Raw genomic sequence first — 72,089 nt, 5'->3', positions numbered from 1 at the left:
GTACAAGTCCCATATACTTGAGCAATATTCTACGATGGGTCGCACAAGTGGTTTTCAGCAATCTCTTTTGTAGACTGATTGCAGTTCCACAGTATTCTACCTATAAACCAAAGTTTACTACCTGCTTTACCAACGACTGAACCCATGTGGTCATTCCATTTCATATCCAAAAATGGTTCAAATGGCTCTGAGCACTATGGGACTTAACTTGTGAGGTCATCAGCTCCCTAGAACTTAGAACTACTTAAACCTAACTAACCTAAAGACATCACACACATCCACGCCCGAGGCAGGATTCGAACCTGCGACCGAAGCGGTCGCGCTGTTCCAGACTGTAGCGCCTAGAACCGCTCGGCCACAATGGCTGGCATTTCATATCCCTTCAAGGTGTTACACCCAGGTATTTGCACGAGTTGGTCGATTCCAAGAGTGACTCATTGATATTATGCTCATACGATACTCCATTTTTTTTTCGTTTTGTGAAGTACAAAATTTTACATTTCTGAACATTCAGAGCAAGTTAATTATAGATAACTGCATCATCTGCGAAAAGCCTGATTTTACTATTCATATTGTCTGCGAGGTCATTAATATACAATATGAACAGCAAGTCTCCCAACACACTTACCTGGGCCACACCCGAAGTTACTTCCACATCTGACGATGATTCTCCATCGAAGATGACATTCTGTATGCTCCCTACCAAAAAGTCCTCGATCCAGTTACAAATTTCAGTTGTTACACCATATGATTGTACTTTTGACAATAAGCGTAAGCATGGCACTAAGTTAAATGATTTCCGGAAATCAAGAAACACTACATCTACCTGGTTGCCTTGATCCTTGATTCGAGAAAAATCGGATGAGTTTTCTAGTAACGGAAGAAAAAACTTGTTACACGTTGAGAGAAATGTATCTTAACGGTGGCTGTTTCGAAAAATAAGTGTATGATTTTGAAGCTTAAGATTTGCACTTTAATGTACTTTTTGCCCGATCTTCCTAATTGCTTTTGTTCGTGTTCTACAAGCATGTGTGCATTAGTTTTTCAGTCTACCATCGCACATTGCTGTTTCTCCGATTAACGACAATATCTTACCATTCTGTATATACTCAAGATGCCAAATAATCCCCTGGAAAATTAAATTTAGGTAAAAAACAATGAACATACATTGAATGTCTGACAGTTTTTCAGAGACGACAGCGAATAGGTGTTACATAGGAAATTGGTGAATTACCCAGGGATTGTTATGACGTACTCTGAACGTCCTTCTTTTACTTCTTTCGTGAGGAAATTAACGCAGTTTCCTTTTTCCTCGTATTTCTTTGTGACATAGTGGTGACATAATACTGCATCGAGATCAGGCTCCAAGGCTTCATGGATACAAGAGACATGGTATTTGCCACCTGCGTAGGCTATAAAAGCGTATCCGTGCACTCAACTGTTAGCTTATGTTCTTTGTAGGTCTTTTCACTAAATTTTATCTCAGTCCATATTTCTTTGTGACGTGGATGATCTGTCATCTTTTTATGACCTTTATGTGATAGAAGGAATGTAGTCAGGCACGGTGTTGGTTCTTCTGCAAGCAGATATAACAGACCGGAGAACAATAGTACTACGACAAATGTGTGTGGGGGGATTTCAAGCAGATAACAAGGTCGAAATGGCACTGAACCGAGAGTAGGTTATGTTTATGAAATGAAATGTCGTTTATATACGCCCTCCCGTCAGGTAGAGCAGTCACCTGGTGCAAGTCTTTTTAAATGACGCCACTTCAGCGACTTGCGTGTTGATGAGGACAATACAACACCCAGTCCCCGAGCGGAGAAAATCTCCGACCTAGCCGGGAATCGAGCCCTGGCCCCTCGCATGGCATTCTGCCGTGCAGATCATTCAACTGTCGAGGCGGACTGATTATGTTTACAAAAATATGTAATCAATGACAAAATCTTATACGCTGAAATGTTAATGCTTACGAAATAAAACCTTTTTATCGAGTCAGAAGCCAACAATTCACAGGTTTTTCATCCCATCGGAAAAACAGGCACTGTCAGACTCTGCAGAATACACGACGACTGTAAGTATCAGTTCTTCATGTGATAAAAATTTCTTCCTAGCAAGCCAAAGTTTCAGATTAGCGACAAGGAATAAGTCACTTGGGGCTATGTTTGGAGAATGGGGTGGCTGAGGTACAAATTCAAAATCCAATTCATGCACTTTCGCCATTGTTATCGCTGATGCACGGGATGGTGCATTATCCTAGTGAAAGAGCACTTTTTTGCGTGGCAACCTTGGTCTTTTTACAGCCATCGCAAGCTCCATACGATCCAAAAATGCAGCACAAAAAAAACCACTAATACCTCAGTAGGTGGTTCCTCATACGTATCAAGGAGAGTCCTGCAATTCCCCAACCGATAGTGTATGTCTAGAAATCTGTAGCCAAGGCCGTCACAGAATCGACAAAGCCTCTGGTTGAGATCCTCAACTCGGCTCCAAATCAAAGGACCCCGATCAACACTTGGAACAATGCTGCAAATTGCAAACTCTGCTCGTACCCCGCGCATGAGGCCAGCAGCCTATACCACATCCACTAGTCGCCTGTACGAACTGAGGATCGCCTCAGAACCCTTGCGACAGACGTCGTTGGCGCCGATGTGAGCTACAACTTACATACGGTTTCACCCTACATACTTGATATCCGCAGGCAAGACCCCCTTCACATCTCAGATAAGGCCCCTGGCGAATATACCGAGTGCACGCTGGCTTTCTTTCCATCCCTGAAAGCTGTCTTGCTAAGGGGCACCGTAACACGCCAAACACTGGAGCTCCTGATAACTATCAAGTGCTTGCCCATGAATGCCTGTTTGGACCCTGCTGAAGGAACGGCTACATGTTCATTTACAGGGCGAATAGCCGGCCGGAGTGGCCGAGCGGTTCTGGGCGCTCCAGTCTGGAACCGCGCGACCGCTACGGTCGCAGGTTCGAATCCTGCCTCGGGCATGGATGTGTGTGATGTCTTTAGGTTAGTTAGGTTTAAGTAGTTCTAAGTTCTAGGGGACTTATGACCACAGCAGTTGAGTCCCATAGTGCTCAGAGCCATTTGAACAGGGCGAATAGGCGAGGCCAGACACCCAGCCTCCACATCAGCCTTCCGACACGAACGTCGCGTACGCATTACCATCCTCCACTCAATCGGCTATGAGGGCAGAACCACCGCATTGGGTACACTAGGAGGTGCCTCGGTAGCAGAGCCCGCGGGCGAAACAAGCGACAGCTGAGGTGTCCCATGCGCCACTGATACACCTGAGGCAGCAGCCTCAAGACAGCTTACCGTAGCGAAAACAACATGCAACTGTTCGCAAAATGCGACCAGCTCCTCCTGCGACCAAACACACATTCTATCCATCCTAGCAAGAGTAACTGAAGAAGTAAACTATAAAAGCTGACATATACCTTGATATACAACTTGTTACCCTCCTGACATGTCACTAAAGCACGCTACACCTTGATGAACTGTGGGCTGACTGTTCAGAAGAAATGCAAACTGAGCTACCGACTGCCTGAATTTACACCTACAAAACGCGAGATGAAATTTAAGCAATATACACCACTAAGAAAGCAGAGGAAAATCTAATTATGTACTTTGTACTGCTGCTGCTGCTACTTCCGACGGCTCCTCGCTGCTCTACGACTGGAGCACAACTGACTATTTATTATTTGCAGCGGTCACAAAATTCATAGTGGATCAGACGACTGTGAAGTTTATGACAGTGTGAAACTATCCGTTAAATTAAGTTCACGTGACACAAACATTCGCAAAAACTCAAATTGCTGGAAAATTTCCAGTAAACCCTGATTCCTTAAAGAATCGAACTCCCATTATAAAACAGCAAGACATCTGATTACAAATGAGGTAATGTATTAAATATTTGTTAGAGAGAGAACATTTTAAAACATTCGAAATTAAGTTTGTTGCAAGTCACTAAGTGCTCTCATTATGAAACACTGGATAGATATAAACTGAGTGATTGCGTTGCATTTTAAGTAAATGCTAGTTTATCACGCATCTCAATCTTTACGACGTAATATATCCTGAATTGCGTGTCATACAATGATAAATTTTGCAGCTGCGTTCCATGAATGTATAATAAAGGGAGAAGGCGCTACAGACTTGCTCTGTGCATTGCTTTCAAGCCGGCGCCGTCATATTAGATGTCCTAAAACATTGTTCTTAATGTCCGGGTGTGTGCACCACATTTGTTTGAAAAGAAAATTTTACAGTGCAAAACACCGTCAGGAAGGCATTTTCATAAGCTTTTCTGATCTTAAATGAGTATTTGATCCAGTGATAAGACGCTTTTGCATTGTTAGTGTAACTTTCTTTTTGTTATATGTTTCGAATAACCAAGAAGGAAAATATGTGATAATAGAAGGCTGCCTTTGTAATCCAGCATTTTCCTTAATACGGACTAACGAAGTAGGTTCCTCTGACTTCGTCCCGAAAATGCTGAGAACATATTTTCCTACGTTTGGTCGTTTGCCAGAGAGCGTTTCGAGTTGAACTGATGGAAAATGTGAAGTCTAATGACAGAAATAAAACACTACAATAACATGAAACAATGAAACCTAAATTTATATGAGTGTATGCTGAAAAGTAATGCCTCCAAATTTTTATGTGAGACGTGTTAAAGCTTTTTAAATAAAGCAAGCGGTATTAACATTCTACATCTTCATATCTACATACTTGCAGCCTTCTGCCACTAGAGGGTTCCGAGTTGTGGTGTGTAACATGGCGGTGTCTATTGTAACTATGTCGGTATGTGAGAAACAGTGTGCAGTAATTGGGTTTCGAATTCAAAGAGTTCATCCACATATGAAGCACCTCTCTTTCAGCATGACACTGCCAGACCACGCACGAGAGCTGCAGCATCTGCTACAAGACAATGGCTTGAGTTCACTGCCATCGGTCATCCCCCTTACAGTCCCGACTTGGCACCAACTGATTTTCATATGTTTCCAAAACTTAAAGGATATTTTCGAGGACTTTACTTTGATAGTGATGAAACAGTGCGAGATTATGGCTCTGTCAAAAAATTCAAACATTCTGCAGTGATGATATCAACAAACTGGTCTCTCGTTGGGACAAATGTGTTCATCGCCAGGCTAACTATGTTGAGAAATAAATACGTAAACATGAATAATAAAGATATTTGTTTTATTTGGAAAGCTTTAAGAGTTTTCACTTAAAGATTCAGGAGGCATTACTTCTCAGCACTTATAAAAGAAAATATCGCTTGAACAAGTCCACTTACGAATTAAATGTGATTCCTTTATGCTTTAGACTATAATCAGAATGATTAATACACCCATAAATTACGCAGGCTAGCATTTCTTTTTACCAAAACACCTCCACAAGAAGTTAACTTCTGGGGCACCTAACATGGGGGACATCCACTTCGAGTTTTTTGACTTCATGACAGGTCTGCTTATTATAGCTGAATGGTACATTCAGCGGTACATGTGAATAATGTCTACAAACTTTGTTGCAAACAGAGTTGGTGATAATGAAGTAATCAATTAAAACATCATGCCTGATAATGCCTTTTTACTGCACGAAGGGCGGAAACATAGTAAGCAAACAACTTCTTCCCTTCCATCATTTTGTAGGGAGTTTTTTAATTGATTATGAAATTTTGGAAGCCACTACACACACCCATTCTCAAATATTGAGTGAACAAATTCTGGGGATTTGGGTGCCAACTGTTACGTTGCCTCAAGGCAATTCCTAACTTTAATACAAGGTTATCATAAATGATTGAAGTGATTCCATAAATTCACTGTAGCTACATTAATTGACTTATTATCACAAAGATCAACACTCACATAGAAAACTGAAATATGTTTGTATTGTTGCAGCTGTTCTTCAGATTTCTGCCATGAGAATGCAGCAGTGAGCAGTTAGGCAAGATAGCTACAAGTGTGGAGAAAGCATGTGTTGAGCTCAAAAAGCCTTCACATCAGTCTGCCGTAACAGTGCAATGGCACTACAGAACGAAGTTAGACAAAGATCCACCAACTGCTCACATTATTCCGTGATGTTTTGTGCAGTTTAAAGCTTGTGGATCCATCTGCAAGGGGAAATCAACAGGTTGGCCTGCAGTGAGTGAAGAAACGTTTGACTGAGTGCAGGCAACTTTCGCAGATAGCCCACAGAACTCGACAAACAGACCAAGCAGAGAGCTGAAGATACCACAACCGACTGTTTGGAAGATCTTACAGAAACGACTGAAACTGAAGCCTTACTGGTTGCAGTTACTACAAGCACTGACTCCCTATGACAAAAACAGACACTTTGAATTTTCAGCACAGTTATGGATGAGAATAGTTTTTGTGAAAAACTGATCTTCAGTGATGAAGCAACTTTTTGTGAATGGCACAATGAACAGGCACAAAGTGCGAATCTGGGGGACAGAGAATCACAACACTACCATGCAGCACACTCGGGATTCATCAAAAGTTAATGTGTTCTTTGCAGTCTCACAGCTTAATGTTTATGGTCCTTTCCTCACCTGCAAAAATACCATTAAAGGTCATGTGTCTCTGGACATGCTGGAAAACTGGCTCATGCCACAACTGGAGACTGGAGTGGACCTCGTTTACCAACAGGATGGAGCTCGACTTCAGTTCCATGATGATGTTTGTAAATTCTTAAACAGGAAATTGAGAAATCGATGGACGGATCATGAAGGGATTGGTAAGCACCTGTGCTTTGAACAAAGTGACAGGGACATTCTGCACTGAACATGAGAAGAACTTAACTATCGATTTGATATCTACAGAATCAGTAGGGGGCACATAAGGAGCACTTATACTACCGTATCTCCAAAAAAAAATTTCGTTTGGTTTTCTATGTGTGAGCAAAGCTCTGTCATAACAGGTCAATTAATCGAGCCACAACAAATCTTCGAAATCGCTTCAATCATTTATAACAAACTTGTACTTGTCTAATTGTGTTAAACTTTTAATATAAAAGTGCACCTCTTAATGAGTAGATTACCTATGACAGCATGCTGAATTTTTAAATTCAGTCAATAATTACGCGAAATACTGAAAATCTAATTTTTGTTGCCCATGGAAGCCATTAGATGGACACTGCAAACGAGTTTAGATACAATGTCCCAAGTTCCGGGATAGCCGTTAAAACTTGAGGATAGTGTTAGGATTTCACATGTTCACCATTCAATGATCACGTTTCAAAAGGATGGGTGACTTGGCGAAGACAAGAAGTGTGTATTTTATTTTAGCTATGCAGGAAATTTTTCATCCAACAGAAAAGGAAGAAATCACTGGGTGTCATGTTAGGACAATACGATTGGGGGGGGGGGGGAGAATGGAGGGAATGGAACAAAATTTAATAGCATAAAGAAGCAGAGTATGTGACCGTATCCCCTGCAGAATAAGCTGGGGTGTTGTCATGGAGTAAACCCACACCCCTGGGCAGCTCTCATGATGCGTTAACTTGACAGCCTCCCAGAAATTCGTTAGGAGATTCAGGTAGCATATTCCTGTGGCAGTTTGCCTATTACAAGTGTACTTATTTACTTTCAGAAACGGAATCACAGTCTTTCAGCTCAGTATTGGACCATGTCCATGGCTTCTCCTGCCACAGACCTTCGAGGATGCATCTTTAGGGACAGTTTGGGCAGGCCATGAGGTGTTCCATGTCTTGCACGACACAACAATTGCACTTGCCGTCATCCATGTTACTATGACTCCACCTGATCACGTTTGTTTTCACTGGGGCGACCCTTGTTCTTAAGCAGTTCAGGGTCTGTGGAGCTGCCAGACACTGCCTGTGCGAGTGGATATGCAGGTGGCGGTTCTTCGGTGTATGTGTTGAAGTACCTTTTACAGGATCTCAGTCGTCCAGGCTTGTCCTCAATGCCAAAGAGAGTATGTCTGTCACCAGTGGTTTGTCTGACCCTCTCTGTGAATTCGTGAGATTTTCTTCAGGAATGCGATTCACATGACCAGCAGCTATGCGAAGTTTTGGTGGGGGACTGGGTTTTGAACAGCCCATTGTTATTTTGAGATGTCTCATTAAGTCTTATGTCGACTTTCTTGGGTTGATCTGGTCCATACTGGGCAGGTGTACTTAGCCGTAAAGAAACATAGTGCTTGTGCAGTAGTTCTCAGGACAGTAAGTTTTGCTCCCTCTTTGCTGTTTACAAATTTTCACAAAATAATTTTTCTGGAGGTCACCTTCTGATGGATCTTTTGACAGTGGTGTCCATATGTAATAAACTTATCCAACGTCACACACAGATAGGGTAGTCTGTTTGTGTCTTCCAATGTTCTGTTATTACAGGAACCTTTGATCTTTCCTTTTTCTTGCCCAGATCGAAGGTAGAAAGCGCTTACTTGAGTCTTTAAAGGGTTTGGTTTAAAGGGGTTATTTTAATAGTATTCTGATAACTCTCTGAATGCTTTCTCCACTTCTGCTCTACGTCCTCGAAAGTCTTTCACTGGGCTGTGATTGCCCCCATTTATGTGTTCAGCGGAGTGTCTGTAAGATGTCTTGATTGTTCCTTGTAATTCCCTTGACGTTCAGGCTTACGGTGGTCATATTTGGCTTTCAGAAGTGCCTATTTCGGTTCTGATTTGTCTTGAAGATATATGAAATGCTTTTTATGATTAAGTGTCGGCTGGTCGTTAGTATACAGGTTAAAAAGGGAAGGGGTAAGGACGCTTCCCTGGGACAGTCCATTTCTTTGGTTTCTCCATCTGCTCTTTTTTTCCATCGAGAGCGACGTAAAATTGTTTATTTTGTAAGAGACACTCAATGATCTTGACAATATGTGCAGGTGACAAAGATGTGATATAGGTCGATAGTTCTTTGGAGAGTATGATTCCTTCCCAGGCTTCAGCAGCGCCACTTTCCTTGCCTTCTCTACATTTTGGGGAGCTTGCAAGTTTTGCGGCAATAGTTGAAGAATCACATGATCCACATTTTGGCACTTGGGCCAAAATATTGAACTGTTCTGAGCACATATCATCCAGCCCAGCCACTTTACTGTTTTTCATAGTAGGTTGGGCGTTACCTTAGAAGGCTGTCTGGAGCATTTTCAGTTATTGTTGAGCTTTTGCATAAGATTCCTGGATATTTTGCTACTGTGTGTCACGCCTGTCCTCTGAGAGGTCCCAATCCCTCTATTTTGCCTTGCTTCACTTACTATTTCCATCAGTGCCATTCCACATATTATAGTTTCTTCATTAAAAGGATCTTTCTGATTTAGTTTCTCACATTTAGCGAAGGGTGTCTTACATCTATGGAGAAATCTGGGATGAAATGCTGTCTGCAGCCTTGCAGTATGTGTTGTCTCGGGATTCTTTGCAGTATTCTTACAGTTGCTTGGTAATTTTCAGATTCAGGGCGAGGTCCGCAATGGCTTGGAAAAGTTCCTCCTGGGAAGACGTCTATTTGGCTTCCCTGAAGCTAAATCTTCCACAGAACGGCACCATATCAGTATTAACTGCAGCATAAATCTGTATCCCAGTTGGGTTTGAGGAATGAACTGATACATCATTTCAACACAACAGTCTTGTAAGTTAGAGCTGTTGATGCAGTTATTAGGATTGTAGCCACATTTCCATATTTTACTCGTGAAGGAGCAGAGCAATTTTGAGTCATGAAGGATAGAGAGACAATTTCTGTTTCCCTCACTCCTCCTCACTTCATTGTAGCCTAGCTTATGCTGTGTCAATTGAAATCACCTGCTATGAATTTCGTATTTTGGTTGTAAAATTTTTTTGACGGTTGGAAAGCGAGTTTTTCTCGTGGAGAAATGTGACTGTGAGGTTTCCACTTTCGACTGTTAGTATTTCAATGCATTATTGTTGGTTTTATCGATAGATGTCACGATCATGTCTGGTCTAGCGAATATAGCACTGCCATGTTTGGGATGTGGTGCTTCCACAGCAAGTCATATTCCTTGTGTTTCGGGAGTTTTTCGTTTTTCTGGCTCTGAGTTTCTTGAATGCATAATATGTCTCATTTATTTGTTCAGCGGAGTGTCTATAAGATGTCTTGATTGTTCCTTGTAATTCCCTTGACGTTCAAGCTTACAGTCGTCATAGTTGGCTTTCAGAAGTGCCTATTTCGATTCTGATTTGTCTTGAAGATAGTTCCTGTGGTGGAAGGACTGGCTGTTATCTTTGTGATAAGTTTTCCAGGTGAAGCTGGCGTTCTCTTATCTATTTTCTGCTTTCTCGCTTTGAGAGTACTCTCTTGGAGGCTCCCTATGAGCGTACCAGTAACCTCTTAGCACCGCACCACAACAGTCCCAAGAAATACTCAGTCACACTTCCCGATGATGGATGGGTCTTCACCTTTTCCATTCATGGTGAATCCACACCTTTCCAGTGCCTTTTTTGCTTCTTTGTCTCGTGACCATAGAGATACACTCAGCGATCGTTCATGGTTACTACATGACTAAAGAAGACAACTGCATTGGCCTGACACAGGCGCAACATTTCTGCTGCAACTCAGTTAGCGGGCTCGTTGAATGGGTGTGAGCAGTCACAGAACCCAGTGGGTGGCGACCTTTTTCATGTTCGAAATGTCGTGCAAGAGGTTGAAAAATGATCCATTACTAATTTCCGCTTCTTCTACTGTTGACGTGATTGTGATACCCCAGCCGATTTTTTAACGGCGATTGGTCTCCGCTATTCAAACTTGTTTGACCACACAGTGTCGTATAGTGGTGCATAGTTGCTCTATGCTTGTAACAACTCAGTATGGATTGTTAATGTTATACCCCTTCGAAAGTAGTAAATGGAATAGCATATGATTCTCCAGTTCATCAGTAGGATGTGCTATTTTGTTTTGAGTAATCTGGCAACATACTACTGTGGTGTGGAGACTCAGTGTGTACTAGGACTGTTTACAAGTACCTGCAAGCAAACAAAAAATTAAGTATGTAACTTTATTTTTTGGGATAATACTTGAAACCTTATGACTAATCATTGTAAATGTTGTATATGAACTAAGTATATTCTAAACAAAAGAAAAAGATGCACAATGAAGGAATTACCTGAATGAGATGGAAATTGGTAGATGTGATGAAGGTGTAAACACAAAGAAATGATTACAATTTCAAGAAAGCTGTACGATTTATTCAAGAGAACGCGCTTCACAAATTGAGAAAGTCAATAACGTGTTGGTCCATCTTCGGCCCTTATGGAAGCAATTACTCACAATGGCATTGATTGATAGAGTTCTTGGATGTTCAACTGGTGTATTAGATTGTCAAAAATCCCAAGCTGATTGGAGGGCCCTGGCTGTAATGCTCTAAACGTTTTCAATTGCAGAGAGATCCAGCGACTTTGCTACCAAAGGTAGGGTTTAGCAAGCATGAAGACAAGCAGTAGGCACACTTGCTGTGTTTGGCTGTGCATTGTCTTGCTGGAGTGCAGGTACAGGATAACCTACCATGAAGGGCAATAAAACAGAGCATAGAATATCATCGAAATACCACTGTGCTGTAAGGGTGCTGCAGATGACAGCCAATGGGTCCTGCCATGAAAAGAAAAGGCACCATAGACCATCACTCCTGGTTGTCAGGCTGTGTGGTGGGCAACAGTTAAGTTGGTACACATCACTGTCCACGATGTCTCCAGACATGTCTTCACTGGCCATCTGGTGACAAAAATATAAATTGTTTTATTATTTTTGTTTTGTTGCCTATTTTTTCAATAGGTTCTTTTAATTATTAGTCCAAATTTTGTCACTGAACACAATTCTACTCCAGTCATTGAGAGTCCAGGCCAAATGTGGCTGACACTATTGCAAATGGGCTGGTTGGTGTACGGAGGACAACGGCAGTCACTGCCAGGGGCGATGTGAGCTCAACCCCCTTTCTATGAGCTGCCTATTAATGGTCCCTGTAGTCACTGAAACACCACTAGCACGTTGGATTGATGATAATGATGAATCTGAGGCTCTGACTGCCTCTCTGACCTTTCAGTCTTCACGTTCTGTCATCTCTAAGTTGACCGATTCCTTCTTCACACTGTGTCTGACCATGGTTCACCCATTCCTATCAACATTGTCGAATAATGGCATTGCTCCTATTCAAATATCAATCAATTTCCCCATTATTCACCCACATTCTCTGAGCGCGACTACACATCCTCTCTCTAATACTGTCTATAAGGCATAGTTACCATCCAGTACACAGAACAAAATTTGCAAAGACTTTATGCTCTGGTACTGATATGTCCCCTGTTCACTAACCTGGCCAGCTGTGTGGTAAAATCGCTCTGCATCATCACACATTCATCCATTGGCTGCCAGACTTTACAGTTGTGCATTTTTCACTGATACCTGTATCAGTATCATTGTGTCACCCACTTGCATAACTCCTTCACAGTGCAACATTTTTTTTCCTTAGAGTGTATTACTGCTACTGTTGCTGCTACGATTTCTGGTGCTGGTGCTGGTGGTAGTGGTGGTGGTGGTGGTGGTGGTGGTGGTGGTGGTGGTGGTGGCGGTGGCTCCTGATGGTGGCTGCTATCTGCTCTACACCTGGAGCACAACAGTAATTGATTTTTTCAGCCACAGCTAATAGTCCATCACTTCCAGCCATCCTTCATCCCAGCATTACATGACATGTGATCAACAGGAAGAGCAGAGCATGTAAGGGAGGAACACTGAGCCACAGGACTTTGATTATTGGTGCATACTTCCTTGGCTGCCACATCCGCTAATTCATTTACCAGAATTCTCATATAGTGATGTACAGCACAGCACCACCTTCTTTTCCAGCCTTTGTCTATGGAGGAGTTATGGCTGTTCAGGTTTTACTTATGTGTTTGGTATGGGTGTTCCACGGGTTTAAGAGCACATTGGGAGTCAAAGCAGATAAGGAATTTCTCAGCATATGTCCCATCCGCTCCAGAGCAATCAAGATTGCGTCCAATACTACGTCAAATACAGTAAAGTTGTGATGTAAACGAATCCTGGAAACCACACAGTAGCCAAGATACTCATCCTATATAAACACACCTCTGCGTATTGCCATATAATTGTGGTGCCAATGTAAAATATCATTAATTATTGAGTTAAACATATACCCTGTCGTATTTCAATAACTTAAAATTACTCTGGGCCGCTTCAATAAATGGGGTGACAATCTACTATAGCCCTGAGAATTGTCAAATGCCATTCCACTAGGCCATGCTTTGTATGACTCCCAAATGGCCTCATTGCTGGGAATGATTTGAGGAAATTGCTTCCACAGCTTAGAGAGAAATAGTTTCATATACCAGCGATTCTGAAACAGTGGAGAACCTAGATGCCTCATGCACCACACTGTTCCCATAACAAAGCCTACTATGTAGTGCAAGCTAACATCCCAAAGATGTTTGGGCTCACATGCGGTTCCCCTTTATCGAAATGTTTTGGCTCAAACTTGTCTAGGGGTTGCACCACATTTGCCGCATTACACACCCTAAATTAGACACTGTGATCCTTTGGTTAAATTGTCTGGCTGATGGCAAGTTTGCGAAATACAAAGTTAACACAACATATAATAACAGTAATAATAACATCGGGAACTAAATTAATGACCCACAAATGATGTAGGCCACACAGTTGTGATTTGGTTAGAATAATGTTTATTCAGAAAGCAAACTAATAGCAAAAGTGGTCATATTTAGGGTTACTCTTACACTCGAGTGCACAACCATTTGACATAGTTTGATCATTCACAATCTCATCGCAAAATACAAGTTACGCAAAAGTTAAGAGTTCACACCAGGCCTGCTCACCGCTCAGAGACTAATCCCCGCAATACCACACAACGCGAAATTTCTAAGTCATTTAACTTCCTAGCTGCCTAGAGACTGACTGTCCGCTTTCAGGTCTCAGTCTGAACTGTACCCTTTGGTGTCTCCATCCGAACTGTCTGCTTTTGCATCTGCCCCAGCACTGTCCCTCTGCCCGTCCCCTGCCACATTTCCGGTGTGCCGAGCATCATCACTCAACTGAATAGCACAGTTACCTTTCCTTAAGCTGTCCATCTGATCGACTACAGCTTATTCTACATTATTTTACATTTTAACATATTTAAATAATCAAAGCTTGACCACTTTCATGTTGTAAATAAAGTAACAATAATATCCATTACATAATGAATGTTAAATTCTTTTACATAAACCCAACACAATTTTCTTCTTAGCTCTGAATGCCATGGCCAGTAGCCTTTCACCAATGTGTTTTCTGATAAATAAATAAAGTACAAAAGTAGCTATTATGCACTAAAGTTTACAACAAATATTCTATTACCTAATGATTCAATAAGGTGTCATGCCATCATCGTTCAATGTGTTTTGTGAGGAGGAAATGATGATCTGATGCTTAACCAAAATACTGATAATTTAAATTTACTATATCTTTTAAACAAATAAAGTTACAGAGTTTATATTTACAGCATTTATCATTTTAATGATGCGCTTCTATATGAAATGTTGATCACTAAGATCGACCAAAGTGTTCAGATTTTAGCATTTAGGTCTTTGTTACAAAACTTGTTAATTTCACTTTAACAGTAAATCCTAAACTATTATAGATATGATCGAACGGTCCTAGACGACGGAGTTCATTTCACAATTACTTTAGGCTGATTCTTTCGGCCATATATTTAAATGAGAGCACAATGCTTGTTAACTAACAGTAGCCACCTCCAGCAGAGTCAGGTTGCCAATTATGAATCAATACCTACTGAATCCATGCTGCTAACAGCTAATGATCTCCCTGGTCTCTAGGTTTGAGACCAAGCACCAGCTAACTGTATGCTCCATGGACTTTCCATAAATAATTGAGGTAACACTTTGATAACTACTGGGGCATATTTGGTCCCTTTCCAGTTTGAGGAGGAGGATCAAAACTGTCTCCATTGGAGATTTGTTCTATTGTCATACTCTATTAAAAGTTCCAAGAAGAATTTCGTTTTATTTCTCTCCAAGTTGCCACCGGTTGTTATTAATTTCATCATGAACATGTGCACTATCACTAGTCTCAGATAGAACTAAACATACCTCCCACATATAGAAGAGGCAGTTACTGCACTTGAAATTTAACCCATCCCTTTCCTTGATCCCGTACGGTGACAGGATACCAGAATCAGCTTGGCAGTAGCAGCAGTCTAGGCAAACAGTGATACCATTTTGTATGTGATGCCTGTGGTGTAATTTGGAGAAACCCCTCCTTCATTATATCTGCCAGAGATGACCTACCATACTTTCTAAAAATCCACATAATGGTTCACACAATTAAGACAATGTATTCTTGATATGATCTCTTTTAACTTTCCTTATAATACAGCATAATTTGATTGTTGCTACCTGAAAGACTATAAGGTTGTACATAGTAGATCAACAACTGCACAAAACGATTCACTTGATGCTGATCACTGATGGGCACTCCTCATTTCATCAAGGTACAAGCCACTTATTTAAATGGCTTGAAAACTTGCAATGAGTGCATTGACAGTTTCATAGATCAGTATCCTAAACTGGTCTACCTGTTCCTGGATGGTCTCAATGTTCAAAAAGAGCCACCTGGCTCTACTGTGTCCTGTTAGCGTTGCTGAGAATCCTCTTTGGTGTCTTACTTTCAGGAATTGCTTGGTCTGTCAGCTGTATCCAGGTGATGAAATGGTGTCTGAAGTGCTGAGTAGTGTACGTGAGGACAGGAGGGCATATTGAAAAGTTATTGGTTTAGAATGATCCTGCACTGAAATACATGCTCTGCTCTGTGTTAAGAAGCATAATACTTCTGAGGGTTTGAGGCTCTCAATAACTCAGCTTCTCAGGACAGGCAATGGTGGAACCCTATAGCATATTACAAGCATTAAAGATCCCACATAGGAGGAATGGACTGGAGAGCTGTGCAGTAAGGTCCCTGAGAGCCTGTTGAGTTAAATATTCATTGAGTTAAATATTCATTAGAAGGCAGGTATAGGAAGCTGAATGGCCTGCCATGGCCAGTCTATGGAGGTCTGAATTGGAATCTGCTTTATTACAGGGGGCACAGTATCACATCATAAGTATGGCACATGAAGTGTTGCAGCAACCGCTTGCTAGTTGATGTTGATGAGGAGAGGCAAGGAGTGGAATTTGTCACAGACCAATATGCCCATGCTATCTCACGACAGTGAGGTTGTTACTTTTGAGGAGGCTGTATTCCCTAGCAAAAGGTATACCAGTAACTTTAAATGTATCTCTTAGAGACATATGCATGAAAACATTCCCCGTACTAATAGTTTCCGTTCTTTTACCTCTGTCTTGCACCCATTCAGATTCCACTGAAGTGCAGGAGCTATTTTATCTGTAAGACTTCCCTATATCAGTCTTTTTTTCTTGCTGTCAATATTACAGATATATGTAAATCAGGGCATTTGATAAAGAATTGGTTGGTTCTTTCCAGTATCCTCCATTTTCCAATACTTCTGTGAGTGGGTCCTCCACAGATTTCTATGTAAAACAGTTATGTGATGGGGTGATAATTTTCAGCTTGCCCTCCACTGTTTTTGTTTATTCACATGTTTTTTTACCTTTTGATGACTGTACTGCTCTGGACGAGTGTTTTGGGATGCTGCTTACTGTACTCCATGCCACAGTTTTACGTTGTGCACCTTGTTTTGAAGTGTCCTTGGTACTTTTCATGACTGACTTGATTGTTATTGGAGCAAAATTATTAGTTGCTCTGCAACTACACTTGAAGGGACATGTGTTTCTGTGTCTGAGTAGACATATCAAGTTCTGCAATTGAAATCATAGCCACTGTGGTGAACAATCTCATAAATGGAGGTGGCTGAATTGATTTGCTTAATGTATTCATTTCAGTGTAAGGAATCCATCTGGTGACTAATCTCGTGCATCCTCTTTCCCTCTTATAATATTTTGAAATTTCATTTCCATGTAATGTGCTCTTCCAAGCAACTGATGCATGATTCTAGAACTGAGCACATTACTTACACTTCCTGAGCTGCCTTGCCACATCTACAACACATTTATTTTACAGAAAGTCCTTCTGCCTTGTACAACCCTTGCTGCTACATCTGTTTTGCATCTTCCTTATTTAACTATTCTACTTCCCAGATAGCAAAATTCATTTGCCTCTTCCAGAATCTCTTATTCATGTTTCAGATTTTGCCATCCAACATGTGCACCCGCTGCATGCATCATTGCTTTATGTAAGTGCATATATTTCTGTGGCCAGAGTTAACACAAAGATTCTCTGGCAGTAGACCTGTGTCACACTGTAAAATAACTGTCACTAGATGATGAAATGATACATAATCATAGTGCGAAACACAGTGCTCTAATGTTTAAAATCTGTAGAATTCAGAACAGTCTTAGACTGCAATGTGTTTTATTTATTTTATGACCAGTTTTGATCTATATGATCATCATCAGATATGTCTGTCTTTCTAAACTAGTAAATAAAACATAAAAAATTGTATCCAAAGGAGGCACAATCAATATATACATATATATATATATATATAAGAACATAATAAAACCAAGATAAACACAAATGACCTACAGTGTACGGTCACCATCAGTAAGTTACTAGTTTAGAAAACATACATATCTGATGATGATCACACAAATCAAAAACAGTCATAAAACAAAGGAGAAATATTTTGGGGTCAAAGACTGTACTGAAGTCTACAAATTTTATCACTTGATGGATGTTTATATTCTTTGCATTTGCTTTCTTTTTGTTTATCTACAATGAATGCTATCAATTTGGTTTTCTGTTCATAACAAACAACTTCCACTTCAAAAAATTCATATACTATCATTGTTGCAGTTTCACTACATTGTATTAGAATGACCAAGGTACCATTTCTTACCCATTTCACACATTTCAATGTTGCAACTACACTCTAAAGCAAAAAAAATAAAGGACAATGCACTTAAAAGGAATTATCCGAATGGGATGAGAATCAGTATGTGATGTATGTGTACAGAGAAACAAATGATTACAATTTCAGAAAGAAATTGGATGGTTTATTCAAAAGAAAGAGGTTCAAAACTTAGCAAGTTATTAATGTGTTAGTTTCACTCTGGTCCTTATGGAAGCAGTTATTTGGCTTGACATTGATTGATAGAGTTATTCAATGTCATCCTGAGGGATATCATGTCAAATTCTGTCCAGATGGTGTGTTAGATCACCAAACTCACAAGATTGTTGGAGGGTTCTGAATTGGGGAGAGACCCAGTGACCTTGCTGGCCAAGGTAAGGTTTGGCAAGCATGAAGACAAGCAGTAAGAACTCTCTCCCTGTGCAAGTAGGCATTATGTTACTGAAAAGGATGCCTATGATGACTTGCTATCAAGGGCAACAAAACAGGGCACAGAATATCACTGACATGCCACTGTGCCATAGAGGGACTATGGATGATGTCCAAAGGGGTGCTGCTATGAAAAGAAATGGCACTACAGACGATCACTCTGGGTTATCATGCCATAGGTTGGGATACAGTCAGGCTGGTATCCCACCACTGACCAGCGCATCTCTAGACACATCTTCGCTGATCATTAGGGCTCACTTGGATGCGGGACTCATAACTGAAGACAACTGTACTCAAGTCAGTGAGGTTCCAGGCTGAAGATGTGGTTGCTGATGCCCTGGAGAGTAGTGGGACACCAACCTGATTCCCGCCTGCCATATGGTCTACCAACCAATAGTGATGGTCTCGGGTGCCATTTCTCTCATAGCAGTCCCCCTTTGGTGGTAATCCATGGCACACTTATAGCACAGTGGTACATCAATGATATTGTATGCCTCGTTCTGTGCCCTTCATGACAAGCCATTCTGGGCTTATATTTTGGTAAGATAGTGCCCACCTACACATGGCAATAGTTTCTACTGCTTGTCTTTGTACTTGCCAAACCCTACTTTGACAAACAAGGTCACCAGATCTATCTCCAATTGAACACATGTGCAACATTATGGGTAGGGCCCTCCAAATAACTCAGGTTTATTACCATCTAATGTGCCAATTGGGCAGAATTTGCCACGATAACCCTCAGGAGCACATCCAACAACTCAATCAACCCATATCAAACCAAATAACTGCCAGCATATGAGCCAGAGTGGACCAATGCATTATTGACTTGCTCAATTTGTGAAGTTCTTTCTCTTGAATAAATCATTCAGTTTTTTTCTAAAATTTAAATCATTTCTTCGTCTGTACATATAAATCACATTTACCAGTTTCCATTTCCTTTGGATAATTCCTTCACAGTATGTCATATTCATTTTCTTAAAGTGTATCTGTACCAATGCTTTTTGAATATACAATAGACAGATAAATTCAAATGTGCTTTCCACTCAATCTTTTTCTTATAATAAACACGGGTTGTATAAAGGGACATATACTGAAAGCCAGTTTTTAATCTTAAAAAAAGTCATGGTATCATAAGAGGTCTCAAATGGTCTGGCTAGTGTACTCTGTAAATGTTTTGTAAAAACCCCATGATATGGATGTTTAAGTGAAGATCTACATTCTCTGTTATACTCTCAGTGTTCCACCGTTATTCCAGATTATGGTCACCATAGCAGGTGCACAATTAATGAGGACTGGTGATGCTGACCTGCCCCGAATTCAGAAAAACCCAGTTCACTAGACCTGAAGCGTGTGCCATAACGCATCTCTCAGGAGTCATGTGTAGCTTGCTCTGCTCTTCCTTCTAACCTTGATTCCACAGTCCTAATATCTTCATAGGACGAGTTATATTTTATGTTGGTTGGTTGGGCGATTGATTTGGGGGAGGGGACCACATGGCGAGGTCATCAGTCCCATCACATTAGAGAAGGAAGTCAGCCATGCCCTTTCACAGGAACCATCCCAGCAATTGCCTGAAGCAATTTAAGCGATTTAGAGAAATCATGGAAAACCTAAATCAGGATGACTGGATACTGGTTTGAACCATTGTTCTCCCAAATGTGAGTCCAGTGCGCTAACCGCTGCACCACCTTGCTCGGTGGGATTTTATGTGCTTGGTATATTAGAACCCATATTGTTTGTCACAGGGAAAGTAACTCCATGCTATAATTTGATCATGCAATCTCTACTTTTCTTGCCTCTTGTAATACTATTAAAAATATAACAACTTTGTATCTTAATGTGTTGTAAAAATAGTCTTACGTGCATCTTTAAATAGATACTGTGCACAAAACCACAGTTAATTTGCACTAAGCAGTCATCAGGTAATGTTCATGAAGTGAATCTGCGTCTTAAATTCATTATATAAAGTTCCATGTCAGTCAGTCTAAATGACGCATTCACTGAGTTAGATTCAGTCAAGAAAGTTTACATCCAGCTTTCATCATGTAAAATTTCATGTCAGTACTATCTCTAGTCCAAAGTAAAGGTTTCTTGTATTTATCATCACTTACCTAATTAATTTGTTGGATGATACAGATTGTATGTGAATGAAGTATTTATATTTATCCAGCACCTGTTGATCATCACGGAAAAGTTAGGAGGCAGTCAGGTATGGAGTCCCATGGTTTCAGGAGAGAGCTGGATCAGTCATGTTTTGGGCTAGTACCATGAATACATGCCAGACGTCTCTCGTTGCTATTGTATTTTCAAAGCTCTGCAGTATCTAGACGGATATATCTGGCCCCCACAGCTCGAATGTCAACTCTGTCCCAGTGCCAGTATATCAGAGCCCAGTTACAACAGTTGTACACCAGCTTGCCTGAGAAGAGGATACAGCGGCTTTATAGCACACTTCCAAACTGAGTCAGTGCATGCATTCAGGCCAGATGGAGTGCCACATCAGTGAGCTCATACTGCCAAGCTCTCTATAAATTTGACTCAATTTTGTAATCAATGAAATAACCTCAGTTACTCTCTCCACCTTTCCTCCTCCTCTCCTGGGTACTTTACTTTTTTTGTTTGGCAGTGTACATGTGATATTGTGGTGATGAGTGAAGGTGACAACTACTTTCTTCAAATGGACACACGGCCACATAATGCATGTAACAAAAATAACTATAACAAAAAATAAATCCTCCAACTGACAATAAATGTAACAGGTAAGAACCACAGTCTAAAAATAAAATAAAACAAACTCTTTAACTTAATATGGGAATAAAATGAATTCTTCTCCTTTTATGCCTTATTCTCTGTCTCTCTTGGGGTCCATCCTCCTAGTCTTGTTATTCCATCCTGGTCGTATTTTCAGTGTGCAGTTACAATGTTTTCAGGTCGTTCTTTAGGTTCCTAATCCATGTACTCAGTGGATGTCTGGGGACTCTTTCCCATTATTTTACGCCAAGCACTGTTCTTGTTATATGGTTAGGTTCACAGCGCATGATGTGTCTGCACCAGCATAGGCAGTAACCTAGTTCCTGTATTCAAGCATTGGTCTCCCACCATGATTTTTAACCACCACACTTCTTGATATTACCAATTTGGTGATTCCTTAATGCCTAAGGACGTGTCTTATCAATCCATCCCATGAAATTTCCTGGCAGATTAAAACCATTTGGTGGCCTGCAACTCACACATGAGATCTTTGCCTTTCATGAGCAAGTGTTTTATTTACTGAGCTATCCCAGCTCAACTTATGACCTGCTGTCACAGCTTTACTTCCACCGGCACCTCATTTCATATCTAAGTAATGTGTCTGCAATATCCTTTCTTCCAGGAGTTCCAGTCCTGTTAGGTATGCAGGAGAACTTCTGTGACAGTTTGGAAGGTAGCAGATGAAGTACTGGCCTCAGTAAAGCTGTGAGGGCAGGTTGTGAGTTGTCCTTGTATAGCTCAATCAATAGAGCACTTACCTGCAAAAATCAAAGGCCCCATATTTGTGTCCTGGCCAGTTTTAATCTTCTAGCAAGTTTCAAATCAGAGCACACTCCACTGCAAAGTAAAAATTCATCCTGGACACCTATCCCTTGTTTTAGTCAAGTTCTGACAAAATGTTTGATTCTTCCCAATTTGATTTAGTAATCTCCATTAAATATTACTGAATATAAAACTGTACACTATTTGAATGAATGATTTATTTCACTGCAACTATTTTTGCGTGTGTGCCCATTGTTAGATAGTAGTGTGGATTTCTTGGCTGAAGATGGCACTCAGCCCAAAATCAATGATAGTGAAATACATTATTCATTCAAAAAATGGGGCTGATAGCAGCTTTTTCTTCAGTGGAGTTTATGAAAACAGCTGTGATATTCCCAATCATCATGGACATTTTCATTAACTGATCTCCCCATATGGTTCTCAGCTTCTTCTATAAAATCTGACAGACAAATATAAACACAGTATAAGTGAGTATTTATAATATAACTACATTTTGAGAAGTTGAGTTCACGTAAAAAAATATGGACCACATTTATAAACTATTCTCTAGGCTTTTAATTTGTGATCTTGTATTTTTATTCGCTATAATTACACCTTGGTACAACATAAAATGCAGTCACAACATACGGGATAATATTTTCTGTTTATGAAATTGTACTTTCCCCTCAATACTTTCAACTGGCTACTGTTCAGTAGAGTTTACAGACAAATTTTATATAAACCAAGACAGTAAAATTACAGAAATGGTCCACAGTATTCTTCAGCAGTCAGAAGGGTTACAGGGAATGGAACAATATCTTGCAGCACATACCCACCATCACATCATATTGTAACTTGCAGATGGTACGCAAATTGAATGACTGACTAATTTTGAAGGGTTCCTTAAAATGAGTGCATGGATATAAATTTTCACTAATTTGTAAAATACAGTTTCATATTTTAAAACAATTACTTCTTTTCTGTGGTGTGTATTTTCTCCTCCATATTTTTTCCATGAAACTAATGTTTCCTAATGTGGTATGCTATGTATGTGTCTAAATTGCTATCTGTAATTGCTTGTTTATCAGGTTCCAGCTCCCAGAGTTGGGTGGAGAGGGGATCAAGCAGGAGTAGAGGTAGGAAATGTGCAGCAGACTTTATGCTTATGAACACCAAACCTAGGAACATCACTAATGTTAGAAAGGAGAAAGTACTGTAGTCAAAAGAGAGGGGTAGGGCTCCCCTTGCAGGAGAAGTTAAGGTGAGTATCAGCTCACCAACTTTTTCAAGCTGGGTGCAGAGCTCAGTCAAGTGACAGAAGACTGACGGCCTCTGTGTGAAGATTTTACGACAGGTAATCATGTACTACTAGTGGGTGGGACAGGGAAAAGCTTGAAGAGGGATAGTGCTCACAAACAGGTGTTGATCTAAATAAGATAGCCTCGTTAATTGAAATCACAAATGTTTGGCTTGAGCTGTTACAGTGCCCTGATCATCATAGCAAATTTTCCATATTTTTCAATGAATATTTCTCAGGTACTGCAAAGAAGCTGCAAAAAAAATCCCTAAAACAACTGTATCACCAACAATGAATTACACAGCCAGCACAATGATGCACAATAATGCATCCCGTAACAAAACAAAGCATGAAGTCAAGAAGACAACACAGAAATTAGAAACATAAGAAGTTGCAGACCTAGATGAGGTGCTAATCAATACACAAACCATGGACATTATTTTCAAACTGCACAAAAGGGTTTTGAGAATATTAGCTAAATGTAGCACTCATGTTTATTGTAAAGACATGTTTTAAAAATGGGTGTCCTTACTGTACCAAGTGAGCTCAGTTACCAATCTGTTACGCACATAAGGAAAAACAACTGCAGCACTGTCACAAATAGTTCAGTATGTGATTATGCAGCAAGAGCCCATTTGGACTTACATTTACCAAATAAAGAACAACCAAAATACTCAATACAGCAGTTTCTATCTGGGATTAACACTGCACAATAATTTGCCCAAGATAATGACATAACTACAGAAAACCTGGAATAGAATAAAAACAAAGAAAGTGTTGAGTGGTAAACAAGCACATTACAAATATTCACATTACCAGTACCAGTTTCAGAATAATATTGCAATCTGCAGATGTGATAATTAATCCACAAACACTTTCATCATGGTGACCAAATTATACTGAACATATGCATCATAGTGTCATAACAAAAGTATCTCCTTTATATATTCAGTGCTAATGATTCCTGCAGCAGGAAAAATTACTTAGTAAAGCTTCATATTATTTAATATAGCTTCACTATTACTTAATATAGCTTAAGGTTTCCTTGATCTGCAGTCACAGAAGTTAACTTCAATAGTGAACATTGTTCTTTCCTCTTCAATAATGTTTAAAATAATTTTTACTTTATTTTTCATTATTTTTAGATGCAGTACAGACTGTGTAATAAACAATTTAGTATTTTACAAGAAACTTGTTAATGTAGCTGCTAATCCGAATGTGTGTTGTTCTTAATTAAATGGATCTGTTTGTGTTAACTAAATTTTGGTTGAGTCTCAACACACATGAAGTTGCATTTTAAATAAATATGATTTAAATGTTTTAATGTTATGTTATAACCTCACTCATTACGTTTTGTTTTCCTGCATAAACACAGGTACCTTGAAAAATAAATTTCTTCAAAACTTTAGGAGCTGAGAAGGTAATGTTGCGTTAAAAATTTTCAGTAAATAAATTTTATGGATCACAAATATATTTTTAACAGTAGCTTCTAAAGCACTACATTATATCTCATTTCTTTTATGATACACACACACACAGGTAGATATATATATTTATATAATTTCACATTAAGAGCATCAACTATAACAATTTTTTAAATTGTGTTAACATAACATATAGTGACTTTAGAAATAGTTACAAACTGCACTCATAAAAGTTTTTTGATAAAATAGTTAGCTTCGACAGTTTCTTGGAATACTTGTTACTCTAAACTAAGGTCACTAGCATTACCATCGTCATCATCATCTTTCTGTTGCCTTATAATTGCAGGTACACATGATTTGTCAGGAAGCATGCCGTGCTGAAGAAGAAAACTCTCGACGTCTTCCATAAAAAAATCATCGCCTAACTCCTCACTGACACGCACAAAGTTTCCTACCAACTGGCCACCTTTATAAACCAACAATGCAGGCACTCCATTGATTTTGAAACGTTTGCTGACACCAGCAGCTGATCCAATAACTTTGCAAAATTTAACATTCGCATATTCCTGGCATAAATTCAAAAGACAGCCATTCATTGCTTCACATGCTGGTACGTGGTCTTCATATATATGGACGACGATAGTGACAGATTTATGTTCTTTATCTATTGCATCAAGGAATTCTTCTCCACTGGTCAAAGCTATAACTTTGCCAAATCTTGGAAGCGAACTTATCTGCTGCATCATTTCTTGCATCCTTTGTTTCTGATATTCAAGTAAAATGTTCTCGTCATTCAAAAGCTCTGCAAGTTCGGGATCTAGCTCCTCGTTTTTGTCTCTCTCTTCATCTAATGCTGATCTACACGTCAAGGAAAGTTTTTTTATCAGGTCCAACCGCTCCTTTTCTTGTTCGGCGCGCTTCTCAATCTCCAGTTGTTTATATCGCCGCCAATCCTGAACCACTCCTTTAGGGCCGGTGTTTGTGGAATATCCCTCCCATTTGTATGGGTCAGGCGGAGGTACATCCGATGACTTTCCTTCAGCGCCCGCTACGGCGTTTGGTGTTTCACTCTCATCTTCTGATTTCTCTTCCTCACTTTCACTACTGCTGCAGTAGCAGTGAACTTTCTCACCCAGAATTTTGTCTTCTAGCGTAGTCATGACTGCTTTCGGTAACCGCGAAAATGCTAATTGTTTACCTGTCAAAACGTTTGATACAACTCAAACAACATAGTGGAAAGATATGCAGTTGATTGCTTCTCGTGCAGTGTTGTTATTTGAGCCATGAGTTCCTTTATATATTTAAGGACACGATCTAAATACTGTAAATAGTTTGGACATGACGAGGAAAAAGTAATAAAAAGAGCGAATTCATACACACAAGTTATTTTTAAGTCCTAATACAATTTCAGATGCCTGTAAACATGAATGTTATGATAACACGCACTGTGATGAAATCATCTTTGAGCGGTTGCGTTAAGTTGATGGTTATGGGCTAGCGTGAAGAGATGGGTGTTTGAAACTTACAGGAAAAAGAAATTTCGGGAGAAGGTATTCGTGTAGACGGACCAGAGTCCGCGAATTCCTTATTTTCGGCGACCGGGACAAGTATGTCCTTAATTCAACATATATTACATTCAAAGTGGTCGTGGTGCTTATCGCTTCATCTGGGCGTTACCTGCAGATATGTTGAAAAGCTGAAAGGAAAAATAAATGCATCTGTTTTCAGGTGAAGACCGAGCCAAACGAAATGGTGGAAAGACACAGCTTTGGAGTAAATCCCATAACGTGTCATGCTTGGAACAGAGACAGAACTCGTGAGTATAGCTTGATAGATACACACGTCTTTAGACTATATGTCTTCTTGGTTTTTACTTGTGGGCAACAAACATTAGAAATTTAAGTCCGTCGGGTGCTACAACGGTAAGTACTGGTCTTGAGGATGCGTGCTTTAAATGAAAGACGTTTTCCTTCTCGCAATCACTTAACCACCGTCATTCACACACTACCGTGTGCTGACCGACCAGTAATCGGTTCTTAACTGACTGGGTACTCCTACTGTTTGTTCCTAGTGTTTATTCTTAGAACTGATACGTGATCTTTGACACATCCGATCGAAGTAGTTGTAATACTATTTTTACTATAATAGTATTTTCTAACCATATTACCCTTCAGAAACGTATCCTTTGATACACATACACCAACATATTGAACTGCAAAAAATCTTGTAAAAAAAGAAAAAAACTTTTTTCTGATAATTATTCCCAGAAACAGCCCTCTATTGTATCTGAACCTGACATAAAGCCCGCTCTTCCCATTAAATTATTTGCAATTTGAACATTATTTAGAAACCCATCATACCTTTGTGATTACTGCAGTTTCAACAAAACATGAAAGATGAACACTTACTATTAATCAGTCATCTCAACAAAATAACAATCATGTGCAAGTCAGGCCTAACTTGAAAATGGAGGGGAAATAACCATTTGACCACACACTATGTTATGAATATTAGTTAACTGTGCATTGTGATGTAGACATTCTGTAAAGCCCATCTACCTTTCAAAAACATATTAGGCCCTACATAAGGAGAACACATTAACGGAGGTGAAGGAGTTTGAGTGGATTCATTTGGAGGAGCTCAAAATCTTAACATCTAGGTTACGTATCGTAATTGTTACCAGGACACCCCTATTTAAACAGCCTGACCCTTCTGTGAATATCAACAGAAATTACATGACTGCTGGGGAAAGGGCTTTTTGTAACTATTCTAGGACAGCTGCCACAATTCTCTCATCACCCTTCACATCAACATATGAACAGTCACTGTTACAATTCACATTTATTTGGCACAGAATGAGCATTTCCATTGGTCAGCTCTTACTGAGTTAATACAACTACTTTCGCATCAAATTCCCCTAAGAGATTTTAATACACATGGGATGATGGAATTTGTTCTTTGCACAACCTCTGCACTAGGGATATAATTCTTGATAATTCATTTTCACTCAGAATATCTACCACTCAGTAAGTACATTAGTGACATTTGAATGTGAAAATCACCTCAAAGGGATGACTCCACCATATTACTACTGTTGTACATAAAGTTTTGTATGCAGCCACAGCTGTTATGTATAACAGTAATGTGCCCAGCCCAAAATTTGCTGGACACCCAATGATACAACTTGTGTCCTGTTTGAGTGACACGTGTATTGCTCTGCCATTGGGAATGTGTAGGTGGCACTGCAGTGGTACAGACAGAATCTATTGACACGGGACAAATTAGCATTCTGTGTTACAGGCACAAAGACGTTACAGATAATTGAGTAAAGCCAGAAACTGTTCATGTTCCTTAATTCCATTAACTCTTCATCGCCACATTGTCATTTGATACGGAGCTACAGTAGATAACCACCTGTCACAGCTGCACTGAACAATCTAGAACTGTTAATCACTCCAAGTAATTAAGGCCAGATCTCGGAGAACATCAAAGAAACTATATTTCTAAAGCAGGAGGAGGCTATAAATTGGGGTTGTCTTCAGCTCAAACATGGAAGTATATAACATTCTGCTCTGTGTGAGAAATTCGATTCAGTTTATCTGTAGCTAAAGGTATACACTGCTAGTATCCAGTAACATTCAGTACTGCATGCTGATCCATCTCAATTGTGCATCTGTTGACATCATCTTTAGCTTTATCAACCAGATTGACCAGTAGGTACTACATTCCAACTCATGAAATGAGGCTACGCTGATTCCCCTTCTAAAACTACACAAACCAAGCACATCACAAAAGTCTATCACAATGTTGCCTCAGCAGCTGCCTAGGAATGACTCCTGAAGGAACTGCACACTAGTGCCTCATTTGGATTCCTGAATCATGCAAACTTGGCCTTTATTAAGTTTGTTAGTTTCTCAGGTTAAATAGGTGGATACGACAAAGAAGAAATATTATACAAAATTGTCCAGTCTGTATTACAGGCATATACCAAGAAACACAAAGTCTTCAACAAACAGAATACTGTCATTATGGAAAGATACTTTGCATAGCAATAAGCAAGAAAATGTTAACTGGTATGTTATGTTGGTAACTTGTCCTCGTATATGATAACATAGAATTAACGTCCCGCATTGGCTCTAAATCGAAGAACATTACTTCTGGTGACAGGTACTATGAAGTTGACAGAAATTTAGAAAGTAATTAGCAGAAATTTCTACTGTTAGCCCAAACCATATGCCTGAAAGAATTTGTGGTGATAGTATACTAGGCTAATAATTTATTATTAGCAGTAGGTGGTTGATAATCAACAGCTGGTACTACTACCAGATGGGGACAGTAGGCATGCAGAGGTTTTCCTATGATTTAATTACTGAATGAAATTCTAGTCATTACAGCGTCAGTGAAGAACACGAAAGCACTCATCTTAAGTTGGGACATTTCAGTATTACTGATATGAGTAAGGTGGGTTGGTTCTTCTTCTGTTGTAGGCCTACTTATTTTATTGGTACTTGACTACTTTCTGGCTTTTAGGCCATTTTCAAGTTATTTTTTGCAGTAGAAAAATTTGTTATGTTTATTAAAATGGAAGTGTCTTTAAATTTATATGTTCCTTTCATTTCATTCACACATGTTAAACAAGACATAATGGCCTCAAAGACAGAAACTAGTAACATTACAATAAATAAATAAAAATACATACAGAAGTGGAAAAATACCACCTTCTTTAAATAAATTTCTTGCAGTGGTACCTACATAGAAGAAAATATATTGGCAATGTTGACTGGAATACATTCTTTGAAATTCTGAAGATAATGGAGAGAAAATAACAGGAGTGAAATGTTACCTTCAACTTGTACAGAAACCAAACTGCAGTTATCAGTCAGACATGACAGTGAAAAAGTGCTTGAGAAGAGAGGGAAATAGGGTTGTTGCTTATTCATGACTTTATTCAATCTGAACATTGAGCAAGAAGTAGAGTAGAAATTTGCAAAATATGATTAAGTTTAGGGAAAATAAATAAAAACTGAGGTTTGCCAGAGACAGCACAGTGTAAGACATGGAATGGGTAGAACTGGGAGTCAAACCCAGAATCTTTGCCATTTGCAGTCAGATGCTGTACTGATTGAGCTATCTATGCATGACTCGTGTTCCTCTCACAGCTTTACCTCCACCAGTTCACCCAAACTTAACATAAGTTCTGCACATTTTGTGGGATATTACTGGAAGAAAGTAGTGAAAGTTGCGCTTTTTAGAGTATATACATATTTTAGAAAAGGTTGCAAGTTGGTCTGTCTCTGGAAACTTGTTCTTCTTACAGTTAGTGCTATGCAAGTTAGTAGGCAGAAATATGGTGCATTCTGCCCAGAGAAAGATAAAGCTAATATTTCGCAGTTTAGAAGCATGCTGGTTTGTATCCATCACATGCTGTAACTGTTGTCTCCACTAGTAACTTTGTCAATGAACAGAACAAAGAGCATACTGGCAGTTGCAGAATATTTTCCACCTCACCCAGTGCAGACCAGATCATGCACTTTGAACATTCACAGCACTCCAACAGCAGGAAGAATGTCTCCATAACTCATCTGTTTCTCAAGTGAATCCAAACTTCTTGCACTGCTAAGTACAGCCCTTAGTGTCTTGCCTTCAGAGATGAAGTACAGTTGCATTAAGTTGTAGGAGTGCCAATAAACCAAAAGAATGTCCCATGATATTTTATTCTCGACTCTGTGATTAACGTAAGGGACCAAAGAGTGGTGATGAATAATGTTCAGATATGGTGGTGGCAACCTACACTATACGCAGGGTGGTTGGAAATTCCTGTTACAAACTTCTAGGACATATAGAGGGTAATGAGTACATAACATTTTGAATAGGAACCCATGTCTGGAAACGTATCATTTCCTTTCTACGACAGTTTGAATGCAGGTGATTATCTCATCCACACCCACATGAGGAATGTACTTAGGCGTGACCCAGTACAGTTGTTGCAATCCATTTGAAAAGAATACTGACTCGTTCCGTTATTACTCACGCATTTGCATTACAAATTACACCTTATGGTTTACATTAGTCGACAACAACAAGAACCCAGCATCTACGGCACCAGCCACAACGTACCGATGCATTACAACAGTGGCTTGATATGGCGGCCACCAACATTGTTACACACATTGTACCTCCAAAGTATGTTCTGGTACACTCTCTCCATCCCACCTGGTGTCTCTTCAATGTCTTGTGCACTGGCCAGAACTCGTGCCAGCAGATCTTCCTCTGTCTCTACAGGTGTCTCATAAATTAGGCTCTTCATATGACCTCACAAGTAGTAGTCCATAGGGGTTAAATTCGACGATCGTGGCGGCCAAGCAGTTCGACCACCACAGCCTATCCATCTTTCACCATACTGTCTGTTGAGATGTGTCTGGACAGCCAGCGAAAAGTGAGGTGGTGCTCCATCATACTGAAACCACATTTCCTGACGGACATTCAATGGCACAGCTTCCTAAGACACATAATGGACCCGTCCTTGGAAGACTAAGTATGCAGGACCTGTGAGCTTGGATGGAAGGAGGTATGGTCCAATCACATGACCATCCAGAATACCTGCCCATATGTTAATTCCAAATCTGTCTTGAAATCCCTGAACATGCATGGCATGAGGTTTTTCGTTCACACAGACATGGCTATTTTGAGCATTCAGAACACAATCCCGTGTGAACCTACATTCATCTGTGAAGAGAACTCGACATGGAAACAGATGCGTCGATGCAACGGTGCAGGAACCATGTGCAGAAGGCGACAAATTGTGGAAAGTCTGCTGGACCCATAGGATGTACCCTTTGTAAGTGGTACGGATGTAATTGTTGCTCATGCAGGATGTCTAAGACGGTACTGTGACTAACAGCCATTGTACACACAATTGTTCACAAACTCGTTGATGGGCTATCTTCAATGCGACGCAGTACACCTTCAAATTCGTGAGTGCAGCACCGCTGTGGAACACCACAGTCCTGCCTCCTCATGGTGAAGGTACCTGTTTCTCGTAGCCGTTGTGTAACTTGGGCAAACAGTTTGTGTGATGGAGTGTGACGGTGTGGAAAACGTTTGTCATACAGCTGACTAGCAGCTCTTCCATTAGCTCCAGCTTCGCCATACACAAGGAGCATGTCTGTGTATTCCCCAAACATGTACTGCACCATGTGTCCTCTATGCAGCATGCACCATGTGATGCACAGGTGTTGACTTGGTCTCACAGCAAAGTGGACAATAAGTGGCATCTGGGGATCGTTTAACGTAGTACACGTCATCGTGTCTACCCTGTTGCATACCAGGACAGGGAACTCTTGAGACTTTTCTCTTGCCCTAAGCAGACATTGACGAGGTACCCATCTGAATTGAAACTGATGTAGAGCAGAAACGATACAATTCCAGACATGGGTTCCTGTTCAAAATGTTCTGTACTCACTACCTCTATGTGTCCTAGAAGTTTGTAACGGGAATTTCTGACCACCCTGCTGAGCTAAGCACACAGTTTCTGCTTAGCACCCAGCAGCTGCCACATTAAGTTCTAGTTTAGTTCCTGATATCTTACCACTGACTACATAAAGTTACGAAGTTGTAATTTCTTAGAACTGACCTTAAGTAGTGCTCTGTTTGCAGCTGAATATGACTCTGTGAGTAATGTTTATATTAATTTTAGTCCATTCTCTGACAGTATACAGAATAAGTTCCGAGCCACTCGGAATGTTGATTGCTCCATGAATTTACAAGCTGTGTGCCAGGTGAATGTTGCAACTGAATTTAGACAGACAAAGCTGTTAATTATAGCTATGGTATCAACCTTTTTAGCTGTGTATTAGTTGGCATGGCAATTAGTAAAGCAGCTTAAGGCTGTTGAGGTATCTCCTGTTGTGATATTCAGTTTTTTGTATAACTCACAAGTGCTTTGCAAACACCATATGTCTTTGAAAAGAGTAGAAGGTACAATCAACTTTTCACTCTAAGGATTTTCCAAAAATGTTCAAATGCGTGTGAAATCTTATGGGACTTAACTGCTAACGTCATCAGTCCCTAAGCTTACACACTACTTAACCTAAATTATCCTAAGGACAAACACACACACCCATGCCCGAGGGAGGACTCGAGCCTCCACCGGGGCAAGCTGCACAGAAGGATTATCCAAGATAATCTGTTGAATAAAATTTAGTTTAATACGTACATGTTATAACTGTGAGACTGCTAAATTTCTTTGCAAATCCATTCAACCATCTCATAAGAGAACATGGTATCTCTTTTACTATTTAATATGCCCTGCAAGATATTTTATCAATCTGTTGTAGAATTACTTGTACAAGAATGCCAGCAGACTAAATTATGACTGTTTTGATTTCGCACACACACTTACAACAAACTTAAGAATAGAATTGAGAACAATATTAATGTGAATGCTCCTGAACTCTGGACTTGAGACTATAAGTGTGAGACATTTATCACTAGACCATTGACCCATACAGCAACATGTGAATCAAATGGTAGAGAATGGCTTGTGTAGGCGTAAATGACGCGGTGTTATAGTCTGTCGGTAAACTGAAGAGCGAGCGAGCGAGTCCCCACTCTGCCTACCCAGCTACGTCACGAGGCGCTTCTACAGGCTGTTTCACAATTTAGTACCGGTCCTGCCGCGGCGCGCGTTTTAAATCTTTGTCGACGCCGTGTACAGATACGTCCTGGCAGCGTTTATTTTTAGACAAATGCGTTAAGACCATAATGAATCCAAAAGACGATAGCTTCTTCCGAAACACAACATTATAGAGTAAGTAATATTAACGTAGGAACGGAAGTCAGGATTCTGCTACAAATACAGAACCGAATGCCTGTTCATGTGAAGTATGTACCCTCTACTGCTATTCGTAAAACGAACCCCATATGGTGCAATCAATCTGTAGAATTTAAGCCTTATTCTTACTTTATGTTTCTATTAAAAGCTAGAAATTTCCAGGTAAATCCCATTTTACGCTATGTCTTACGTAAAACATCTTTCTGCCAAAGAAAACAGATTTTTTTTTTTTTTACGGCAGTAAGTAATGTCCATAATGTCGTCATTATTTTTTGGTTTATGTGAAAGTCCTCCATCGTTTGTCGAATGACCGATTTTGTGAAACTGCCTATAACGAAGAGTTTCCTCCCAAAATTATCAGTTTTCCTTCGTGGCGGTTCCAGTAAACCACGCGGTTTATTTTCGCGTTTCTTCCTTATGCGTCCTATTGTGGCGAGGCTGATGTTTGCATAAATTGCAGCCCTCTGATTGGGACTGGTAATATTAGCCCATAGTTCTTTTGTGCCGCCTCTTTAACACATGATGTTGTAACATTACAGACAATCGAACGCTCGTTACTCCATAAATACCTCCTCTTCTCCATATTCTGCACATTTTCTTGCAATGCAGGGCGATTATCCATCACTTCCGGATTCCGAAGTATATCAGTAAGCATACAAAATTAACTGTCTGACACTGGCAATTAAGATCCCACGAACAGAACGACGTGTATCACTGCTCGCTGATCTACACCGCTAGGCAGGTAACGGGCAACTGATTTTGGGTGCCCCTGTAGGCCAGTGGCAGGGTTCTTCTGGGAAAGGCCGCTTCCCCCACCAAAAGCACTGCTCGCTCTTGAGTTTACAGACAGACTATAGCAGCTTGTGTAATGTATTGGGCTTCATAGTTGAACTGCTTATCGTAGAAATAGGGATTCATTCTGGTTAGTCACAGTTGTGACCAGGTGACTACCCAATTTCTTGTCAGAAACTGAGGTTAGATTCAACTGTCTGTTGCATAAAAATTAGAGAGTAAATTTTGAGTTTCCAGTATGTTAATACCGATATCAACTTCAGACCTCCTGTATTTCAGTAGTTCCTACTATAAAAAACCAAATGGAGTGCTGCAAACTTTTGAAACATTGATGTGTGCATCAATAAAATAGCAAAGGGACCCTGAAAGGCCTCCAATTTGGCAACGTTTGTTGAGCGCCTTTAAAATGTACTTGTCAGGTACTACTGGACCCATTCAGCTGGGTGGTGCCTTGCTGCTGTAGCACTCGAGGGGAGGAAAGCCCCCCCCCCCCCCCCCCCCCCACCTACAGTAGTAAGGGTTGCCTGCCTTCAGACACTATAGCAATCACGAGGCACCACTCAGCTGAATGGGTTTTGAAGTCTCTTAGAGGCACACTGCACTGCAAACTGTCATTTCCAACTGCGAAATTTTGTAGGGATCAAAGCCTCAGGGAAGGAGTGGTTTCATTGACTTCTTCGGCCACCCATAAGAAAAGTGCACAATTTCAGTGCTGGTTGTCGGGGTTATGTCATCTACTGGAGATGCGTCAAAAGAAGGGGTGAAATGTGGGTAAGAGGTGGTGCGACAACCTTCCCATCATGCGGAAGGATTGTGGTGGAATTTGGTGATAATATGACCTTAAACCACAATACACCTCATACAGACTTCTGAATTGTGACCTTTTTTTGCACATGTTCACACGTTGCTGTCTGAAGTGTTGCTGAGCCTGAGGGTGACGCTGCAGGACATCCTGCTTTTGCATCATTATGAATGAAGATTGTAGGCGCCCTTGAGCCAAATTTCAAACTAATGTGATACAGTGGGAGACAATTGAAGGGTTTTGAAAATGTGAATATCTCTCTTCAGCCAAACCTTTCTTCAGCAAAGGAAACACAAGTACATTCATACAAGTAACCACACATAATGCACACATTACTTCCAACCGGTCAGAGTTCCTAGTGGCAGTGGTCATGTGCGCATGAAGTGTGTTTGCTCGTGTGAATGTGTGTGTTTCCTTTGCTAAAGAAGGCTTTGGCTGAAATCTATAATATATAACAGTCATGTCATGCCTGTCTGCAACAGTGGGTCATCTTTACGGTGAGTATCAATCTATCCTTTTCCTAGTATTGTGGATATTTCAACCTAGAGTTTACATCACTTTATAATAGTCTTGCATTTTTAAATTATGAGGCGTGTTTTTTAAGTAAGTACTGTTTTGAAATTTAAAAAAAGATGTGCTAAGATATCTCAGTAATTTTATTTTCACATGAAAGTCTGTACCTTAATCTACTTTTCTACATAATTTCTGTCAATATTGCGGCACTTGTCATTACATTGTACCAGTTTTTGAATACCCTCCTCAAATAAGTCTGCCGCCTGACTTGTTAACCACTGCATCACCACTGTTTTGACTACGTCATGAAGATGCTGACCGCTCAGATGTTTCTTCAAGTGCAGGAACAGATGGTAGTCACTGGGCGCAAGATCAGGGCTGTACGGAGGATGATTTCGAGTTTCCCATCGAAAAGATGTGATGAGATCTTTGGTCTGATTCGCCACATGTGGACGGGCATTGTCTTGCAGCAAAACGATGCCCTTGCTCAACTTGCCATGTCTTTTGTTCTGAATTGAACAGCGCAGATTGTGCAATGTCTTACAGTAAGCTGCTGCATTGATTGTCACATTACGAGACAGAAATTCCACAAGCAATACTCTTTTTCTGTCCCAAAAAACTGTGCACATGATTTTCCCGGGCAGAAATTGTTTGCTTAAACTCCACTTTTCTGGGTGAATCAGAAAGCCGCCATTACATGGACTGTTGCTTTGTTTCTGGTGTGACATAGGCCACCCATGTTTCATCTTGAGGAAACACGTTGGTGGTCAGCGTCTTCAAGACAATGACGAAGTCAAAACAGTGGTGATGCAGTGGTTAACAAGTCTGGCGGCAGACTTGTATGAGGAGGGTATTCAAAAACTGGCACAATGTTATGACAAGTGCCTCAATATTGGCGGAAATTATGTAGAAAAGTAGATTAAGGTACAGGCTTTCATGTAAAAATAAAATTATTGAGATATCGTAGCACGTCTCTTTTTAATTCCAAAACAGTACTTACTTAAAAAACACGTCTCGTACCTTTACTGCAGCTGTTACTTTCATGTTACAATATACAGTCTAATTCTTTATTTTTTTGTGCTTCTGATGCGTTTTTTCCATGTTGTGATGATTTTTGACACCAAAGTTCATCATTGAGGGGCGAGAACACAGTTGATGTTAGAGTATCATTGAAGCATCTGGTAGTTCCACTCCAGACTGTATAATTTGTTATGATATTTTTTGCAGAAGTGGCTTTGTCTCCTAACAACCACGAGGTTCACATTTATAAACGTCTAGATAATGACTGGAAGTTACTGGATGTGTTGAACCAGCATGATTTACGTGTGACTGGTATTGATTGGGCTCCTAAAACAAATAGGATTGTGACCTGTGCTGTGGTATGTTTAATATACTATTTAATCTTGTAATATTTTTATTTTGCTCTTTATATCTTCAGAGATCACAGAATTTCTGGATATTGGCAGTTGTTTTATTTCATTACAATATTAACCTTTTTTTTCGATTTGTATACCTCTTAAGTACATTTTGAGAAAAATTTCTTTATTTTTAGGATCGAAATGCATATGTGTGGACTCAGGGTGAAGATGGAAAATGGAAACCAACACTTGTCTTGCTGCGGATCAATAGAGCAGCCACATGTGTGAAGTGGTCACCACTTGGTATGCTTAGACTCATGTTGTTTTAGTAGTTAATACTAGGAATATGTAATGGAGTGCTAAAATTTCATGGCTGTAAGTTTAATAATTGTACATAACAACTCCACATTGTGCTTTGAAAAATACTGTAATGCATTGGCCCATAACGTATTTTTTGTTTCCCCTCTTTCGAAGTGGTCACTCCAACCCAGTACAATTGACTGTGTAAGAGTGAAAGAAGGAAGTTTCTTACATTATGTAACAAAAGCTTTCTGAAAAAGTGTGTGTGTGTGTGTGTGTGTGTGGTGTGTGTGTGTGTGTGTGTTGGATCTATATAGCTCATACATAGTACAGGGCTGTTTTTTAAGTAAGTATCGTTTTGAAATTAAAAAAAAAGACATACTAAGATATCTCAATAATTTTATTTTTACATTTTTAATCTACTTTTCTACATAATTTCCGTCAATATTGAGGCACTTGTCATAACATTGTACCAGTTTTTGAATACCCTCCTCATAGAAGTTTGCCACCTGACTTGTTAACCACTGCATCACCACTGTTTTGATTTCGTCATGAAGGTGCTGATCGTCCAGGTGTTCCTTCAAGTGCAGGAACAGATGGTAGTCACTGGATGCAAGATCAGGGCTGCACGGAGGATAATCTAGAGTTTCCCATCGAAAAGATGTGATGAGGTCTTTGGTCTGATTCACCACATGCGGACGGGCATTGTCTTGCAGCAAAATAATGCCCTTGCTCAACTTCCATGGACTGTTGCTTTGATTCTGGTGTGACGTAGGCGACCCATGTTTCATCGCCCGTAACAATTTGGCTTAAGAAATCATCACCGTCATTGTGGTATCACTCAAGGAAAGTCAATGCACTGTCTAAACGTTTGGTATTGTGCACATCCGTCAACATTTTCGGTACCCAACTTATGCACAATTTTCGGTAATTCAAGTGCTCGGTCGCAATGCCATACAAAGCACTACGAGAAACTTTAGGAAAGTCATCCCGCAAGGAGGAAATCGTAAAGCATCTGTTTTCTCTCACCTTATTGTCCACTTCCTGCACAAAACTTTCATTAACGACGAAAGGACGCCCAATCCTTTGTTCCTCATGCACATTTGTGCAGCCATCTTTAAATGCTCTCACCCACTTTCTTACCATTCCATCACTCATAATGTTTTCTCCGTAAACTGCACAGATCTCACGATCAATATTGATTGCTTTTAGGCCTTTAGCACTAAGAAATCTTATAACAGCCCGTACTTCGCAATCGGCAGACTCACGATTATCGGAGGCATCTTAAACACTCAGTACACAACGTAAACAAGGAAGAATCAGACTGTAATGGCATCAGTGCATAGATTAAGGTACAGGTTTTCATGTAAAAATAAAATTATTAAGATATCTTAACACATCTTTTTTAATTTCAAAATGATACTTACTTAAAAAAAACACGCCTCGTAGTATTTTATGACAATTTCATACAGATTCTGTTCAATGCAATAATTCTTACTCGGTTAGTGTGTTTTATGATGTGCAGTCTCCTCATGAACCTTGATCAATCATCTCAGTTATTTACCAAAATCATCAGTCAATAATTAACTTTCCATACATTTTTTTGAGTTCCTATGTTTCTGTTGAAATTGCAGCACTGTAATTACACATTGTGGCATAAACCACATTGCTATGAAATATTCAAATATGTTTTGGTTTTAAAAAACAAGCATTAACAATGACACATTATTTTAAATGTGTAAAGGGAAACAGTTTCTAATCTAAAAGAATGTTGTTGTGAAATGGCAAAAGATACGTTTCATTATAGCTTGCCTGCTGATTGTTCTTATTAGTTAGAAGGATAAAATATGTCTGATTAAGCACACTGTATGATCACACTTCTCTGGACACCTATTAGGGGAAATTCATGTGGGTTGTATCCACCCTTTTTCATTATGATGGCATTGACTCTGCTGGGGTCACTCTCAGTATTGTGTGTGTGTGTGTGTGTGTGTGTGTGTGTGTGTGTGAGTGAGTGAGTGAGTGAGTGAGAGAGAGAGAGAGAGAGAGAGAGAGAGAGAGAGAGAGAGAGAGAGAGAGAGGGGGGGGGGGGGATGGTAGCCCATTCTTCCTCAAGACCCAAAACCAGGGAAGGTAGTGATGTTGGATCTTGGGTCTTGAGCCAAGTCAGTGTTTTAACTTGTCCCAAAGGTGTTCCATTGGGCTCAGGTCGAGACTGGCACGGCAGGCCACTCCATTTCAGGAATTTATTGTCCACCAAATATGGCTTTAATGCTTAGCATTGTCATGCTGAAACAAATAATTATCTCAAGACTGTTCCTCTACTGTACACAGGTCACAGTGCTGTAAATTATGTGTTCATAAGCTTTCACATTTAGTATTTCCTTAAGCTCAATAAGACGACTACACCCCAACCAGGGAAAACACCCCAATGCCATATCACCATATCTTTGGTACTTCACTGTTGGCACTAAGCATGATGGTACATAATGTTCTTCAGGCATTCGCCGAGCCTAAACTCTTCCATCGGATTGCCACAGGTTATAGCTTGATTCATCACTCGTTTCTAGTCATTCACTTTTCAATGACATCTTTACACCACCTCAAGTCTCGCATAGCATTGGCTGCAGAAATGTGTGCTCAACCTTTTTATCCCATTCATTTTTAACTTCCTACGCACAGTCATTGTGCTAGCTGGACTGCTGATAGCACTTACGAGTGATACCTTGCACTAATTTCGTCCAATAGTTTACAACCCTCCTCCACAATGCTGGTTCCTGTCTGTCAGTACACGAGGTCTACCTGAACTTGGTTGGCTATGCTTCCTTCCTTGATGTTTCCAGTTAACATGGGCAGCATTATAAGGGTTGAAATATCTTTGATGAGTTTGTTACTCAGGTGACATCCAATGTTCCAAATCAGTGAGATCACCTGACTGACTCATTTTGCTGACACTACTTCTCTACTGACAACACAATACTCCCTACCCCCTTTAATACAGGCAATCTGCCTCTCGTGAAATCTAGTGGTCAGTTGCGAATTATATTGGATTTTTAATCAGTTAGTGTATTTCATTGCAAGTTTGTATACAACAGATATTTTAAATAAAATTTACATATAATTTGAAGAAAAAGTGAATAAACAAATATGAAACCTAAAATGTCATTTAAAAATATGTGAGTTACCTCCAGACACTGAGATTGGCACCCGGTTCAAGATTAATTATTTTGAGTTCTCATCCTGGAGAACTCTCTTCATTACAAGTATTGACCAAGAGGATGAAAGATGTACATTCTGGTTACTGAATTATTGCTTGGTTTCAGGTTCAATTCAGGGGTTCAGAGTTTTACACTATTGGGTATTGTTAGAATACATTTCATCTGTTAGCCCTATATTACAGTACACTATATATAAGTTCTTCAGTGATAAGATGAGATTGCATGAAATCCAGCGCACACAGAGGTATTTAGATAGCCATTCTTCCGTCACACTCCATATGCAAATCAAACAGGAGGAAAGCCTGATACGTGGTGCAGTGGAAAGTACTTTGTCACACTTTTTACAGTTGTTTGCAGAGTATGAGTATAAATGTAAAAGTCTTATTATTTAATTTACTGCCACAATGAGAAATTTTCAAGTAGGGATCCTCCTTGAGGTTGGATATTTGTGAAGGTGTTTTTTCATAAAAGCCTTCATTTGCCAAAAGGGCTTTAGAATGTAAATGTTTAGTATCACATGAAATAGTGACTGTCTATACACTTGCTAATGGTATTACATCATCCTTGGTGAGAAGTCATGTAACGACCTTAATTAAATCCTGTAGTATTCCTTATTATATCTTTGTTTGCTAGTAATTTGGACAAGTATCATAATTGCTGCATTATGTACACTGATGAATTCAAGTAGGGCCCACATCTTGTTTGTTCAAGAACCATCCTCAGGATTTTTATTACTAATACTTTTGTTGTTTTGTATTCCAAGTTATATATGAGCTTCAGAAAAAAAAGAGAAAGAAGCTAGAGCTATTCATACTCAAGCAACAGCCAGAAAATTTAGTAATAATAGCAATAATAATACAACAAATAAAAATTTCATGTACTTGCACAGTTTTTACTTGCATTTCTCTCCACACAAATGAAAGCCATTTTTCAGAGCTTCAGTTAATAAATGTTACCCTATTGACTGTTTTTGAATCAAATGCTTTTGTCATTTGTGCTGCAGAAAACAAGTTTGCTGTTGGTTCCGGAGCACGACTGATTTCTGTGTGCTATTTTGAAAGTGAAAATGATTGGTGGGTTTCAAAACATATAAAGAAGCCCATCCGCTCCACTATCACAGCAATTGATTGGCATCCAAACAATGTGTTGCTCGTTGCTGGATCAACAGATTTTAAGGTGAGTATTTATATATGAATGTAATAAAGAAGAAACTTCTTTTCCGTGTTTGTACGTAAATCATTATTTTCAAAGTAGCTGCAAGTTTTAATAATGTTTACAACTTTAAATGCCAGTCATGTGCATTTCCCAAATTGCTTAAAAACAAATACAACATAGCTTTGAAGAGGGTGAGGCTTACCAGTTTTGTCCTTACTTGTGGAAAGGTAATGTGTTCACTCTCCATTCTTCCTTGTTTTTTCTAAGATAGAAAGCATTCCAAACCTTTATAGCGGTTCTTCTAATAGCATTGATCTGGTATATCATTTTAGCTTCAGTAAGTGTGTGCAGATGCAGTTATCTGCTTTGCTGTGATGTCGTACAATTTTTAAGTATCGTACAATTTTGAAGTCATGTATATCACATGGTTTTGAAGTCGTGTGATGAAATTATTTACCTCTCGGAAAAAGTAAACGTCACATGGTTAACAGAGAAGTACATTTTGGTTGTTCATCACACCCATCTCGTTCACATTGCATGTTGGTTGAGCATCCTCATCTATGAAAGTCCTCTCATGGCGTGTGATGTTGTTTCAGCCACCATATAAATCGAATATCACAAAGACTGTATTTTGCTGCACATAAGGTTTCACATTGCAAACCGGATACGATTCATGCAGTTGGGAGGTAATTTTGCCATGTGGCAAAAAACGTTTCCAGATTGGCCCTGCAGAGCTTCAACTTCCTGAGAGACTTGTGGATTGAATTTTCTAGTGTATTCTTGGAAAATCTCATATAAAGATGTGAAACAAATACTAACAAAGAGATAGAGGGGCTGGCCAGTACTTACCTCAGCTCAGTACAGCCGATAGATACACATAAAACAGAACAAATGTTCCTTCATCGGGGAGGAGAGAGGGGAAAGAAAGGGAAGAAGGGAAAGGAGATTTAGTTACTCACAACCCAGGTTATGAAGCAACAGGGAAAGGAAAATAGGGAGGGTAGCCCACCCGAAGATCTTCCAAAAACCTCGTTCCTTATCACACTTACCAACTTCATCCTCACCCATAATTACTTCACTTTTGAAGGCCAGACGTACAAACAAATCAGGGGAACGGCCATGGGAACCAGGATGGCTCCGTCCTATGCCAACCTCTTCATGGGCCGCATGGAGGAGGCTTTCCTGAAGACCCAACAGCTGCTTCCCATGGCCTGGTATAGGTTTATAGATGACATCTTTGTGGTCTGGACTCATGGTGAAGAAACACTCCTTAATTTCCTCCATAACCTCAACTCCTTTTCGAATCTGAATTTCACCTGGTTCTTCTCCAAAACCCAAGCCACCTTCCTGGATGTTGACCTTCATCTTGTTGAAGCTCACATCCACACCTCTGTCCATATCAAACCCACAAACAAACAACAGTACCTTCACTTCGATAGCTGCCATCCTTTCCACATCAAACGCTCCCTTCCCTACAGCCTAGGTATTCGTGGCAAACGTATCTGCTCCAGTGACGAATCCCTCAACAATTACACCAATAACCTGACCAGTGCTTTCCTCTCCCGCAACTATCCTGCAGACCTTGTCCACAAACAGATTTCCCGAGCAATACATTCCTCCCCGTCCAACAACTATGTTCCTACCCCCAGACCACACAGAAGCACCCCCCTTGTCACTCAGTATTATCCTGGCCTCGAAAACATCAACAAATTACTCCGCCAGGGATATGACTTCCTCAAGTCAACCCCTGAAATGAGATCATCCCTTGACAAAATTCTCCCCACACCACCCAGAGTTGCCTTTCGTCGCCCCCCTAACCTCCGTAACATCCTTGTTAAACCCTACAATATTCCCAGACTACCTTCTCTACCCAGCGGTTCCTACCCCTGTAACCGACCCCGCTGCAAAACCTGCCCCATGCATCCCCCCACAACCACCTACTCCAGCCCCGCTACTGGTAAAACATACACAATTCAAGGCAGGGCTACGTGTGAAACTACACATGTCATTTATCAACTGACATGCCTGCACTGCACAGCCTTTTACATCGGCATGACAACAACTAAACTGGCTGAGCACATGAACGGACACAGACGAACTGTCTGCCTAGGAGATGCCCAATACCCAGTAGCGGAGCATGCCCTCCAGCATAATTCTAGGGACCTAGGAACCTGCTACACCATATGTGCCATTTGGCTTCTCCCACCCAACACCAGTCCCTCTGAACTGCGGAGATGGGAACTTGCACTCCAACACATCCTTTCATCCCGCCATCCCCCTGGACTGAACCTACGTTAAACAACCTCACTCCCATTCAGTCTTCTCCTCTTTCCCTTTCCTCTTTAGCCATTCATGCATCTTTTCATCCTACATAGTTGTGTTTATCTTTATAGTATATACCTCTTTACTTCTGTATGCATCCTCTTTGGTTTGAAGCTGGCACAGTACTTACAGTAGAATATTCCCTCTGACAACCATGCCTCCATCCTTGCTACCCTCCCTATTTCCCTTTCCCTGTTGCTTCATAACCTGGGTTGTGAGTAACTGAATCTCCTTTCCCTTCTTCCCTTTCTTTCCCCTCTCTCCTCCCCGATGAAGGAACATTTGTTCCGAAAGCTAGGAACGTAAATTTTCGGTTCTGTTTTATGTGTATCTATCGGTTGTACTGAGCTGAGGTAAGTACTGGCCAGCCCCTCTATCTCTTTGTTAGTACTAGTGTATTCTTGCTAGCACAAGAACATTGTCAGCATCAGTTTTCCAGATGCAGCGATGGAATATTGCATGGTGTAAGAGAGTTCTCAATACCAATTGTAACAAATGTTTTTTTATTGCTTCAGTGTGTCAGCATATGTTTTATACTAACTGTACAAGAGGGTACAAAAAAAGGAATTATTTTTTTAATAGCTATATATTTTCAAATTGTTTACAAAACAAACTTATCTTCTTTGAAATACTCTCCATTACAACTAATATATTTGTCCCACCAGTGCTCCGCTGCTTGAAAATATTTTTTTTGTAGTCATCTTTAGAAATGGCTGACAGCTCCTCCCTTGTTTTTCTCTTGACTTCTCAAACTTTGTCAAATTGGTGTCCTTTCATGCCCCTTTTCATGCGTGGAAATAAGAAAGTCACACAGAGCCAGGTCGTGGGAGTAACATGTATCGGGCAGCAGAACCATGCCATTTGTAACCAAAAACTAACAGAGATGGCTGTGTGTGCAGGTGCATTGTTGTGGTAGAAGAATCAGTCTCCTGTCTGCCACAAATTAGGTCTTTTTTGAAGAACACTGTTGCACAATCCTCTGAAAACTTCCAAATAAAAGGTTTGACTGACTGTCTTACATGGGGGAACAGACTCTGAATGAACTATGCCCTTGGCATTGTTTTGATGTTTAATTTGACTCAACATTTTTTGGCAGGGTGACGATGACAACTTCCATTGGTTTCTGGGTCGTAACCATAGCACCATTACTCAGCACTCATAATGACCTTTGACACAAAATCTTGATCAGTTTCAAGCTGTTGCTTCAAAGCACGCAACTTGATGTTGCTTTGGATTATCAGTCAGAACCCAAGGAACAAACTCAGCAGCAACCCTTTTCATTCCCAGATCTTCTGTTAAATTCTGCTTATCTGTGCTCCAAGATAATCCACTAATTCCTGACAGTTGATCAGTTGTCTTTCAATGGTCTGTGAGCAACAAGCTGTCGAATTTTTTCAATACTTTTATCGATTTGGGCAGTTGATGTATGTCCTGAACCAGGTTTGTCATCAATGGGCATATCGCCATTTTTAAATCGAGAAAACCACTCGTACGCTTGAGATTTTTCCATAGCATCATCTTGGTAAGCTGTTTCCAACATTAAAATAGTTTCAACAGCAGTTTACTGAGTAGAAAACAAAATTTCACAGCTACACTTTGTTCACTTAAATTTGCCATCATAAAAAATGAAACAAGAATGAAGTGAAGTGGCACTAGCAGAAACAATCATTACAGATGAACAGAACAAGCCAGGTCAACAACGCAGGCAGCACTGAACTGGCAATGAGTTGTGCTATACATGCCTAGCGACAGAAATGCATACTGCGCAAGCTCCACCCTCTTCAGTGTTACTCCAATCTCTCTCTCTCTCTCTCTCTCTCTCTCTCTCTCTCTCTCTCTCTCTCTCTCGTAAATATTGTCATCCTGTGTGGTCAGTTTTTATTACAAAATCTCAGTCGTAGGTTGGAATGGAGGCTTTGGCCTGCCGCTGAAAGAGCTTGACAGGATGACGATGGCGACGACAACTCTATGAACTGAACATCACTTGCCTGTGATTTAAACTGCATACTTGCTGCTATCGCCCACTGCTGAAGAGAAGCTGCTATGTGCTCTGCACCTTCTGTGGCTTCAGTGAATCTGTTGAATGACCATTTATTGACAACATTTAATTTACCACCTCAGGATACTCCGTTTTCGATGTCTGCTTCCCATCTCTTCACTAAGTCCTTTCTTATTAAGCTTGAACTTACTTCCTTGGTCTGCAATGTTTTCAGACCCCAATCAGGATGCTGTTTCGCAGTTATTTTGACACTCAATGTTACTTACTCCCAGGTCTTCTTTCTTTGATTTGGTTCATACACTGAATCTTCATATTTTCATCCTGATTTTACAGGTGATGCGGTTGATGCACTTGAGTCATCGGTGATATTAATACTGTCAACAAAATCTGGAAGAGCTTCAGTTTTATTTTCATAGACAATCTCTTCAACTTTTACAAAAGTCACTTCCTGGTGCGTACCATATAATCCAAAACTGTGGATAAAACAAGATCTTTCAGAAATTGATGTGCTCACAGTTGGCAGTGCAAAGCTCTTGTCTCAAAATAAATTTGAGAACTTTTATCACGTCAGTGAGTGCTTGTTTGCTTTTTTCACTCTTGTTTTCAACAATATCTGCAACATCTTCAACATTTTGAACTTCACATTCTGCCAGCAAACTTGTCAAAGGTTGTCGATTCTCTGAATTCGTGAACAACACTGACAGTTTTATGTGAACACAGACCACCAACCTCACTCTGCTAGATGCAGAGAATCACGGGTAATCAAGCTACAGCATGAAAACACAAAAAACATTAATAACTTAAACATAATTAACTAAGCACCTCATATTATATTAATAAAGGATGTTTGTTTTTAGATGCTCTTTCTATGTATAGTATTGAATGTTCGATTTTTCATCATCGACTTTGACCTCATTTTTTCAAAAACTAACACTGTGTTCATCTTTTTGAGGTTATCACGTACTTTGCCTCCTCAGTTATGTAGGTAAACCCCCACACACATGCCAGCTATCACTTACATTGTTTACTGGACTCGCATTCGGGAGGACGACGGTTCAATCCCGCGTCCGGCCATCCTGATTTAGGTTTTCCGTGATTTCCCTAAATCACTCCAGGCAAATGCCGGGATGGTTCCTATGAAAGGGCACGGCCGACTTCCTTCCCCATCCTTCCCTAATCCGATGAGACCGATGACCACGCTGTCTGGTCTCCTTCCCCAAACCAACCAACCACTTACATTGTTTGTTTGTATAACATCACATAAAATACATACGTAAATACTGCACCTGACAATGAGAATAAATTCTCGAAACACATTTCATCCAGCATAAAAAAAATCATAATTATATGGCAATGTGTTTAAACCAACATGCAAGCAACATAAAGTGAGTGAAGGTTTCAACTAGTGCTGCAGGCGGTCAAACGGTGAAACGCACTAAATATGATTCGACAAAGATGTAGCCTCGAACACAACAATCACGACATTGTGCAAGCACTGTAGAAGCAGTTTGGAACTGTCTGTGATTCATCATTATATCTTTATTCAAACTAACGTTGATGGCCCAGAAGCGGTATTTGGACATCAGTTTACGAAATCCATTTTGGGAGCACCATATAAATGGGGTGCAATTACTCCCATCAGCCACCACACCGAGTAGAACTTCGCAGCAGCAGGAGATACGGCACAAATTGTTCCAACTTTTACATGTCACCTCCCTGTTCATGTCGAGGAGTATGTGCCTGTCCATTTGGGTGCACTATGACTATGGGCAATGGCCATTGAGCCAGACGGCTATTGCTCTGGCTGGGTGGCACCCATGGGAAGAGCCTTTGTTTGGAATAAGCAGCAACATGGTGGGTAGCTGGCCAAAGTTATCATCTGGTGGTCACAGGGCTCTGGCAATCTTTCCACAGCAGATATCGGGCACCATGAAAAGACATAAGCTTTCAGCTTAACCAACATGCAAGCAACATAAAGTGAGTGAAGGTTTCAACTAGTGCTGCAGGCGGTCAAACGGTGAAACGCACTAAATATGATTCGACAAAGATGTAGCCTCGAACACAACAATCACGACATTGTGCAAGCACTGTAGAAGCAGTTTGGAACTGTCTGTGATTCATCATTATATCTTTATTCAAACTAACGTTGATGGCCCAGAAGCGGTATTTGGACATCAGTTTACGAAATCCATTTTGGGAGCACCATATAAATGGGGTGCAATTACTCCCATCAGCCACCACACCGAGTAGAACTTCGCAGCAGCAGGAGATACGGCACAAATTGTTCCAACTTTTACATGTTTCCCACTCCAAATCCACTGAGCAGAGCGCCTAGGTGTCAAGAAACTTAACCATGTAATGTTTGTAAATACTACTTGACGGCCAACATCATTCCAGCGTCATTTTATGTAATTTTTTTTCTTCGCAAACTTTTTTTATAAAGCATAAGTCGCGGGAAAATTATAAATATGCTGACATAAAATTGGGTGCAAATTAACATTGTGGACATAGGATATTTCACGGGAGCAATAAAAAAGTGTTGTAAATGGTGGGAAAACATTAATTCCAAGAATATAAAAGTGGGGTTATACTGTAGAATGTCCTTTCTAAAACTGATAAATATTGGTGACCCACATGTCAGTCCCTCACCTTGTTAGTCCCTAGAACAGATTCCCTGCTGACAGCCTAGCTTATACATTGGACTGGACTACAGCTTTTCCTTCATTCTTTCATTATTTTACACCACCTATTTGTTTACTTACATTTGCTCCCCACTTCTAGGTTTGAACTACACCCTTTCAAAAATTTTTCCTGAAATGCAGGTCATGCAGGGAAGGTCACTCAGTCCATGTGGAGATTTATCAGGTACTCGTACAGTGGTAGAACCTGAATGCACAGGGAATGCACTGTCAATACTCAAGCTGTCACCTCCATGTTCATGTCGAGGAGTATGTGCCTGTCCATTTGGGTGCACTATGACTATGGGCAATGGCCATTGAGCCAGACGGCTATTGCTCTGGCTGGGTGGCACCCATGGGAAGAGCCTTTGTTTGGAATAAGCAGCAACATGGTGGGTAGCTGGCCAAAGTTATCATCTGGTGGTCACAGGGCTCTGGCAATCTTTCCACAGCAGATATCGGGCACCATGAAAAGACATAAGCTTTCAGCTTGTTGCTGTGTAGCTGCAGCTGTGTTAAGACATATGAGACTACTTCTGTGCAGATTTTTACAAACATGTGACCTTTTTCTCCTTGGCAAAGTCTTAGGAGGCAAGCAAAACAAAGTGACTTACTCCTCTCTGTTCCTGGATTGCATCCAGACAGATGGAGAAGGTCAAAATCATGGTTTACTGCTGTGATGTGAAGCTGTGTTTCCCTCACTCAATACCTCCTCTCTGTTACATAGGACATATTGGCCTCATCAGCTGACTGAGGAATTGGAGGCGTGCCCTGTCGCCTGCTCTTACTATGGGAGCACATAACTGACGTTGTTCGTTGGCCGGACCTGGCTCCTGTCCTCCCAACCTTTTCCATTTTTCTTATTCTTTTGCATTGTTGTTGATTTACTGTCTCATCATTGTTGTTGCATTTCCTGAGATTCAATAAACTTGTCCACATTACTAGTTTTCTTGTGGTAGTGAAGGGTGAGAGAATGAGTCAGATGCAGCAAGTGCATCTCCCATTGCATAATATGTCCTGGGGTTCTCAAGCTGCTTTCTGAGCTGAGCATTTTGCTCACCTACACCCTCTTAGCCCACCCTCCCTTCTACTTGCACCTGTCTCTTAATTTTATCGGTTCTTGGTTACAATCATATTGATCAGTATTTGTCTTCTGTATACATCCTCTCAGAAGACTCTTCCCGGCTTGATGCATATAGAATGGAGCCAGTGATGATCACACCTAATGCAATGCTTTAAATGTCAGTGCGTCGGGCACATATTTACCCACTGTACTTATGACCTGATTTGTGGAGACTGCAGTTGACTACTGCATGAAAATGCACCATGTGAGCTGCCTCTTGTCTGTGGCAGTTGCATAAACAGCCAGCCTCACCAGCCCCCATAGTGTGCTACATTATTTAAGAAATGCAAAATCCAAGCATTGAAGATAGTCAGTCGCCTCTCAAATTTTTAAGAGTGGAAAAAATACTATTTGTTTATATCCTGTCTACATGATATCGACTTTCGTCACCACTTTAACCAGGTCATCGGCAATACTTTGTATATTTACTCCCACATTATTGACTTCTTGTGATTCCTGCAGCACAATGTTCAGGGACCTAAACTTCCTGTACCCAGCCAGAGAAGGAGCATCCTCCTCTGGTGTCTACCAGTGACAGGCACCCCTTTTGGAAACCCTGTTGCCAGAAGTCTGCAGACCAGTGACCCAACACCAGCCAGTTGCTGAGGAAGCCAAGACTATGGATACCAGGATTGGCCTCTCCTCTTCCATTCCCATGCACATTCAACTCGGTTCTTCAGAGGACCCGTCAACCTCTTTATATGACACAGTTCTAACACCAAAGTGTTTGGCCTACCATGCAACTACCATGATGGTGTGGTTTTCTCTTTTGATTATCTTGAGGATTTGTGATTTAGGTTCTTCTTCTTGGCCTTTGCTGTTGGCTGTGGTTCTGGTAGCATGACGGTAGTCAGCCAGGATGATCAGTCCTGCAGCTCGCACCCGTGGGCACGCGGAGTGGCAAGTTAAGCTGCTAGATGTTGAGCAGCTGGCAACTTGGCTGTACCCACAGCAGTGCCACAGACATCTAGAGCAGCAGGTTGTCTGACTATGTTCATCGTACGATGAAAGAGTATCAGGAGCAATGTGACAAAGCTGTCGATGTCTCCACTTCTAGCAGCATTAGTATAGTTGGTGCTGAGTGCCATGTTGTTGCAGTTGGTAGCTCCGTCATGGCTGCTGCCACCTTCCGAGAAGCTGACATCTAACCTAGTCTTCTGGCTTGTGGGACAGAGATTTGTAGTCTCATGTTCTGTCTCCACTGCTGCTTGTGGGCCGCACCGCATCTCCAGCACATGTGGGATGTCAATCTGCACCTGCAGTGTGCAGTTTATGGAGCACACATGCCTCCTACTGGGAGTTGGTGTGGGCACAGCTGTTGCCTTGGTTCAGCAGTAGTGGTAGTTCCACATTGTTGAAGCCTCCGACGAGGCTCACATTCAGTGGTGCTTTTGCACATGGACCTCAACCAGAGTGCTGCTTCGCATTGCTGACATAACATGCCGGTGTGCAGACAGAGTGAGTTGTCTGCTGGATGGTTGGTGTCTTGTAAGTTATTCCACATTGGCAAGCTAAGGCAGCTTTGAATTTCTCCCAACTAGAATAACATGCTGAGTGTTTTCTACCACAGTTTGTACACTTAGGTGCCTCTTCATGTGGAAGTGAGCAGACATAGACATCAGGCGTAAAGCATTGGCGTACCCTGTGCCCGATGCACTGGCATCTGAAACATTGATGTTGTTGCCTCACCTTCAAGTTCTGCACTGTGACTGGCATCTTTGCCATTTTATTATAAACTTTCTTGGTGCACTGAATGTATGTAAATAATTGCAACAGAATATTATCTAAGGTGCTTGTATTTCCAGGTGAGAATCTTTTCTGCCTTTATCAAAGACATAGAGGAAATGCCACAACCTTCTCCATGGGGAATGAAGATGACCTTGGGACAGTTACTTGCAGAGTTTCCAAATTCATCAGGAGGAGGTATGTCCATAAATATTCTGTATTTAGGTGAACCACAGTTTCTCTGTAATCTAAGAAAATTTTGCAAACCTTTTCCACTTTTTCTCATGTGAAATTTCCTATTTTATTTACAGGAGGATGGGTGCGAGCTGTTGCCTTCTCAGGTGATGGGAACAGAGTTTGTTGGGTGGGGCATGACTCTTCCATATCCGTAGCTGATGCAAACAAACAAATGACAGTTAGCAAATTACGTACTGAGTTCCTGCCATTTCTGAGCTGTGCATGGGTTGGTCGAAACTCGGTAGTTGCAGCTGTAAGTAATTTTATGAAGTGTCTCAGAATATTTTGAAACTTACCAGCTGTCATTCAGTCAGTCATCTTTTGGATATATTCAGTAGTTGATTGGAGAACAAATGTTGGTGCGCTTATATGACCACGTTGGTTACCCACTTTTTGCAGGTGCGCAGACAAAAGAAGTCGTGCTCACTACTGTTACCTCTTGTATTTGCCAATGAGATCATGAGTATGTTACATACAAGAAATTGATAAATGTGGCTGATATGATTAGTCCCATGAAGTTCGAAGTGAACAGTCTAACTGATTTAAACTTACCAAGATAGTAATTAAAATTGTGTCCTGAACTGAGTCCCAAACCTAGACCCTTGCCTTTTGTGGAATGCTGTTTCTGGGAGAACTATTGAGACAGGCCATATGATCCACCTTGCAGCTTCAACTTAGCAGTACCTCACTCCCATTTCATGAATTACACGGAGGGTGTAATATATACATCTTGCTGAACTAGCACCGTTGGAAAAAAGAATTGGAGAATTGCTTAGCTACAGTCTGTGTGTTGTTTCGAGAGTGAATGGCACAGTCTGAGAGAATACTTTGACCGTACATACATGCAGTTATTCTAGCTTCTTTGTTCCAAATGGGAAAGCACACTTGTATGGTGAAGGTACAAACTAAGTATTTGAGTAACTGCAAGGGCAGAATATCCTTTGCAGCTCATTTCACAGAAAGATCATTGTTCAATGATTCAAATGATACTGCAATAATTATTTATGTTGACAGCATTTACATAGACTTTACTGGGAAGTTTAGAAAACAAAAAGTGTGCACACTTTATTTGCTGATGCAAGTAAAGCTCCACCACCACCACCACCACCACCGCCGCCACCCCCCCTACTTCCGATGGGAAAAAAAATTGTGATGGCTTAATAAATTAGTAAATGTTGACTAAAGGTCCATTGTTCTAGATTCCAATCCCTAGTTAGTCCTAGTAGAATTTTTTGTCGTCCTTATTGTTTCTTCTGTTTGAATATGATGCTGGCAACAATCAGAGCAAAATGTCTCGGACCTTTGGAGGTGACGGAGTCCCACCTCTAATTGACAAACCAGGGAGTCCTCAGATACAACTCGGCAAACGAATGGTAATGAGATGGTGAGCTATTAATATCAATGGGGGCTACTCTGGGAAGAAGGTAGAGCTGGCAGAGGCTGCAAGTAAGATGGGGTTGGACGTTTTAGCTGTTAGTGACATTCAGGTAAGGGGTGAGAAAGAAGAGGAAGTGGGAGAATACAAGGTCTACCTGTCAGGAGTCAAAGCAGGAATAGCAAAATGGGGTGTAGGGCTTTACATCAGGAAAGAAATGGAACTCAGCGTAGTTGCAGTAAGGTATGTAAATGAACGACTGATGTGGATAGATTTGAAAGTGTCTAGCAAGAAAATTAGGATTGTGTCAGCATATTTGCATTGTGAAGGGCCAGATCAAGATAAGATGGATAGTTTTTATGACGCACTCAGTGATGTAGTTGTTAGAGTAAAGGACAAGGATGGTGTTCTGCTCATGGGTGATTTTAATGCCAGGATTGGAAATCGAACAGAAGGGTATGAAAAGGTTATGGGTAAATTTGGAGAGGATATGGAGGCCAACAGGAATGGGAAACAACTCTTGGATTTCTGTGCCAGTATGGGCTTAGTAATCACAAACTCCTTTTTTAAACATAAGAACATTCACCGGTATACCTGGGAAGGCAGGGGAACCAGATCTGTCATTGACTATATAACAACAGATCAGGAATTCAGGAAGGCTTTGAGGGACACACGTGTATTCAGAGGAATCTTTGATGACACTGATCACTATTTAATCTGCATTGAAATTGGTATTGTGAGGCGGAAAGTGCAGGAGGTCAGGTCCATATGTAGGAGGATAAGAGTGGAGAAACTTCAGGATAAGGAAATTGGGCACAAATACGTAACAGTGATCTCAGAAAGGTACCAGTTAGTTGAATGTAGTCAATTACAGTCGTTGGAAAAGAAATGGACAGGGTACAGGGACACAGTACTAGAAGTGGCTAAAGAATGTCTTGGAACAATAGTGTGTAAAGGTAGGATGAAGCAAACAGCTTGGTGGAATGACACAGTCAAGGCAACCTGTAAAAGGAAAAAGAAGGCATATCAAAAATGGCTACATACTAGAACTCAGGTAGACAGAGAAAGTTATGTTGAAGAAGGAAAGAAAGCCAAACAGATAATTGCAGCATCCAAGAAGAAATCTTGGAAAGACTTTGGAAACAGGTTGGAGACTTTGGGTCAAGCTGCTGGAAAACCATTCGGGAGTGTAATTAGCAGTCTTTGAAAGGGAGGTAAGAAGGAAATGACAAGTATTTTGGACAGGTCAGGAAAACTGCTGGTGAATCCTGTTGATGCCTTGAGCAGATGGAGGGAATATTTTGAAGAGTTGCACAATGTAGGTGAAAATACAATCAGTAATGTTTCAGATTTCGATGTACAATGGGATAGGAATGATGATGGAAATAGGATCACATTTGAGGAAGTGGAGAAAATGGTCAATAGATTGCAGTCCAATAAAGCGGCTGGGGTGAATGAAATTAAGTCGAAACTCATCAAATACAGTGGAATGTCAGGTCTTAAATGGCTACACAGGATAATTGAAATGGCATGGGAGTTGGGACAGGTTCCATCAGACTGGACGAAAGCAGGAATCACACCAATCTTTAAACATGGAAACAGAAAAGATTGTAACAACTACAGAGGTATCTCTTTAATCAGCGTTGTGGGTAAAATCTTCTCAGGTACTGTTGAAAGGAAAGTGCGAGTATTGGATGAAAATCAGTGTGGGTTTAGGCCTCTTAGAGATTGTCAGGACCAGATCTTTAGTTTACGACAAATAGTGAAGAAGTGTTACGAGTGGAACAGGGAGTTGTATCTATGCTTTATAGATCTAGAAAAGGCATATGACCAGGTTCCTAGGAGGAAGTTATTGTCTGTTCTACGAGATTATGGAGTAGGAGGCAAACTTTTGCAAGCAATTAAAGGTCTTTACATAAATAGTCAGGCAGCAGTTAGTTGACGGTAAATTGAGTTCATGGTTCAGAGTAGTTTCAGGGGTAAGACAAGACTGCAACCTGTCTCGACTGTTGTTCATATTATTTATGGATCATATGTTGAAAACAGTAGACTGGCTGGGTGAGATTAAGATATGTGAACACAAAATAAGCAGTCTCGCATATGCGAATGACTTAGTTGTGATGGCAGATTCGATTGAAAGTTTACAAAGTAATATTTCAGAGCTAGATCAGAAATGTAAGGACTGTGGTATGAAGATTAGCATCTCCAAAATGAATGTAATGTTAGTGGGAAAGAGATATTAACGGATTGAGTGCCAAATAGGAGGAACAAAGTTAGAACAGGTGGACAGTTTCAAGTACTTAAGATGCATATTCTCACAGGATGGCAACATAGTGAAAGAACTGGAAGCAAAGCAAAGCTAATGCAGTGAGCGCTCAGCTACGATCTACTCTCTTTTGCAAGAAGGAAGTCAGTACCAAGACTAAGTTATCTGTGCACTGTTCAATCTTTTGACCGTCTTTGTTGTATGGGAGCGAAAGCTGGGTGGATTCAGGTTACCTTATCAATAAGGTTGAGGTTGCGGATATGAAAGTAGCTAGGATGATTGGAAACAATGGCAGGAGGGTGTCCACAATGAGGAAATAAAAAAAAAATAAAAAACTGGGAATGAACTCTATAGATGTAGCAGTCAGGGCAAACAGGTTTAGATGGTGGGGTCATGTTACATGCATGGGAGAAGCAAGGTTACCCAAGAAACTCATGGGTTCAGCAGTAGAGGGTAGGAGGAGTCGGGGTAGATCAAGGAGAAGGTACCTGGATTCGGTTAAGAATGATTTTGAAGTAATAGGCTTAACATCAGAAGAGGCACCAATGTTAGCACTGAACAGGGGATCATGGAAGAATTTTATAAGGGGGGCTATGCTCCAGACTGAGCGCTGAAAGGCGTAATCAGTCTTAAATGGTGGTGGTGGTGGTGGTGGTGGTGGTGGTGGTGGTGGTGGTGGTGGTGGTGGTGATATTGTTTCTTTCATCTGTGGCAACAAATTGTATAAGTGAAAAATGTCATGTCGTCCAATTGTCAAGAGTCCACATTAAAATATTGTTTCCCCTATAACTGATGTTGTCATGAGATAAAGGTTACTCATAGACAGTTAATAATAGTAATGGATCATTCTATAAGTTAAGTTTGGCGTTGTAACTGTGAGAGTGCATGATAGAATTCCATTCTGAGTCCTGAAGATGGCGTGATGATGTTGGTCTTCAGTTGATTGTGTTCAGTAGAAATAGTAGTGCAGCTATGTATTATTTTACAAAGCAGTTATTAACCTTCCTAAAAATGTTCATCACCTACAATAAAAACAGAGAATGTGTGCTTACAATTTTATTTTTATTGTTAACGCCACCATGCTGTATAGGCTGTACAATAATTTTGTGTTGCCTGGTGATCAGTTCAGTTTCAACAGTAACACACAAAGGTTTATATACTAAAATGTAGATTTTCATGGCCAGAAATGTCATGTTCATTATAATTATCCGTGCTGTTTTGCTGTGGTCAACCGACCACGGCATAACAACCCGGATAATTATAATGGACATGACACAAAGGTTTGTTTAATGAGCAGTTTTATAAAAATGATATTCTGTAAATAAATCGATCTCAGCTGTATTATCCTTATACTGTACAACATTTTTCATGCATCACACCCTTTTCAAGCATATTGCCAGTATATAAGAGTAAGTTTAATGCAATGATGAGTTATGGTTCTGATGTTCTCAACAAAGTAACATTATATGCCTACCTGTTCTGGCAATTGCTTGAAAATTGGTGTGGCATTGCCAAACAATAAAGAGAGTTGTATAGCTCAGGCTGAATTATGTTCTTGTTTCACATGTCATTCACATATTTGTGACACCACTTTGTTCACCCAGTAAAATGTTAATAGTAGTGTACAAAAAAGTGGACACTTATTCAGCTGACTATTTGCTTTGCCTTATGAGGTTTGGCATTATCTGATAGAATTCTCTCACTTGTTTTAAATTATAACTGCAAATATTTCCACAAGCTACCATCTGGTGCCTTATGCCTTCCATGGTCATTATTCATTTCATTGACAGCAGGGAAAGAATATGCTTTTTGTATGTCTCTGTACATGCTAAAATCCTTTTAGTGTGTCTAAAGTACCGAGTCTTCATTTATTTTTCTGGGTTGCAAACCGTAGTAGCCAGTTCCTAACCATAGTAGCCTTTTTTAAATTTGAAGTTACATGCATCGAGCATCAACTGTTGTCAGGATTAGCATCTATTTTTTCGCAGATTTAACAACACCAGTTGTCTATTGTTGCATTGTTAGTGGTTTCAAATTGATGGAAAACAGTAAGTAAAAATTATTGGTGATCAGGGAAAATAATAATGAGAGGGAATAAATTGTTTTTATTCTTTGTAATAAGAGGTTTCTGACTGGAATGTTTACTTCTGCAAAACCTTCAACAGTTTCTTTCCCAAAATGGTCCGTGCTTGTTTTCTTCTTTTGGCTCTATGTAAGCTTTCAACAAATGATTGTTTCAGTTTAGAAGCAGCAGCATTTTCCCACTGGTGAGTAGTGTATTTCCCTAAGTTAAAGTGTTTTTAACATTATCTTTCTTTTCCATCCAGCTCAACAAAACAGAACACTGATTTCAAATTTATAGTGTATGAGCCCAGATTAGCATATTGCACAGCCCTTCTATGGGCATGTGCAGCCTTGAGGTCCATAACTGACAGTGTTACAGGCAGAACTGACAAGGTACTTAGACTACAGGTAGAACCAAAAATAGTTACTTGTGCTTTACAGGTAAACTCTGTGTGGCCAAAATATGTTGACCGATATTTTCTGGTTGCTGTAGTGTGGTCACTCGTGGCAGTCTGCTACAAGCAAGAACTTAGACACCTTCTATTCCATAGATGAATATCTTAACAGAGACTGTTAAGCCAGCTTAAGTAAATGTATCTATTAGATTTCAATTTTGACAACACTTGGTCACAACAGTCAAGATTAGGTATTTTGTGTATGATAAATTTATTAATAGTGCATAACAGTGTTTCATTCAGTAAATATTAGCTGTTCCAGTTTACTGCATTGTATTAACCTATTTTGACTATCTGCTGACAAAGGGTCAGGGTAGTAAGTATTATATTCAAATGATTTATGTTTTTATGTTATACTTTCCGACATGTTCCTCACGCACTAGAATCATCTCATTTTTTGGGTCTGCAGAATGAAAACTGAATCTAATCTAATCAAATCACATGTGATGATAATATCACCAATCCCTTCTGATGTGGGAGCCTTACCCCTACCCCGTGATGGGCCAGTGTTAGTCTCATCACTCATTTTAAAGTAAGAAAAGAACTAGCAAAGTGTCATGTGCACTGAACTTGATGTGGTTGGCATCATCATAAACGAGATAGTTTAGGTTGCACCTCCATCCCATCTAAAACCTCCAGATTTAATGTTTCAACATACTAGCAACTTCAACTAGCAGAAAAATGTACTTGTTTCTTTGTTCTAAAATGCTAGGTCCCACATCTGAGTCCAATGTTGCCATTTTTATGGAGACCATTCAGCTGCCCACAGTTGACCAGGCACTAGAGCATAGCTTGAGAGTGCACCGATATATTGTTGCATTTGTGCACAGTTGCATTGTTTATGTTTCAGACGTGTTCTTATACACTTCTTTTTTAAAACTGGGCATTGCCAGATAATGTGCAATACCAGAAACTGAAAATGAGTTGAATTCTTTTGATATTTATATGCAGAAAATAAAGGTATTTCAAACTATCCCTGATAAAATAGTTCATTTGGATAAAGTTTGCTATTTTGGCCTCAAAATGGGAAATTACCTAATAAACTCCATTTATCATAAAAGTGAATTTTTTAAGTCCCTAGATATTAAATGTAATAGTGAGAAATTTTCCCCCATATCTCTGTTTGAAGATTTATATAAAATATTTGAAGTGGGCTGGGATGCCAAGACCTTCAGTTTTAATGTTACAGTAAAAATATGATATTTCGTGGTTCTGCAGCGGATTATCCAGAAGTAGTGACCATCAGGCACTGCGCTATTCTGCCAGTAGCTCCAACATTACATTTATTTTAAATATAGAGTGATGACAGCTGGCATCTGTGTGTCAGAAATCATTGTATTAGCGATGAATGACTTGCCTTTTCAGAATTTTCCTCAGCCAAATTGCATATTCTTAGTTATAGTTGCTACAATATAATACATTCCAATAATGTAATATCACTTGAATGAAAACTGCAACAGACTTTTTTACTAAACAGATATTTTCCCAGTCTTTTTGAGAGAGTGTTTAGCTGTGGTCATAGCAATTGGATGATAGCAGTTTGTTGTATTTTTGGTAACTGTCTAGAAGTTTGCTTCACTTTACTGCCAGGAGAACTCTCAGTGCTGTAGCATTTAGGTGTAAGGTCACTTCTCAAAGCAATCTATATTATTTACCCCAAACTGTTTTTCTTAACTGATGGCAATGAAAACATGGCATCTTCCTATGTAATGGTTCACACTGATTGAAATTTTGTAATATGTGCCACTGTTATTGGTTGATTTTTGTGCAAATTGATGTACTACTCCCTATAGTGCCAAAATTATTTTCATGGGCAGGTATGTGCTACGTGAATGTTTGAATACTGCAGATTGTCACTTCTTGGCTGATACTGTTTAATAAGGCTCTAACTAAACAAAAAGTCACACTCATGTCTGAAATGGAAGAGTGAGTAGCAGTCTTCATTGCTGCTGACATTTTACTGTATGACACATCCTTGTAGTCTTACTTTTGAAATGTGACACTTAGCACTCTGTTTTGATTAGCTCAGTTTGTTGCATTTTTCATCAAAGGAGATGGTGCACTAGTAAGGAAGTGGAATCACCTTAGAGATAATGGTGACTCAAATCTCCATATGGCTTCAATCTTTAAGTTCGTTCCAGTTTCAGTAAATCGCCCAAGGCAAATTCTAGAATGATTTCCTTAAAAAGGACACAACCGATTTCCTTCCCCATCTGATCTTGTGCTCCTTCTGTAATGATTTTGTTCTTGACAGGGTGTAAAACTGTACTCTTACTATTTGTTGTTTTTTTTTTCTTACATATTTTAATTTATTTTTAATGTTTATGAAGATATCTCTCATATTCATAAACTTAAATTTTCTGGTGTATATTTGACATAGTTTCTCTTCATTGCTTCTGGATCCTGTAACAGTTATGTATTTAATTTGATCTTTTTACGGAAGCTCTGTTTGCTGATATAATTTGAATTATCCTTAAAGTGGTTGAGATAGCGGATAATATTTTAAATACAGAACTATCCAGTGATTCTTATGCTTTCAGGGTCACAGTTGTTGCCCAATGTTGTACACAGTAAATGATGCTGGGCAGATATATTTAAATTGTAAACTTGATCAGTCACAGAAGAAAGAAGCAGGGGGCTTAAGGTAAGTGTAGATGATAAACTAGTTTACACAAGATAGATGCAGATAGGAGCCAAAAGCTTGTATGAGGACTCTCTGGAGCTAAAGAAATTTTCAAGACTATCTTTTCCAAATATCCTGTGTTGGCATGGTCTGTAATACACACAGGAGATCTGATGGAGCTCCATGTAGGCAAAAAAGGTTTTAATATTGGGAATATTGAAAGAATGCTTTCTGCGAGGATGATCTCTTGGCAGTTTGAGTTGTTGGAATTTTGTTAACAGCCCAAGAAATATAGTTCCTTATTTTTCACAGTCATTTTCAAATTTCAATTTGTTATTAGCTATCTCTACCTCTCTGCTCAATGTCACTCCTCCGTCCAATCCGCTCCCCTGCTCTTTGTATTTATCCCAGTACCTTCTATATAAGGTAACACAAATTTAATAAATGCAGTTTAATGAGTGGCACCACATGAATGAAGTTAGGTTTTCATAGTTGAAGCTTGTACTCATTTTTGCTACAGTAGCTCCACTCATCTTGTGAATTGTTAGAACTGAAAAAAGAATATGAATGCATATCTACAAGTAATTAGAATTTTTGCTGGTACTAATTCTAGTACAGTAATTGACAAGTTTCTTATTAATAGTTATTAACATTAATGAAATTCCACAGCATCTTAGATTGTATTCATTGAAAGTTGTTGGATGACACAGACTAATTCACATGTTGCCTGGAAACTGGAAAAAAATGTTCTGTGCATCAACACAGAGTATCTTCAGTGAAACAGCAAAAATAGCACACACATAATTTTCAGCAACATACTGTGAATTCTTTTGGAATTATACTGGTAACAAGAGAGCATCTGAATGGCTCAGTATATTGGTTCATATAGATGTTGTCAAGTGAGTGGATTCCCTCCATAACACACTGAAAGGAGCAGCAGGGTGAGTGTTAACAACTCCAAGAGTCGCCATTTGTAATATTTGTTTAAACCAGTCCGTGCAGTTGCGTACTTTCAAATGGCCACCCTAATCCAAAAACACCCTCATCCCCTTCCTGCTGCCTAAGGATTTCAATGCACACCATCCCCTGAGAAGTAGTGCCACATAGTCTTGTAGGGGCCTGTGCCACCCATGGCATCTTTTCAAGTATTGGCCTTGCAGTGTCTTCTCTCAAACTCATGACTTCACTGCAGTGGTCACTATACAATGACCCATGTGACACTGACCACTTTCCGGTGATTGTTACTTCTTTCTCACCATGTGACTGACCTGTTACGATGTTGGACTCTTTGTAGAGCCATTTGTTAGTTGTATACCTCTTCTGCTCTCTTCTCAGATTGCATCAGTAAGGTCGTTGGAAACATCTCCAAAACAGTCACTTGTGCCACTGGAATTGTTATCCCATTTTCTAAGGGCACCCTCTTCCACTGTCCAATGCCATAGTGGACCAGAGTTGTTGCAACAGTTATCCAGGATCACCAAAGGGCTCTGCAATGACTCAAGTGGCCTCCTTTGCAGACCACCCTCATCACTGTTAAGTTACTCCATGCAAAGGCTCACCATCTAATTAAATGTGTGAGAAGAAATGCTGGAAGCACTACATCTCATCCTCAGAAGTGTATGCCACTTCATCCCCAGTCTGCTGGGCAACCAGAGATCAACTGTTCCAGATCTATTCTTTCATAGTGGTATTTCTACCGATGCTTCTGTTCTTGCTAAACACCTTGTGACCCAGTTTGTGACTGTGTTGGAGTTCTCTTCTTACCTGGCTATGTTTTGAATGCATGAAAGACAAGTTGAAAACATCTCCTTATCCTTTACCTCCTGTCATGCTAAATTGTATAATGAATCTTTCACTGACTGACCGGAAACTCCTTCGCTCCATTCCCCAGACCTTGATTAGATTCAGAATCAGATAGTCCAACATCTGGATGTTACAGCCTATTAGCCTCACCAGTGTGTTCTGCAAACTGCTTGCAAATATGGTAGCCCAATGATTATGCACCCACAATCGATCATATGGTTAGGTTGGAAGCAACAATCCAATAATCTTTTTCTGAATGCCAACATCTCATTGCAGTTTTTTTACCTTCATAAGACATACAACACCTCTTGTCACCATTACATTTTATTTACTCTCTGTGGCCAGGGCTCCCTACAGATTTTTATTTATCAGTTTATATTCCGCTGGTTGTTTTGGGTTAGAGTTGATACTTACTCAGCCATCTCCACAGGTCCAGTAGAACTGTGTTCCACAGGCCTCTGTGTTGAGTGTCTCTATCTTCCTCGTGGCCATCAGTGGGCTAGCTACCTCTGTTGGACCGGTGGCCACCCTCACACAGTATCTCAGCAATGTTTGCATTTGATCTAATTCCCATTTTGTAGGTCTGCCTTCTTGCCAGTTCCAGGGTGCCATCAAAAGCATGTCCATTTGGACCTTTTTCTGATGGCTGATAATGGATGCTGTTCCCAATCATTAACATTTGGACTAAGAGTGGGGGTGGGACAGCTGTGGGAGGGCAGCCATTGTTGCATCCAGGACCTTGGAGCCCCTCTTCTGGCCCTATTCACCTGGTAACATGGTTATTTCTGTCACTTTATCTTAGCACTATCGATCCAAGCGATGTTAGTTATGTATTTTGTGTTCTCTCCCTTACTATTACAAATCTTCTGGCTAAAAGGCGTTCATTCCTACATAAGTGAGTTAGCTCTTAATCAGGTTGGTGGGGGAGGGCGACGGTTGCAGATGCGGGTGAGGTGTCTCTCACCAGAGATGAGTCCTAGGGGAGTTCTTGTTTGCTCTCAGACCTGTGTAAGGGCCCAGCCTATTTACTTTTTTGTATCTTTAAATTATTCCTCGCTCTACCATCAATATCTTTTTCAATACCTCAATTTTACTACTCCTAGACAATTTCATAATTTGATCAACTTTCTGGCGGATGTCACAAATTCCAGATGACCTACCTCTTGACTGAGAGACTGGTGACCTTATCTTTTTGTCCCTCAACCCCTCAATCAACCAGAAACATAACACTGTGTGATGCCAGTTCAGAAAGCAAACTATTACTTTTTATCCCAGGAACTAAAGTGGAAGGAAAGCTAGAAACGCATGTCCAAAATAAACACCATAAAGTGTAAGTTTTAAGGAAATTAGTGTGCCAAAAGAAGACATGACTAACAGAAATTTTTGTTTCTAAATATTTAAACTGTTAAGCAAAGTTCAGATATAATGCATGTCGACACATGGTAACGTGTGATCAGACAATGAATGGTAGGGCACATTAGTCGCTGAATTTCCTCACAGTCATAATGTGTTTCACACATTTTGCAAGAAGTTGTTCAGTTGCAGAGCTATATTATTCATATAAAATTGGAAAGTTGTCTGTCTAGGATAATTCATCAAGTATGCAAATTTCTTTAGATGGAGTTGAGGGGAGGTTTACTATCTTTGGCCCGAAGAAAGCATGTTTTTTGAGAATTTTTTTCTCAGGGTGTGTTCTAGATATCATTGTCAAATTTGGTCAAAATATTTATTGATATTTCCTCTACAAACTGGAATTTTTTCGACCGGAAATGTTGAAGAGCAAAGGCGGAAGTGCTGTCGGGACAAAACAAAATTTTGATGTAGACCTCCACGCGCGGTATGTCACAGGTTGGCTGGCTCGTCTGGAATCAAAATTGAGTTGACGTTAGCAAAGTATATAAGGTTCTTTAGGAGTTTTACCTCGCTTAAGTTATTTGTGCCATAGGAAACAAAATGGCGGCCATTTGAAAAAAAAAACTAGGATTTTTTTCATCAATTTTTCAACTTTGTTGGCTAAGTAAAAATGTTTATATTTGATGGAATGGAATAAAAGTGGTGCAACTCTTAGACAATTTAGTTAGCTTCGTCGGAAACAAAGATTCATGCCAATCGCTTCAGTAGATTTGAAATTACCATAATGCGCGATAAAAAAAAAGTCATTTGGAGAAAATTGCATTTGAAGTTTTGACTACATATAAATGCAATATTATGCAACTTACATTCAATCTGCTATTCCGGGTCCATAAACTAGTCCTTCCTCTTCCTCAGAGAGCATTCTGCTCCATCTGGTCCATCCTGCGCTGCTCCGGAGCTGCTAATATGGCTGGTGACAAGCGGTTTTCGGCCACTTGAATCCGGTGCTCATCCGAATGCTTGGTGAACTGCATCGAATAGAGTCCCAGGGTGACGTCCATCGTTGTCATAGTCTTCAGAATTGCTGATACCCTTCGTTGAAGCTGCTCACTGCCATGCTAGTCGCAATCTCCACAGTCTTCACACCAGAATGCAAATGCTTGGGGGCCAACTTCCAAACACATGCGTTCAAACTTTCATTTGAATTTTGTGTGTTTCCTCCCAAGCACCAGTACAATAACTCATCCTCCGGAAAAAAAAAAAAAAAAAAAAAAAGTGTAAAAGGCCGAATCAGGAAGGTGTATTTTTTTGTTCAGCCACGAATAACAAACATTTCTGTTCTGATTCGGAAAAACCGTTTCAGGGGTGGATTCTGAACACTTTTATGGATCCAAAAATGCTATTTTTTTAAAATCTGTTGTTTAAACCAAAATATAGTAAACCTCCCCTTAAGTTAAGAAGTCATTTGCCTGTATTATTATTTATCTCAACATATTTTGAGTGACTTCTTGACTTACAAACTTCATAACACTTTCAGCTTGTCAGACAGGTGTATGTATCTCACTATAAACATATTTCTTGGTAAGTCATTTTATATTCACTCAGCTCACATAATATATCTTTATGTGTATGCTAATTAATTTTTTCACTGTATTTTGTGGTCTATTGACTGCACAGTCATGTGGGCGTCTGGGGATGGAGTTATACTATTCTGATAGCGATAGCAGATTGTTCGTATGTGCACACCGGTGGTAGCAATTTATATTACCCCTACAGTTTTCTTAGTAAGTAATCTTTTGATTAGGCCCTATCTTCCGTGCTAATCTTGATCTGCTATCCACTTTATCTTTGTGTTTGTCTGCTGTAAAGCATATTGTTAACTTGAGTGTATTTTGCTCTGATTAACATAGCATTTTGAAAATTTTGAATCATATTGAGAGCTTCAGATAAGACGTCAGTTGTACATAATATATTGAGTTTCACTATGAGCACTGTTTCTGTAAAATATTTTCTTGTCACTTGTTTGATTATGATTATACATAAATCAAGCACCATAATACTTAGTTACTAAATTAACACTTTCACTTTTGCAGTGCAATGAAGAAATTTCAGTCTCTAGATCGGCAGGCCCGAGTAGAGGCAAATGATACTACTCTTGAAACGGTTCATCAGAATGCAATAACATGTTTGTGCCTTTACACTGGAGAGAAGGGTGCTGCCACAAAAGTCAGCACAAGTGGACTAGATGGTCAGCTTGTTATCTGGGATTTACAGGTATTTAAACCCATGCAAGTTTTTGCCAAATGGGAGCTTTAGCTTGTTTACCATAGTAAGTTCTCTGACACAAAAGTAATTTTATGTGATGTGTCGTGTTGTCTTAGTGAAGCATGCATGTTTTGTCTTCTTCACATTAAATTACTGTACTATGTGAATTCATGTACTTTCTTTTCTTACTCATTGTGGTACTGGTTCATTGCTGTGTTCATTCCCTTCACACACATCCCTGATGCTTCCCCTTCCCCCATCCCCCTTTGCTGCCCCCATAATCTGCGGGAACTGATGCATTTGGTGTGTGCACGTGAAGAAATTATGATACTATGTAAAATATGTCTTTTTTAATACAGTTCTTTGGTTATATGCTGAGTGCAAATGTAAACTGATTATTACTTTTTTCAGTCGCTGGAGAATGCCATCCAAGGAATGAAGATAGTTTAACTGGTGAAAACATTTGCAGATATTGAATTAGGATACAATTATTCTTATGTAATACGCCAACAGAGTCGTCATGGCTGCAATAGTGCAGATAAAAGTACTACTGCTGTTTTAGTAATGTAAAAGTAATATGATTTTTTAGCTGTTAATGACATAGCACAAACATTTTTCTTTTTGTTTTGTACTATGAAACATGCTTTATGATTGTACACTGCCATTTCTTTAAATATTAAAAAGAAAATGATTCTTTTAAGTTGCATTTTATTACTTTTAATTGCTATTCATACACAATTCAAACTCATTACAAACTACATTAAATATTTATTTCTAAGATTGTATCCAGCTCACTTTTCTGTCTGTCAATCTTAACAGCTACATTATCAGAGTAGTAGTAATTTCCAGCTGGGTTTCAAAGTTCATAGAAAAGGTGAATCAATTGACTACTCTAACCATTCCATGTAAGTGTGTTATGTGAAACTAAAATTCTTGTAGAATAAAACATAAAAGACAGGAGGAGGGATACTGACTGTTCTGAGAGTGATTCCAGTAAAATTATTTGTTTATCATTTCACAAGAATATCAAAACCAGAAGATAAACTGAAGTGTCTAGTAATAGCATTTCTCAGTTATGTCTGGGCAGTGACCTGGTGTCCACTATTACCATGGTGCGCTTTAGTCCCAAAATAGAACACAAAGATCCTGTGAGCCGTAATGTGTTGATAAATCTATCATGATGTATAAAAAAGAATACTGACAGATGCCTGATGTAAATAAAATACATTTGTCCAATATATCTGTATATCTCATTTGTTGTGATGAATGAATGAAGCTTCATTTTTAAATAAAAAATTAAAATTAATATTTTGGATTAATTATTTGCCTACTTCATATATTACTGTATAGAAAAAAATGTTTCTTCCAGCTGGCAGCTAATATCAGATAACATAAATAGTGGAGACAAGAAGTTCCTTTGTCTAGAAAAGAGAAAGTCTAACGGCATCAGAAATTTAACACAAAAGTAGTCTGCTCCCCACTCTCTCTCTCTCTCTCTCTCTCTCTCTCTCTCTCTCTCTCTCTCTGGAGTTCCATACCTGTTGCACTTGGCCAGTCAATATAAGGATGGTTAATGCTGGTTGTGTATGACACTGGAGTTGTCATTCAATGACCTCCCATATGTGCTCAATTGGAGACAGATCTGGTGATCAAACAGGCCAAGGCAACATGTTGACACTCCGTAGCACATTTTGGGTTATAACAGTGGTATGTGGGCAAGAATTATCCTGTTGGAAAATACCCCATGGAGTACTGTTCATAAATGGCAGTGCAACAGGTAAAATCAGCAGGCTGATGTACAAATTTGCAGACTGGATGTGTGGGATAACCCTGAGAGAGTTGCTGCTGCCGCAGAAAATTGCATCCCAGATCATAACTCCAGATCTGACTAACACACAGACAGATTATTGCAAGCCCTCAACTGGCCTCCTCCAAATCAACACGTGACCATCACTGAGCACTAATACAGTACCAACTTTCATCAGAAAACACAACAGGCCTCTACCCTGCCATCCAATGAGTTCCCGCTTGACACCACTGAAGTCACAAATAGCAGTGGTGTGGGGTCAGTGGAATGCACATTACAGGGCGTCCTTGCTCAGAGCCAGAGCCATACACTGAACATGATGATTTTGCCTCTCAGTAGTGCCACGTGGTCATCCAGAGCCTGCCTTCTTGCAACCGTACATTCTCGTGGTCACCTCTAATGTATAGTGGCTACACTCCCGCAAAGTTTTTCTGCATTATTGCAGAAGAAATATCCAGCTTCTCGTAGCCTTATTACATGACCTCGTTCAAAGTCAGTAAGGTGTTGATAATGGATTCTTAGTTGCCTCAAAGGCATTCTTGACTAACATCAACTCACCATGTCCAATCACAAAGGTAACTAACAATCACGACCATCACAGCTTATAATTACAGTAAACTTAATGTGCATTTTCATAGTGTCACTACTAGCGCTACTCTTATGTGACTGACGTGAAATTTGAATAGATGTCATCTTTCATATGTAGAAACACGCCTACCAACTTTCGTTTAGGCTGCATAACTCCTACTTGGTGTTGCGATTTTCTTTTTCCATCAGTGTAATATACAATCATAATAAAAAAAAACTCTTCCTTAAAATGAAAGCTTGCAATACCATCTATTAATGTTCAGAAAGTCGATGTACTAGATTTTTATATTTTTTTAGACAAGATGTATTCGAAAAAACACAGGATATTGTTGATATACTTGTTAAAAATTTTTCCACATAATTGTCTTCTCATTCAATGCATGTGGTGAGCTGTGGCACCCTCCTGAAAGAACTTTCCCTTCAGCTGCCCCCCCCCCCCCCCCCCCCCCCCCCGCCACTTCAGAACCTCTCTGCACCTGCTTCTTGGTTGAAAATTTAATTCCATTCGTGCATGCCTGCAGGGAAGTGAAAAGATGATAATCTGAAGGCACCATGTCCAGGAAATATGGGGGTTCAAAACATCCCAACCAAATGAGTTCAAGAACAAGTTGGTGGCTAAGGTTGTGTGAGGATCCCCATTGTCACACAGCAAGCACACGTCTCTCGTCAGCATTCTCGTCCCTTTTTTTTTTTAATGCAGCATTGCTGGCATCCCCCTAAGGTAGAAATTCAATCAAGATGATGCCTTGTCAGTCCCAAAACACTAAGTCCAAGATTTTTTTGCCTGAATTTGTGGTGATTTTTTTTTTTTCATAAAAGAAATCAGTGTGATGCTACTGATGACACTCTTTTTGTCTCAGGTGTGTAACGAGCTACCCCCATTTCATCTCCAGTTACAGGAGAGCTCAGAAAATCATTGCCTTCCAATTCAAGTTGCTCAAAAATCTTGCAAGCACTATTGACCTTATTTTTCTTGTGCTGCTCTGTCAGATGTTTTGGTACCTATCTTGTGCACAGTTTCTGGTATCCCAGCATTTCTGTGAGTGTCTTGTTTACTAGAAAGTCGTGGAAAATCACAGAAATTTCATCCACAGTCAATTGGCAGTCTTCGTGAAGAGTTTCCACTCCCCCCCCCCCCCCCCCCCCCACACACACACACACACACACACACACACACACACCAACTTGTCAATCGAAATAGGTCTTCCACTCCTCGGTTCATGAACATTTGTTCTGCTTCCAGGAAACTCCTTACAAAACTTAAATACACTCATTGTTTGTACCACCTTTGCTGTAAATCATTTTGATAAGTGAAAAAATTTCAGTAGGTTTTTCTCCTTCCACAAGAAGGAAGCGGGTCACAGCACATTTCTGACACTTGGAGGGATTTCTTACCGACATCTTGTACACAACTGGACATTACAATGTGAGTTTACATACTACAGTGTTCCTGCGATGCTCGCTCTGGTCAGGAGATCCTCTTAGCCCATTATGGTCATAGGACACTTACTTTCTGAACATGCCTTGTAAACACCTATACTTACAAATGGCCAATGTACAACTTGCACACAGCATACACCAACAAAAGGTTGGACCATACACCTGATGCAAAATGCATACAATAAAAAATGTTATGTATACAACACCAAAAAAAGTGTTTCCTTTTTATTATTATTTAAAAGACACAGCACACCAGATAGACAAATTGCCCTGTGATAACGAACCAGTATGTGATTTGCAGTGCAGTGTCTGAGATACAGTGTTGATGACCAACAGCTATGTTCACTTAAGAATGAACTTGCAAATTGTGGTTATGTTTCTCGTCAGCTGTGTCTGTGATAATGCATTGACAATAAAGTTGCTCACCACAGGTAGGAGGTCCAGGTTTGGGTCCCAGTCCAGAATGGATTTTAATTTATTCTGAAATATTCTACAGCTGATGCACAACAACACAATATGCGATTTGATTCTTAATTGATTGTGGCTGTTAATCAACACCATGCAACAGACACTGCAATGCAGTATTTCATGCCATAGTAAGTTGAGCTCTTCAGTAACAATCAATAGCCAAATTCAATTTAGAATGAACTCTCAAATTGTGTTTATGATTCCATATCGGCTGCAGGTCTCTACAAAAGCAGTTACTATATTTCACACTGAGTTGGCGTATGTGAGTTCTCTCCAGGTGGAGATGAAGTCCTATGGCAAGATTAGTGCCACTGCATAGCAGGTCCACTGCATCAAAGAAATATGAGAAGGCAATCAAAAATGCTCAAGTTGAAAGTTCTCAGTTTGTTTTTGTTCTACACTATTACTTTTATTGTAAACCGGATTTCGGCTTACAATGCCATCTTCAGACATTTACTGAGTAAATGGTCACAACTACCAGCCAGTGTCCCGTGTACTTCACCTTGCAAACAAAGGCCTTAAACTCAACCTGCTGGAAGCCCTGAAAAATAACAAACATCTTGCTCACTGTCCAGATCTAATCCTAAATGACCAGAAACAGCTCAACACTTCCCCTCTCCTAACCTTCATATAATCATCTCTGTCTACATATTCCCTTTTTCCTGTATTCATTAAGTTCTTTTGTTTTGTTGAAGTTGTTTTTGTATTCCACATAGACTGTAGTTTCAGTAGCTAAGGCTTTCTTTTAACTGGTACTTGTATTACTGTCCATGTTTAACACCCCTCGTAGTTGTCTCATCAAATATTGTTCATATTTTACTTTGCTCATTTATTTAATGCAAACTGTTACACAGCCACTGTTTTGATTATAATGTTAAAATGTAATACCACCACACTCTCAAAGATTGCATTTACTGTAAGTTCCCTCAAATGCCTCCATTTTCCTGCATTTATTTATTTCTGTTTATCTTATTGATATATTCCATATGTATTCTGTAGTTACATTGATAATTGTCTCTTCTTTTAATTGGTTTGTTTATCACTCTCCCATGTTTCATACCTCCTGATGTAGCCTTGTCTAATACTAATTTTATTTTACGAATATAATAGAGGGAAAAATTCCACATGGGAAAAATATATCTAAAAACAAAGATGATGTGACTTACCAAACGAAAGCGCTGGCAGGTTGATAGATACACAAACATACACACAAAATTCAAGCTTTCGCAACCAACGGTTGCTTCATCAGGAAAGAGGGAAGGAGAGGGAAAATGTCTGCTTGTGACTCTGTGTGTGTGTGTGTGTGTGTGTGTGTGTGTGTGTGTGTTTGTGTGTGTGTGTGTGTGCGCGTGCGCGTGTGTGTGTGTAACTGTCCTTTTTTTCCCCCTAAGGTAAGTCTTTCCGCTCCCGGGATTGGAATGACTCCTTACCCTCTCCCTTAAAACCCACATCCTTTTGTCTTTCCCTCTCCTTCCCTCTTTCCTGATGAAGCAACCGTTGGTTGCGAAAGCTTGAATTTTGTGTGTATGTTTGAGTTTGTTTGTGTATCTATCAACTTGCCAGCACTTTCGTTTGGTAAGTCACTAATTTTATTTTATTTTATTAGTTTGGTTTATTAACAGAAACTGTTATGTAGGCATGCTATTCCTATTTTGTGTTAAAAGTTTTCCTGTCTACTCCAGTGTTATTTATGTACTGTTCAGTTTTTATGTTTTCATTGCATTAGCACCACACTGTCAAAGATGTTACTGTATGTTTCTACTTCAGTCTAGACATGTTACTTCTCTTCCAATGTTGTTTGCAAACACTGTAACTTCTTTGGCGATAATACTCAGTAAATGTCAGAAGATGGCCTTGTAAGCCAAAAACCGGTTAACAATTAAAGTAATATTGTAGAACAAAAGCAAACTGGTCCTTTTCATTTATTATAA

General features: G+C 39.9%; 2 protein-coding genes across 2 annotated transcripts; one reads left to right on the top strand and one right to left on the bottom strand.

Moving 5' to 3' along the window:
* Positions 1 to 24,285: 24,285 nt before the first annotated feature.
* LOC126175623 (phosducin-like protein) lies at positions 24,286 to 25,833 on the bottom strand. Its single transcript, XM_049922507.1, has one exon. It carries the CDS (start codon positions 25,754 to 25,756, stop codon positions 24,875 to 24,877), a length of 882 nt encoding a protein of 293 aa, XP_049778464.1. The 5' UTR covers positions 25,757 to 25,833; the 3' UTR covers positions 24,286 to 24,874.
* Positions 25,834 to 26,033: 200 nt separating this feature from the next.
* LOC126175622 (actin-related protein 2/3 complex subunit 1A-B) lies at positions 26,034 to 67,161 on the top strand. Its single transcript, XM_049922506.1, has 10 exons — positions 26,034 to 26,203; positions 26,325 to 26,412; positions 36,764 to 36,915; positions 37,089 to 37,197; positions 41,416 to 41,588; positions 51,495 to 51,612; positions 51,726 to 51,904; positions 60,352 to 60,455; positions 65,684 to 65,864; positions 66,267 to 67,161. The coding sequence occupies exons 2-10, from the start codon at positions 26,346 to 26,348 to the stop codon at positions 66,303 to 66,305; spliced, it is 1,122 nt and encodes a 373-aa protein (XP_049778463.1). The 5' UTR covers positions 26,034 to 26,203; positions 26,325 to 26,345; the 3' UTR covers positions 66,306 to 67,161.
* Positions 67,162 to 72,089: the final 4,928 nt, after the last annotated feature.

This window comes from Schistocerca cancellata, chromosome 3 (assembly GCF_023864275.1).
Source record: "Schistocerca cancellata isolate TAMUIC-IGC-003103 chromosome 3, iqSchCanc2.1, whole genome shotgun sequence".
In the NCBI taxonomy this organism is placed as follows: Eukaryota; Metazoa; Arthropoda; class Insecta; order Orthoptera; family Acrididae; genus Schistocerca; species Schistocerca cancellata.
Note: the sequence above shows the minus strand (reverse complement) of the source record. Positions and strands in the feature narration are given on the sequence as shown.

Excerpts from the sequence above, each read along its gene's own strand:
- LOC126175623 (XM_049922507.1), bottom strand. The coding sequence starts at position 25,756 with ATGACTACGCTAGAAGACAAAATTCTGGGTGAGAAAGTTCACTGCTAC.
- LOC126175622 (XM_049922506.1), top strand. The coding sequence starts at position 26,346 with ATGGTGGAAAGACACAGCTTTGGAGTAAATCCCATAACGTGTCATGCT. Across the intron at positions 41,589-51,494 it reads CTGGATCAACAGATTTTAAG|GTGAGAATCTTTTCTGCCTT; the intron begins GTGAGTATTTAT and ends TTGTATTTCCAG. Across the intron at positions 65,865-66,266 it reads TTGTTATCTGGGATTTACAG|TCGCTGGAGAATGCCATCCA; the intron begins GTATTTAAACCC and ends TACTTTTTTCAG.